At 41.5% G+C, this 68,171-nt stretch overlaps 1 protein-coding gene and 2 pseudogenes across 1 annotated transcript; 1 reads left to right on the forward strand and 2 right to left on the reverse strand.

The window, feature by feature from the left end:
* Positions 1 to 14,269: 14,269 nt before the first annotated feature.
* On the reverse strand, positions 14,270 to 48,656 carry GOLGA5 (golgin A5). The gene is made up of 13 exons (XM_065871412.1): positions 48,545 to 48,656; positions 45,986 to 46,562; positions 38,976 to 39,203; positions 37,871 to 38,090; positions 37,296 to 37,419; positions 34,523 to 34,726; positions 30,736 to 30,906; positions 28,177 to 28,305; positions 25,484 to 25,582; positions 20,425 to 20,650; positions 17,850 to 17,955; positions 16,084 to 16,147; positions 14,270 to 14,747 (listed from the first exon to the last, which is right to left on the reverse strand). Exons 2-13 carry the CDS (start codon positions 46,530 to 46,532, stop codon positions 14,667 to 14,669), a joined length of 2,199 nt encoding a protein of 732 aa, XP_065727484.1. The 5' UTR covers positions 46,533 to 46,562; positions 48,545 to 48,656; the 3' UTR covers positions 14,270 to 14,666.
* Positions 41,163 to 41,471, forward strand: LOC136118178 (non-histone chromosomal protein HMG-14 pseudogene; annotated as a pseudogene).
* A 5,565-nt stretch (positions 48,657 to 54,221) lies between the features above and the next one.
* On the reverse strand, positions 54,222 to 56,445 carry LOC136118951 (serine/threonine-protein phosphatase PP1-gamma catalytic subunit B-like; annotated as a pseudogene).
* Between the last annotated feature and the right edge of the window lie 11,726 nt (positions 56,446 to 68,171).

Here is a 68,171-nt window from a genome sequence, read left to right on the forward strand (position 1 = left end):
CTGGCTGAAGGCAGAGCTGCTCAGGGTTCAAGCTGTCCGTGTGGCCTCCACGCACAGAGGGAAGCTCGGCCACAACCCCTCCCAGGACGCCTGTCCCTGTCGGGCTCACATCCAGCCTGCTATGCCCAGGCGAGGCCCAGCCCTCCACCTGCCGCCCCACACAGCCAAGCTGCTCACCCCCTTCCTGCCAACTGAGCATCCTAATTACATGATAAATACTAATTGCCCGTGACCAGGATCTTCCACAGTCATAGACATTAACCAAAGTCACACCTAATGAGCCTCACCGTTAATTATCTGTGCTCACTGCTCCAGGATTTAATTAAGCCTTGGCAGGAAACGGAAATCCGCATAGGCTGAGCAAGGAAATGGAGCTTGCGAAGACACCCTCTTTTCATCAGGTGGCCTGGCAAAACTGCTCCAAGTCTCCCTTCCAAGCCCCCGGGTCTTCCCAGTGAACAGGAGACACTGGAGAAGGGAGCCTGCATTTATCCAGCGCCTGATGTATGCCAGGCAGAATCAGACACGGTTGCATACCCTAGCTCATCTAATCTTTGCAATCACTGCAGGGGCTAGGTCTCCATTTTACAGATAAGGAAACAGAGGCTCAGGGAGGCCTAGTGACTCTCCAAGCAATTGGCAGAGCCAGGTCTGTCTGAGCTGCAGGTGCGTAACTCCCACTACTTGTTGCTGAGGAATGGTATCTTAATGGTATTGTTTTTCACTCTGACCTTGAACCTGTGTTTTTTTCTTTCTCCAAAGCATTCCCAGGTCTTGTTTTGTCTTTGTCTCATATTTGTTCACTAAGAAAACAAAAGGCTGACGTATCTGAAGCCCAGAGAGATTGTGACGTACACCCAGTCACACACCCAGGAAGACAGTGGGGTGGGTGTGGGGATGGGGGTAAAAGACTGGCCCTGCTGTCAGACTGCCTGGTTCTCATCCTGGCACATCTGTCTGGGCTTCGTTGGACTTCTTGAATCTAAGGCTTGATTTCTGTGTTGGTTAGAACAAGTAATGCTAGCCGCTGTAACAAACAACTTCCAAATCTCAGTGGCCTAGTAGAAAAAGAGTTCATTTATCATTGTTCACTCAGAGCAAGTAGGTGGTCATCAGGTGACCTTCTTAGCAGGGGCCCAGGGACCCAGGGTCCTTCCATCTATGCAGGGGTTGTTAACCACTGCTGGACCCTTGAGCGGTCTATGGATAGAATTCAGGGGACCCATGAACTTAAATGGGGAAAGTTATATCATTATTTTCTTTATTATTGAATAAAATTTAGCATTTTCCTTTTAGTATGAATATAGACAACCAACCACAATTTTATACCTGTGAATATGTTTCCAGTGGAAGTCACAGATATTTTGATATCCCATTACAGCTGCTGCAGATATCTTGAAATATTGTTTACACTCATTCACTACTTTGAAACAGTGGTGGTATTAAACCTATGACTAGCTGGCATGGGATCAAAGCTCTTCTGTCTATACATGCTTGGTTGGAAGCAGATGGCCTATTGCTGGCTGACTATGTACTTAATCGTTCAGCCACAAATGGTATGGCATTGCATGCTCTCATGTTGGTGACAAGCTCTCTCCTTTGCTTTCCAGCATTCCCTAACGTTGACTGTTGATCAGTACATCGAAGGAAGTGAGTCAAACCCCAGGTGGCATGCTGCTTCCTCCTGATAGCCGCCCTGACCTCTAAGAATAAAATCCTTGGGGTGAAGGCCACCACTTGGGGCTTATAGAGCTGTTTGGCAGGAACTAAGGGCTCCTTTGTGGCTGCGATTCCCCACTTGGCTTTGCACGCAGGGAAGGGTGCTGCACCGGTCACCTGGGGGTGCCCTGGGTGCTGCAGCAGGTACTGACCAGAGGCTGGGGGCCTCTGGTCTTTGAGCCTCATTTGCTGGTGACCCCAGCAGAGTCTGTCCCCCTCCCACTTGGGGATCATACCAAACACATACACTATCTAGAAATTAGGAGAACCTAGACAGTACTCACGCAGTTCCTCTTTTACTGAGTCTTCCCATTAAAATGACTTGATTTTATAAAACATATTCAAATAATAAACATGAAAAATGTCCTACCTGATTATATTCAACCTAACCAGTAGTCAAATGAATATTAAACCAATGAGATACCGTGCTCTCCATTGGATTTTAAGAACTGCTCTCTCGTTTCTATTCTAATACTTGCTGCAGGTGAAAAGGCACTAAGAAATTGGTCTACTCCTGGTGGGTGGCAAGCTGGCTACTGTCTCCCTGGAGGGCAGCTGGGTGACTTGCACAGCATGTCAGAAAAGTGCCTCTACCTTTAACCCAATGACTCCCCTCTGGAATGTGTCCTAAGGCACTCAGTTCAAAAAATGTATTTACGCACAAGGCATTTCATCACAGTGTTATTTTGAATAGTGAAAGATTCCTTCCCTCCAAAGTACCCAGTATTAATGGAATAGTTAAGTGGTGCTCCAACCAGTTACTGGAAATATTATGTGGTTAGCAACTTGAAAAATTGTCTGGAAGGTCCTAATGTCGAGACCTTGCTTTCTATCTTTCTCCATGAACAGGAAACTTTTTTGCAGAAATGGCTGATTCCAGGTCCAGGAAAGGAATGTTCCAGATTAGACTGGAACATCTTGGTATGCTGGAAAGCAAACATGTGCTCCAAAGGGGGACAGGTGGAAAGGACGCCAGAGCTGGCTTGAAGGGGCTCCCCCTGGCCAAACCTGGGACAGTTTAATTATCAACAAGGATAATGACCACGTTGAATTTCAACACAAATAAGTTTTTTTTTTTTTGCGGTACGCGGGCCTCTCACTGTTGTGGCCTCTCCCGTTGCGGAGCACAGGCTCCAGATGCGCAGGTTCAGCGGCCATGGCTCACGGGCCCAGCCGCTCCGTGGCATGTGGGATCTTCCCGGACCGGGGCACAAACCCGTGTCCCCTGCATCGGCAGGTGGACTCTCAACCACTGCGCCACCAGGGAAGCCCACAAATAATTTTTTAAAAAATAATTCATAAGTACACAGTGATAGTATTAAAAAAAAAAGTGGTGGGAAAGAAAAAGGCTAGCTAACAACGGTAGAAAAAATGATATATTTATAAAATCATCATTTTGCAACCACCAATATAATAATTCAGGCAAGGATCACCAGTGCTTTCTTGTTTTTTCTTTTTGACAGTGCATTCTAAAACCACTGAAAATTTGTTGGGGAAAAGGGTATTTGCATGGTCTCATGGTATCACTCCACAAAATACTTATTACCAAAAAAAAAAAAGGAAAAATATGCTTTTATGATGGAGACCGGGCAGGAGCCATTTTAACTAAGTGGTCAACTTAGCATCGTTGACATTCTGTGGCTCCGGGATTGATGTGCTGACCTGACATCACTTGTACGGGAATTCCTCCCCATAATGTGAGACCTGAATCGAATTGTGAGGAAACAGACATCCATGTTGTTTGTCTTTCTACAGGATAACCGGCCCACACTCTTCAAAATATTGGGGTGGGGAGGGATAAACTGGGAGATTGGGATTGACACATACACACTACTATGTATAAAATCGATAACAAATAAGGACCTACTGTACAGCACAGGGAACTCTGCTCAATTACTACATTACTACTCTGTAATGACCTACATGGAAAAGAATCTAAAAAAGAGAGTGGATATGTGTATATGTATAACGGGTTCACTTTGCTGTACACCTGAAACCAGCACAACATTGTAAATCAACTCTCCTCCAGTAAAAAAAAAAATTTTTTAAATATCAAAACAAGAAGGACTAAAAAAGGGGCAGGGGGAGAAAGGGCTGTTCTAGATGAAAGGGACCGGGGCGGGGCGGGGGGGGCGGAATGGGATAATCCAGTGTAAGCTTGGATTGGATCCTGGACCAGAAAACAGTTTTAAACAGCTTACAAAGAACATTTGTTGGACTATTAGAAAAATGTGTATACGGACTGGATATTAGGTAATACCCTTGCACAATGTTAAATTTATTGGCTGTGTCAATGGTACTCTCGGTATACAGGAGACTGCCTCTCCTCTCAGATCCAAGCTGGGATCTATCCTGGGATGAAGTGCCATGAGGCCTGCAATTTAATTTTAGGTCATTCAGAGAGAAAAAAAAAAAAAAAAATAGAGAGAACAGATGGTGCAAAATGTTAACAATGGGGAATCTAGGTGAAGGGCATATGGATATTCACTGTGTTGTCTTTTCAACTTTTCTGTGAGTATGAAGTTTTTCATGTTTATTTTGAAAAACATAGGCAAAAGATAATGTGGGCGGTATTTACTACAATACTGTCAGATACTATTATGTCATCAAAGTAGGATATGAAGTTGTGTATACATCTGGATGTACAAATATGCGTGTACCCATGGTAGACAGCTGTTGTTTGTAATCACTGCATTTGCACTGATTGTAACATGCATAACTAGCAGCACCCTGATTTTCTTTTGGCACCTACCCTCCCTCTTTTGGTTCATGGGGTTTGGATGTGGGGGCCATCTACATCCATCTGTCTCCAGGGATTGGTGGGCATATGTCTTCAGTTAGTCCAACCAGAGCCGATGGACACCTACCCCAGGGCTCTTGCTGGACCCGTGGGGAAGAGGTGGTACTTTTTTTCACTGAGGTTGTCAGGTTGAGAGGATGTGAACTGAAGCAGTGTGGTCATCTTTGGGGAGTAGCTACCTGTGAGTCAAGCTGACACAGGAGAACTAAGAAGGAAAGAGAAAGATACCAGTTGACACTGTTTGAGCACCTGGATTTAAACGTGCCTGAAGTTAGGTGAACCTATAGATTTCCTTTTTGCTTATACCAGTTTGAGCTGGTACCTGTTGCTTGCACCCAAGGAGTCCTACCTAGCCCTACAGCATGGAAATGCATAGAAAAGGTGTATTTGTTTCCTATCACTGTGTAACAAATTACCACAATTCTAGCACCTTCAAACAATACCCATTTATTATCTTGAAACTTCTGTGGGTCAGGAGTCTGGACACAGTTTAGCTGGGTTCTCTGTTCTGGGTCTTACAAGGCTATAATCAGGATGCTGGCCAGGTCTCATCTGGAGGCTTGACTGGGGAAGAATCTCCTTCCAAGTTTGTGCAAGTTGTCAGCAGAATTCATTTCCTGGCAGTTGTATTACTGAGGGCCTAGCTTTTTGCTGCCTGTCAGCTGGAGGCTGCCATCAGGTCCTAAACGTTACACACCATCCCTTGACCCATGGGCTTCCTCAACACAGCCACTCACTTCATCAAGCCAACAAGAAGAATCCAGTCTGCTAAGATGGAATCTTACATAATGTAATGTAATCAGGAAGCTGACATCCTACCACCTTTGCCTTATAATGTAACCAAATCAAGACACTGATATCCTATTACATTTGCCATATTCTACAGGTTAGATGCAAGTCACAGATCCCATCTGCACTCATTAGGAGGGAATTACACAGAGGCATGGACAGGAGATCCTTGGGGGTCAACTTAGGGTCTGTCTGCCACAAAAGGGATGGGAAGAATCTACTCTACAACTGCCACACCCACCCCTACCCACCACTAAATTCTTATTTATTGAGTATTTACAATTGAGCACTAAAGCTCGTTTCTTCCTAATTTAAGACGAGTTATCACTGGGAAGTGGCTGGATGGGGAGGCACTAAAAGGGCGCCCGAACTTTGGTATGGTATGGCATATGGTATTGCTTAGAATTTTTATAATGAGCATGTAGTATGTAATTTAGAAATACAATTAAAATAGAAAATTGAATATACAGTGTGATTTCCACTATAAGCTGTTTTTTCTCCACTTCTGGACCTTCCTATGTACATACACATACACAATGGGAAAAGACTGCAAGGAAACAGGCCCAGATGTGAAGACTTATTAGAGTGATGGGTCTATGGATGAATGATACTTTCTTTTTTACACTTTTCTGTATTTTTCACAATAGGAATATTACTCTAATATTATCCGATTTTTAAGTGATTTGAAATGTTTTTTAGGTCCAATATTATGGCTGAAAATAAAGCAAACCCTCTTGTTTACCTTCTGTAGAAAGGCAATCTCCTGCCTGGGTGGCTGATGGAGTGTCTGCTTCTAGAACTCAAAGAAAGAAATCAGATGGCAGCGGGGAACACACACCTGCTTCCTCTCACACTGATAAACTCTCATCAGAATGCATCTGGCTTTGCCACAGGACAAGCATTATTTGAAAAAATATGGCAGGTTTTCTCCAGTGACTAAAAGCTACTGGAAAGTTCTCGCCAAGAAGGTACACAGAAGACCTGGTGCCAGACAGATCTGGTAAGCTGACACGTTCAGTAACCAAATAGTCCAAGCCCATGGCTACATGAAAACAAACTAAAGACATGTTTGATCTCATTTTTATAGTTAATTAGAGGACCCTGATGGGTCTCCGAACCTGTTTGCACGTCTGTGAATTTAGAATTAAATATGAGGACCAAAGACCACACCTGTAGTCAAAACAAATAAACAAAACACAAACTTTCAAAGTTAGGTTTACCGAGCTTGCTGCAGCCAAGGAGAAGGTGTCCTCAGGAGCATGCCAGCAGGGGAGATGAGAGGGGCTTCTTCTAGGGTTTGTGTTTGTGTTGGATGATTGTGGGGGGCATTAAAGAACCAAGGGCCTGTTCTGGGTTGGATGCTGTCAAGAAGCAGGGGCAACTGGGTGATTGGGTACTTCAGTGACTGTCACCTAGAAGGAGAGTTAAAATGGGGCTTGAGTTGTCATTGGTGAAACAGCAGCAATTGCTCAGAAAGGAGGAATGCTTGTCAGGGGGGGGGGGTTAGTAATTTTTGGGGGCTCACAAGAGTGGCCTTTTCAATGTCTTGTTCTGAGTATTGTTCATGTCCAGCTGGGAACATGGCTGACTGTTTGTCAGTAGGGCCGTTTTCTACTTTCTCACTCCCATCCAGCTTTAAAATAAACATAGCACCCGATGAAAAACTAACACTCGGATACACTTTCAACTTAGAAAATGCTCTTTTTACCTGGGGAAATCCTTTGTGATTCTTTCCAGCTTCTCCATTCTTAAAGATTAGGAAATCGAGGGTCAGAGACATTTTAGTGACTTGCCCAGCACCACAGCTGGCTTAAGCAAGCCAGAAAGTTGTAGCATCCAGCCTTAGGTTTATACTACTTTGTCACCCATCACTGTTCCTCATTAGTCCTGGTTTAGAAAGTTGTTTCTTCATTCCAGAATGATGGCGTGATGGAAAGTTAAGAGGCAATTCAATTCAGCGTCAGTATTATGTTTAGGGAACTACTGTGTGATTGGGGTTCATAACCAGGGAAGGACACCGTATCAGAGTCTATTGCTGCTGTAACAAATTACCACAAACTAAGTGCCTAAAAACAACACAAATTTATTCTCTTACAGTCGTGGAGGTCAGAAGTCTGAAGTGGGTCTCACTGGGTTCAAATCAAAGTCCTGGTAGGGCTGTAATCCTTTGCGGAGGCTCTAGGGGAGAATCTGCTTCCTGGCCTTTTCCAGCTTCTAGAGGCTGCCTGCATTCCATGGCTCATGGCCCCTCCTCCATCTTCAAAGCCAGCTATTCAATCATTCTGACTTCTGCTGTCATGACATCTCTGACTCTGCTGCTTTCTTCTTCCATCTTTTAAGGACCCTTATGATTACATCGGGCACAGCTGGTTAATTGAGGATAATCTTTTGTTACAATCCTTAATCACATCTGCAATGTTTTGACATAACATATTTATATGTTTCAGGGATTAGGACATGGACACATTTGGGGGGTGGACATTATTCTGCCTACTAGAGACACCTAGCCTGGTATTTTTTTGGTGGGGAGGGGAAGGGAGAATTCTGACTTAATAGAGAAAGAAGCATCTAAGCTGACAGCAGGAGGGGCCAGGAACCAAGAACGGAAGTGTCTTTAAGCAGAGGGGAGGTCTGGAGGTGGAGAGAAAGCAGGGGGCATTGGTGGGTCCATTAGTCATCTATCGCTGGGTCGTGAGGCAGTAACAACCAAACTCCCAAATCTCAGGGGCTCACAAAAGCCAAGTTCTACTTTTTGTTCAAGCTACATGTCCATTGTTGACATGCGCCATGTTTTGGCTCTGCTCTACGTCCTCTTCATTCCAGGAGCAGCCCCTGTCTAGAACATGTTGGGCTCATGGTGGAGGAACAAGTTAGGGGGCAAAACCATAAGATGATGCTTAAAACTTCTGCTTGGGAATGGCTCATGCCCCTTCCACTCACATTTCATCAGCCAAAGCAAGTCAGGTCATATGGCCAAGGCTGACATCAGCGGGACAGGAAGTAAAATCTTCCCATAAGAACAGGCAGTGAATAGTTGGAACAGCAATAGACTAGGACAGTACAAAAGGCTGGAGTGTAGTAGATGTGGGGGTGGCTTCAAGCTCATGAGTGAGGGCAGATCATGCATGACTTTAAAAACCAGTTTCCTTAGAATGTAGGCTCCACAGAGATAAAGCCACGCACCTATGGTCAACTAATCTATGACAAAGGAGGCAAGGATATACAATGGAGAAAAGACAGTCTCTTCAGTAAGTGGTGCTGAGAAAACCGGACAGCTACACATAAAGGAATGAAATTAGAACACTCCCTAACACCATACACAGAAATAAACTCAAAATGGATTAAAGCCCTAAATATAAGACTGGACACTATAAAACTCTTAGAGGAGGGGCTTCCCTGGTGGTGCAGTGGTTCAGAATCCGCCTGCCAATGCAGGGGACATGGGTTCGAGCCCTGGCCCAGGAAGATCCCACATGCCGCGGAGCAACTAAGCCCGTGCACCACAACTACTGAGCCTGCGCTCTAGAGCTCACGTGCCACAACTACTGAAGCCCGTGCACCTAGAGCCCGTGCTCCGCAACAAGAGAAGCCGCTGCAATGAGAAGCCAGCGCACTGCAACGAAGAGTAGCCCAAGCTCGCTGCAACCAGAGGAAGCTCACGCACAGCAACAAAGACCCAATGCAGCCAAAAATAAAAATAAAAAATAAATTTATAAAAGAAAAATATACAACTCTTAGAGGAAGACATAGGAAGAACACTGTTTGACATAAATCACAGCAAGATCTTTTTTGACCCACCTCCTAGAGTAATGGAAATAAAAACAAAAATAAGCAAATGGGACCTAATGAAACTTAAAAGCTTTTGCACAGCAAAGGAAACTATAAACAAGACGAAAAGACAACCCTCAGAATGGGAGAAAATATTTGCAAATGAGTCAACAGACAAAGGATTAATCTCCAAAATATATAAACAGCTCATGCAGCTCAATATTAAAAAAAACAAACAACCCAATCAAAAAATGGGCAGAAGACCTAAATAGACATTTCTCCAAAGAAGAAATACAGATGGCCAAGAAGCACATGAAAAGCTGCCCAGCATCACTAATTAAAGAAATGCAAATCAAAACTACAGTGAGGTATCACCTCACACCAGTTAGAAATAGGCATCATCAGAAAATCTACAAACAACAAATACTGGAGAGGGTGTGGAGAAAAGAGAACTCTCTTGCACTGTTGGTGGGAATGTAAACTGATACAGACACTATGGAAAACAGTATGGAGGTTCCTTGAAAAACTAAAAACAGAATTACCATATGATCCAGCAATCCCACTACTGGGCATATACCCAGAGAAAACCATAATTCAAAAGACACATGCACCCCAATGTTCACTGCAGCACTATTTACAATAGCCAGGTCATGGAAGCAACCTAAATACCCATTGACAAATGAATGGATAAAGATTATGTGGTACATGTATACAATGGAATATCAGTCAGCCATAAAAAGGAATGAAATTGGGTCATTTGTAGAGATGTGGATGGACCTAGAGACTGTCATACAGAGGGAAGTTAGAAAGAGAAAAACAAATATTGTATATTGACGCATATATGTGGAATCTAGAAAAATGGTACAGATGAACCGGCAGAAACAAGGCAGAAATGGAGACACAGATGTAGATATGGACACCAAGTGGGGAAAGCGGCAGGGAGGGTGGTAGTGGTGCTGGTGGGATGAATTGGGAGATTGGGTTTGGCATGTATACACTAATATGTATAAAATGGATAACTAATAAGAACCTGCTGTATAAAAAAATAAAATTAAAAAAAAAAAAGAATGTAGGCTCCACCAGGGCAGGATCCAGGCTGCTTGATCTTTCTAGCCCAGTATTTCTCAATCTTTTTTTTTTTTCATTATTACTCCCTACCCCAGTAAAATCTTAATGTCACAGATATACTGTTATGTACTGCATGTATATTTGGGCTTTATAAATATAAACAGTAAGATACTTTTCCCCATCTAAAAATCAATTTTCACCCCCTTGAAGGTGATATCAGCCCACGTTGAGAATGCATGTTCTAGCCCCAGTTACATTTGTTTTAACTAATTCTTGAGTTCAGTTGACTTAAGCCACATTTGTGAGTGAAAGCAAATTGTTAATAGCTGATAAGTTAACATGCATAAACCTTATTATATACTTTGTGTAAACTCAGTTTAACTAGCACCACAAGAAGCTAATCGGCTAAAGAGGAGAGGTCCAGTGGAGTAGAGAGGAACTTAATTTGCCATTAGAAAAGAACCTGATTGTACCTACATGCTGCTTTGCAGAACTTTCAAAAAGTGAATCTAAATATCGTATTGCTTTCAGAAGGCTTCTCCACTGTAAGGCAGCCTTGCCTGTCTTTTGGGAGAGTCATTAAGCAAGACTGAACTCTCCCTGATGATTAAAGGTCTTCACTATGAACATCTAGGACCAGCGAAATCCTCAGGTCACCTTTTGCTTTTATATTTTAAATTATTATGGCTTTTCCCTCTTTGGGAAAACCCTGACAAGCTGCCCAATCAAAGTCCTCGCTACTAGCAATGTGCCTGGCCAGTTACAGTTCTTTGCTCTGGCTTTGGAAACCAGAGGTGTTGCGCGGACGGGACAGATGCTGAGTGAAGGTCGGAGGAGCTCTCGAGGAGTCATGCTGAATTTAGTGTTTTGCCTGATTCAGTCAATGAAGTTCAGTGAACAACTGAAGGCCGGTTATGTGTCAGGCAGTGTTCTAGGTGTTAAGGATATAATAGTGGATAAAAAAGGTAGTATCTTTGTCCTCACGGGATCAGAAATGTCGTTTTGAGTTTACGAGCTCTGATAGCACAAGAGCGGTGGTGCCGGACAGTGAGCCATGCTTAGGCTGGTTGATCAAAGGATGAGAGATATTGCCTTCAGATATGAAGGGCTCTGCTCTTGGATTTCATTTTTCTCTTTGTCCTTGACTTGAACAAAGATGAGGCATTAACTATGAATGCGGAGACCAAGAAGTTATGGGGGAAAGTACCAATTCATTGACCTGGTATTCTTCGCAACTACATAGGAAAATCACCTCCTTGGGTTCAGCCTGTCCTCACCTCAGCAAATTTAGCACCTTTCAGGGGCTTTGCATTTTAACCCACTGCCACTCCACTTTGCATGGCCTGTCACCTTATTCAGGCTCTGCACCAGTGTCACCTCTGCAGGGAGGACTGCCCTCTCTCCTCCCCCACGTCTCTCTACACCTTTGCCTCGTTTTATTTTTATTCCCAGCATTTAACTCTTAGTGACACATTATGCGTATGTTTGTAGTCTGCCTTCCCCATTCTAAGGTAAGCTCCAAGAGGGCAGGGACTTTTGTTCGCCACTCTATTCCCAGTTCCTAGAAGGGGCCAGCACAAGGGTATGTAATTTGAACCATCTTATAGTCCTGTGATGGCTTAAGATATTACCACCACTTTTTTTCTTTGAGACATCTGTAAATGAGGTTTCTGTGTGTAACACGCTTGATGACTCAACTGTTCATACAAAAAAAAGTTTTCTTTACTTGGAGGTGTTTGTGTTGGAATCTGTGTCTGAAGAGCAGACCACATGTTAGAACTGTAGAAGTTCAGAAACATTCAATCCACAGCCTTCTCACTCAGGAAAGAGTTCCTAAGAATACTAGCCTCAACATGTTCAGAATAACCACAAGACATTTTTCTGTCATTTCTTTCTTCTGACCAATCACAGCCTGAAGGGCTTTAGGCTATTAGTCCCTTTAGCTTTGCCAGTTTTGTCCTTCTACTTCCATCTAGCCCAAGATGCCCATACTGGCCTTTTCCAATACAGCTGACCTCCTAAAGTAGGGAGCTGGAGCCCAGCGAGGCATATTTGAGTAGGTTGGTTTTTTTCCCCTCCAGGGTGAGTTGTATATAAGTCTTCCTAAATGAAGGCTAGAATGTCCAGCCCCAGACATTATTCCCTTAACGACAAAACTAACCAGGGTAGACACAGTTCCACGTTTTAACAACTCATGCTTTTCCTTTGAAGTTTCTGTTCTGCAACAATAGAAATGGTAGGTTTTAGAAAGCACAAAGTCTAGAGAAAGGGAAATCTTAAGATAATAAAATGATCTTATTTTCCAACTGATAGCTATAAATACAAAGCAGTACACTGAGAAGAAAAAAATTCAGCTTTCACACAATCCTTTTAAGCAAGTCAAGAAGGTTTCATGTTATTTGAGGATAAGTGAATGGGAGACTTTTAAAAATCCCCTAGTGTGTTAGTGGTCAAGAATACAGAAACTGAAAGTCAATTAAAGATTTAAGTAACTTCAGAAAAATAATCTCAGAAACACTTTGTCAAACTATTTCCAAAGCCAAGAATGCATAAAAACTGAACAAAAGATTTAGAGCCATCCCAACAAAAACCAGGAGGACATGCAGAGACGGGAAGTCTGGCAATACACGATGATGAAGCAGGTGCCATTTTCCATCTTAAGTATGTAGCCTGGTTTTAATCATTTTCCGGAAATGGTTCCAAATTAGAAGAGAAAAAAAAAAAAACCTTTAAAAGATATTAATAAGTCTAAACTCTTCACTCTGTTTGAGATAAGACGTGACTTCACAGCTCAGACTCGAATAGGCTATCACACCTGAAGAAGAACTATGACATCTAGGGACATCCCTGGTGGCGCAGTGGTTAAGAATCCGCCTGCCAATGCAGGGGACACGGGTTTGAGTCCTGGTCGGGGATGATCCCACATGCCGTGGAGCAACTAAGCCCGTGCGCCGCAATTACTGAGCCTGCGCTCTAGAGCCCGTGAGCCACAACTACTGAAGCCCGCGCACCACAACTACTGAAGCCCGTACTCCTAGAGACCGTGCTCCATAACAAGAGAAGCCACCGCAATGAGAAGCCCCTGCACCACAATGACGACTAGCCCCTGCTGCTGCAACTAGAGAAAGCCTGTGCGCAGCAACAGACCCAACGCAGCCAAAAATAATTAATTAAAAAAAAAAACAAAACTATGACATGTAGATTTAATAACATGTCTCTACCCGGCCCTCCAAAATCTCATATCCACTTTTAGATGGTATAGAACTCTCTACCCTTTTCATTCATGTTAAATTGGAATAAAGCCCAAACACACCTAAGATGACCTTTAAAACTTCATTCTCTGATGAAAAATAAGAAACATATACATCTAGCATACCAAAACTTTTGAAGAATTTATAGGACAATTAAAGTCATAGTATAAATATCATTAAGAATAGAAGCTGGTCAGGTTTTCTGTTAGGCACCAGCAGGCTACTGCAAAGGCACTCCTGACAGGAAGGACTATACCCTTTGCCCAGCCCAGGATCTACATATGCCAATTATATATGAAGAGAGACTGCCAGTGCCCGGCATGGACAAAATGAGAATTCAGACATGTAGATGACAAGGAAAGCCAAAACAGACATTATACTGGACTTCAGGCAAAGAAAATGTCCCTTGTCAAAGAATAACTCTATATAGTCTCTGCCTTGGAGTATTTTAAAAACACAAAGGGTGTTAAACCAAATTTGATTCCTAAATGCTATCAGAGGGGCTATGGATGTCCTGAGCTCACCCAAGGTATAGGCTAGAGAAAAGGAAAAGAGGTGAAGGAAGACAATGGATGAACGAATAAGAATTAAAGGAAGACAGCATGTGGGGTGGGAGGGGGAGGAAAAGAAGCACACACACCACTAATGCAATTACAAGTGGCATCAGCTCTGATTTCTGGCTCTGCTCGTGAACGCCGATCTGGAAAGGTCTTGTTTAAATGGGAGTGAAAAATTATTATTTTTAAAAGAAAAATGCACAGTAAATTTTACTTACGTATTTATAGAAAGATTTATACCAATCAAGCATTTAACAACGTAAAAAGTAAATCTACATTTGCAAAGTTAAATATATGAAAATACAAAGCAGATTGAATTATCAAAAAGAAAACATTTTATTTATATCACTAAATACAATTAGTTTCCCTGATTATAACCCATAACGAGTGTCACCTAAAATACAGGATGGTCTGTACAGAGGCAGACACCCCCAGCATCTCCGTGTGTATGCACATATACACTGAGCCCCTGACCTCAGAAAAAGCAAGAGCTGAGCTCGTTAGATTATTTTTGTTTTTAGAAACTCTTACCATTTGAAGGAAATCAGAAGAAGATTTTGGTAGCAGAGTACTTGTATAATAACTTAAAAAGTTAAAAGCCTGTAGTGATAAAATAGTCTTGTGTACCCTTCTCAGGAATTTCAGGCAAGTGACCCTTCTGCAGACCCCAAAACTGGAGAGAGATGGCCGATCACCAAAACAACCTGGCTCAGTTCATTTGCCATGTGGTTGGTCATGGTGCATTTCTGGTGTGTAAGTCAACAGGACAATCATGACCCAGAGGTGAAGCAAAGCCTGAAGAAAGGAAAAACAATTTATGGATTAGCCAATAAATCAATCCTCCCTGAAGGCCCACTGTGCAGTGCACTGAGGGCAGGAGCTATGTCTCGCTTGTCTCTGTATTCCTGTGGCTAGTGTGTCTGCAACAGTGCAGGCGTGCCGTACGTGTTTACTGGATAAACAAGGAAGAAACAACTGTACAGTCAAATGAACTAAAAAGTGCAACGGAAGGTAATAAAGAGCTACAATACCTACAGCATTCTCAGCTGAGAGGGGCAAAGTCTTGAACACATTCACAACATGCACACGTACACATACCGAACCCATCAGGGGATTACAATGCTGAGTAGATGGCCTGATTAAAACTGCTAGGTATACATGAAGTTGGCTGGAAAGGCTTTTTAGAACAGAGTTGTGGTTGGTGTTTTGAAAGAGGGTTTAGCCATGATCTGGTGAAGAGGAGATGGGAAGACATTCTTGACAGGAATAATGTGTCCGGTTTCAGAGGTCGATTCAGGGTCCAGAACAGGACCTGCAGTGATACATTTCCACTAACTCCCTCATGGTGGTGCTGACATGATGAGGTTCCATCACGAAGTGCCTTGCACACGAGAAGTGCAACATCTCATCTCATGCTGACAGAGGGTGCCTGTGTTCCTCATAATCTCCCCACCCAGATGTGGGCATGTTCTGAATCCTTTCTGATGCCATTCAATTTTTTTTCTTTCGCTCTCCCCATTCCCCTCATCTTAAAACCTTTTTGTTTAAAGGAGTAACTCTTCCCTCTAGTGGCTCACAGGGAAATTTCTAAGTATGCTTTTATTTCTTCTCAAGAAAACTGCCCGTCTTAATTCAGTTCAACTACTTTTAGACATCCCCACTCAGAACAGTCAGTGGGCTTTTCAGGCTCACAGAAGATATGACACGGCATCCCAAACTACGGTAACCATTTTATTAGAGCTAAGAAATCTAAGAAAGAGAATACATCACCTTTGAGATCCCTTTAGGAAATAAAGCAAAACACATGGAAATAATTAAACTTTACTTCAAGACAAAAATGAAACCAATTGCTTTGTATTGTGTCACTGGAGGGGCTTAGGAATAAAGGTGATCAGTAAACTGCAGTACGGTTAGTTTTCCTGTCGGAAAAGCCTTCAAGCAATTTAGTTTTTAGACATAATGAATTATCAACATTACCTGCATACTTTAAGAAAAAAAACCTTAATCACCAAAAATGAGTTCTATTCTCTTTCAAAACTGATTGCTAAAAGTTGAGTCAAAAAGATCAGCAGCTGAAAAAAACTAGTTAAAAATCAAATGCAGCACTGTTTTTGCAAACAAGTTTACTTACCATATATATAATTACAAAAACTCGTGCTATGGGGTATCTTCGGAGAAAAATTCCCAGACGGATGCTGTGCAAGTGGTAGGGGAGGAGAGAGAGGAGAGAGTTACACTCAAAACATGTTCCTGTGGTAACATCTCATCATGTTTTTTAAGACTTTACTCATTTAAACTATTTATGTGGCTACCACAAAAGACAGATTATTTCTCTTTTATAGTAGATTGTTAAATGATTACTTGAAATAACCATATAAAATATCACAGCAGTGCACAAATACTTTTATCATTATTTGGGGATTGACTGCTAAGCTTTTAGCACAAGCTATTCCTCTTAATTCTTCAGCTACAACTGTAGAAGGCAAACTTGGTCCCTCTAGCAATCATTTTTCTTTTAGGAACCAAAGGCAAGTATGAACACATGAATAGGAAAAAAGAGTCTAGTTGGAATGAACCCGTAAATAGCTAATCTGGGAGCTTCAGCATGGACACAAACTCCTAAAAGGCTCCCAACTACAGAAACTCAAGTAAACACTTTAAGAGTGGGAAGCATTATGATGTCCAGACCTATTACTATGCCTTTCTGCAACATTTTTTCCCTAAGACGGATACATGTACAGATACACCTTTCTTCTACGCCCTTCTGCTTCTTTCACTACCCCTAGCACAATGCCTTGCCTTGCATATATGTTCTCTAAAAATTAATATGTATGTTGAATACATTAATAGTTGAAATAGATGTGCTCAGTAGTGTGGAGACAGTGACTATGGCATCCAAGGCTCATGGCTTCAGGAATCCAAGTTAGTAAATCATCCTCATTTTTAACACCACAGCTCTATTCTGACACAAAAAGGTAAGAAGAGACTGTTCTGTTAGGCAGCAATTCATTTCAACTATGTTTAATTATAAAAACTAAAAGGCAAGAGAGTTTAGTAGGTTATTTAGATATGAACTTTATCAAGGCTATACACATATACTGGTAAAACACTTTCTTTATAAGGTGGATGACTACTAGTATAAAAAGTTTTATTTATAAATATATATAACATATATATAAATTGTTATTTATACAGTATATATAAAATATATATGAAAATAAGTACTATTCATTTATATATAGTGGCATCTTTTATTCTAATCATATGATGAAGTAAGGAGATAAAACATTCAAATGGATGCATTTACATGATACAGGCTTTCTCAATGAAATTTAATGAGTTTTCAAACAGAGTTTATTACAGAAAGAAGAGAAATGATCAGAGTTAAACACCTTCAACAAGACACAGGTACTGGCAGACCTCTTAAAGCAATTTCATGACACTGAAATATCAGCTTGGGGGACTTCCCTGGTGGTCCAGTGGTTCAGACTCCGGGCTCCCAAGGCAGGGGGCCCGGGTTTAATCCCTGGTCAGGGAACTAGATCCTGCATGCCACAACTAAAAAAGATCCCACGTGCCGCAACTAAACATCCCGTATGCTGCAACGAAGATCCTGCGTGCCGCAACTAAGACCTGGTGCAGCCAAATAAATAAATAAGTATTTAAAAAAAAAAATCAGCTTGGGAATTCCCTGGTGGCCCAGTGGTTAGGACTCCGCGCTTCTACTGCAGGGGGCCCGGTTCAATCCCTGGTGAGGAAACTAGTCCCGCAAGCCGCATGGCGCAGTCAATCAATCAATCAATATCAGGTCTGCTGGACAGGACTCACTATGACTGAAATCACTAGAGAATGTTACAAAAATATGGTCCGTCACTCACTGGTGCTGGCACTGCTTACCTAAACTGGTCAATTGAACTAGCAGCTTTGCGGACTTTTCCATACATTCCTGCCAGATTAGTTTCTGTGTCGGTAAAAAGAACAGGAACGTTTCGCAGACGTGTGCCTGTTTAAACAAGAAAATAAGTAATTAACGTACAGACACCAAAGTCAACTTTCTAACAAAATTACAGTTGAATATACCTTATGTTACATATGGAAGAAATTCTCAAGGTCAACTTTTTTTTTTTTTTTTTTTTTTTTTTTTTGCGGTACGCGGGCCTCTCACCGCTGTGGCCTCTCCCGCCGCGGAGCACAGTCTCCGGACGCGCAGGCTCAGCGGCCATGGCTCACGGGCCCAGCCGCTCCGCGGCATGTGGGATCTTCCCGGACCGGGGCACGAACCCGTGTCCCCTGCATCGGCAGGCGGACTCTCAACCACTGCGCCACCAGGGAAGCCCTCAAGGTCAACTTTTAAGCAATAACCAAAGGTGAAAACATTAAAAAAAAAAGACAGTTTAAATATGTAAACTTCCATACCCGCAAAAATCAAAATTCAAAAACTAAGAAAATTATTTTCCTATGAAATTAGCAAAAATCAGAGTTTACCAAGTATTGGTGAGAGGCAGCATTAATGGGCACTTTCGTCCTGGGCCCGCAGGAGTGAGGCCACACACCCTTTCTACAAAGCTGGTAACTCCCAAATTCGCGTCTCCAGCCCAGCCCACCTCCAACTCCAGGCTCGTCCATCACCCTTCCATTTCCATCTGGATGTCTAGTAGACATCTCAACTTAGCACACCGCACACTGTTATCCTGATCGCCTGCCCTTGCTGCCAACCTTCTCTTCCTGCAGTTTTCCCCATCTCAGTACACAACTCCACTTTTCCAAAAACCTTTAACTCCTTTCTCTCAAACTCCACATCTGATCTGCCCGCAAATTTCACCTGCTTTCCTTTAAAACAAATCCTGAACCCACCCGCTCCATCCCCACTCTGCTCTGAGTCACCAGCATGTCTTACATGGGTTAATACCATGCCCCTCCCTGGTCTCCCTGCCTCAGTGCTTAGCTCTCTGCAGTCTACTCTTGACACAGCAGCCAGAGACATCTTGTTAAAATATACAGGTCAGCTCAGTTACCCCTCTCAAGACCCTTCTATGGCTTCCGACTTCATTCAGAGTAAAAGTCCTTATACAGACCTAAACAGCCTCCTCCAAGTTCTGGCCCCTCATTCAGTCTACTCCAGCTGCACTGGTCTCCTGCAATATGCCAGCTATACTCCTGCCTCAGGTCCTTTGCACTTCTCTCTGCTTGGAACACTTTTTCTGTAGATCTCGTCATAGTCTACTACCTGACTTCCTTTGGGACTTTAATATAATGCCACCTTTTCAACAAGGTCTTCCTTGACTACCCTGTTTAAATTATTATCCCCTCCTCACGTGTGGCACCCTGCACATCTTTCTCTGCTCCATTTCCCTCTGTAGCACATATCTCCAGCTCATACCACTTGTTTACTGCCTGTCTCCTCCCCTGTATTCCCCCACGACACCAGAATGTGAGATCTATGGGGCAGAGAGTTTGGCCTCTTGTTGGCCACTGTATCTCTGCAACAGCACCTGATATCGAGTGGGCACTTCATAATTATTTGCTGATTTCGGGAACAAGAATCAAAAGCCTTTGAATGTGTGTACTTATTGACCCAACAATTCCATTTCTGATCAGTTATCAATCTCCAACAATAAGGAACTGATTAAACAAACTACAGTATTTTCATGTGATAAATTTCTATAAAGCAATATATACATATTGTATGAAATATATTATTAAAATATATTAATATGAAAAAAATTAAAAATCAATAAAACAAGTACTGCAAACATATATAGGAAAAACGTCTGGACAAAGATGTTCCAAAATGTTACCTGAGGGCAACAGATTATCAAGTGATTTTAATTTCCTTTTTTTTGTATTTCTTTTTATACTGAGACTGTGTTATTAAAAAAAATATATAAAATAACATGTTATTTGAAAAAAAGTTCTAAAAATGTAAAGCCAAAGAACTAAGATTTGTTGAATGACTACTTTGTAGTCAAAGTAGTTATGAAGTTCTAAGACTAAAAACCCAATCTGTTGAAACTTATGCTAAAATCTTCAATATTCTTCTTGATCATGTATTTTGAGAATCTATACATTTCTCCATTAAAATTATAGAGCACAGATATACTCATGTGACTATGTATTAACTTTAATATTAATAATTATGGTTATTAAAGCAAGTCTTACTTTAAGATTCCTGAAAGCCCCTCTCAACTGAATTATTTGTCCTCACCACCCTGCTAAGTGTCCTGGGCCTTCTTCTCCAGGTTCGAAACCAGTGTGGGATAGTAATCAGCCCATTGTCCAGTTCATTAACGATCATATCAAACAGTGCATAGCCCAGGCCTCGAGAAAAGTGGCTGCTTTGTTAGATAAAGCTTCTTTTTAAACAAAAATGGTCTTTCTGTAACTTTTCAAATCATGTTTGAATTAGCAACATTGAAAATTAAGGCAATGAAATATTCTTTTGAGATTCCCTATTATTTATTTATTTTTTTACCTTCACCACCGTCAACTCCAGACATGTTAATAGAAGACCCATTACTACTGCTTCCAGTGGCGGAGTTCATTTGCTGCTCAAGGCGCTCCAGCTGGAAGACCAGAGAGTTCTTCTCTGTGCTGAGGCTCTCCAGCATAGTCTGCTTCTGGATGAGAGTCTCTGTCAGCTGATGGAGTCGGTTTTCTAACTCAGACTGACTGCTGTTGCTTAAAGCTTTATTCGTAAGCTGAAAGGCAAAGTATTCATAAGATTACTACATAAAATGAAAGGCACACAACACAGAAACCACGTTACTACATTCCCACAGGTAAACCGTGGCATTAAATGATTTCTCAAAACTACGATTCTTTCACCATCTACAGAAGCGATTTTCAAACTGTATTAGTGGACCATGAAATCAATTTGGTGGGTCACAGTTGCCATTTAAAAAAACAGAACAGAATAGTACATAGAGGGCACAGCATACAGTGTGTGAGAGTATTCTTTTGTGAAACTTCTGTTTTGGTTTTATACGTGTAAGTGTGTGTGAGTATAGAGACATGACTTAAATTGTATTTCTTGCTATGTCATCACAGTCAAAAACATTTGAAAGCACTGGTACACGGGACACAGTTCAAGCTTCTCAACCTGGATTCAAAACCCTCCGTAAGTCAACAGTTGTGGTGCACTGCAAAAACCACAATCTCTGCACTGCAATTTCCTAGCTACCTGACCTTGGACAAGTTGCTACACTTCCCCCAATCTGTTTGCTCACCTGTGAGGACAAGAGTGCCTTTTGCACATGGCACTTTGGGATATGAAAGGAGAATTTTCCTAGTAGGGTCTGGCTGACAGTTGCTCCTTAATAACTTCATTCCATGTTCTATTTGCTCTCACCTGTATCATCTTCCTCTGCTCCCATTTGGCCTCTGCTCTGCTGTTCAAATTTTCCCTTTTGGGCAAACCCAGTCCCCTTCTCTTCTCCCCAGTCCCCTTCTCTTCTCCAGGCTCTGCCTCCCTTCAAAGCCTCTTCCTTGAAGCCCTTTCCAACTACTCCAGCCCGAGCTGATCTCAGCCTTCTTTTAGACTCCTACTGACTATCTTGGCATTTAGCTTCACTATGGTAACAATTTTGCCTCCTCAATGAAACTGCCAGTCAGCTCTGTGAGGGCAAGAATCACTGTCTGCATCAACACAGTCTGGAAAAGAGGCCGAGAGACTGATCTAAGCTGAAAACCCCAGCTCTGCCCCTTCTTAGCTACAACCTAGGGCAAACTACAAACTACATTGAGGTATAGCTGACTTTTAGTTTCAGGTATACAACTTAATGATTTGAAATTTGTATACACTGTGAAACGATCGACACAATAAATCCATCAAGCTTCCTTCCTTCTAAACCGCTTACAGCACTCCCACAAATTAATTGCAGGGCTAGGTCTACAATAAGTAACTACGAAATGGAATTATATTGAGTATAAACTAAGAGTTACTTACTATTAAAAGGGAATGCTCAATTTTAAGATTGTACTGTGATCCCCAATCTACTTACTCCACACTTCAATATTTTTTAGTTGAGGCAAAATTTACATTCAGTGAAACACCCAGATCTTAAGTATAAAATGAGTTTCAACAAACGTATTAACTGTGCAACCAACACCCAGATAAAAACACAGAATATTTCCATCACTCCCAGACAACACTGCTCTGCTTTCTATAACCAGAATTTAGTTTTGCCTTTTCTTGAATTTCCTATAAATGGAATCATACGGTATGTTCACTTTTGTGTGTGGCTTTTTAAAAAGATTTATCTGGGGCTTCTCTGGTGGCGCAGTGGTTAAGAATCCGCCTGCCAACGCAGGAGACATGGGTTCGAGCCCAGAAAGATCCCACATGCCGCAAAGCAACTAAGCCCGTGCACCACAACTACTGAGCCTGTGCTCTAGAGCCTGCGAGTCACAACTACTGAGCCTGCGCACCACAATTACTGACACCCATGCGCCACAACTACTGAAGCCTGCGTGCCTAGAGCCCATGCTCCACAAGAGAAGCCACCACAAAGAGAAGCCCGCACACCACAACGAAGAGTAGCCCCCGCTCGCCGCAGCTAGAGAAAAGCCCACATGCAGTAACAAAGACCCAATGCAGCCAAAAATAAAATAATTTTTAAAAAAACTAAAAAAATAAAAAGATTTATCCATGTTGTTGTATCAGTAGTTTCTTTTTATCGCTGAGTAGTATGCAATGTGTTTATCCACGTACTTTTTTTTTTTAATTAATTAATCTTTGGCTGCGTTGGGTCTTTGTTGCTGTGCACAGGCTTTCTCTAGCTGTGGCGAGCGAGGGCTACTCTGTGTTGTGCGTGGGCTTCTCATTGTGGTGGCTTCTCTTATTGCGGAGCACGGGCTCTAGGCGTGCGGGCTTCAGTAGTTGTGGCATGCAGGCTCAGCAGTTGTGGCGCACGGGCTTAGCTGCTCCGCAGCATGTGGGATCCTCCCAGACCAGGGCTCGAACCCGTGTCCCCTGCATTGGCAGGCGGATTCTTAACCTGCGGCACCAGGGAAGCCCCCACATACTTGTTGACAGACGCTTCAGTTGTTTCCAGTTTGGGCTATTTATGAACAAAGCCACTACAAATATTCTTGTACAAGTCTTTTTGTGGGCATATGGCTTCACTTAGACTGAGTAAATATCTGAGGCTATAGGTTAGATGTATGTTGTTAACCTCATCAGAAACAGCCAGTTTTCCAAAGTGGCTGTACTACTGTACCCTTCCACCAGCAGAGTATGACAGTTTCAACTGCACCATATCCTCAACGCGTGGCATTGCCCATCTTTCCACTTTCTGCCAGTCTAGCGGGTGTGGAGTGCTGTATCTCCCTGAGGTTTTAATTTGCATCTCCCTGATGACTAATGATTTTGAGCGCCTATTTATGTTCTTATCTGGCTATTCATAATCTTCTTTTGTGAACTGTCCACCCAAGTCTTTTGTCCATTAAAAGAAAAGTAGTTGTGCATCTCTTTAGTTTCAGTAAGAGTCCTTATCCTGGTCACAAGCCCTCTGCCAGCTGTGCTATGCATTGTAACTAGCTCCTCCCAGTCTGTTGCTGACCTCTCTTCATTTTTGTAATGGAGTCTCTTGACAAGCAAAAATTTTTAATTTTGATGAAGTCCAATTTTATCACTCTTTCCGTCTAGGTTAGTGCTTTTTGTGTCCTAAAAAATCTGTCTTCTCCCAAATTGCAGAAGATTTCCCTATACATTCTTGTAGGAGCTTTGTAGCTTACACCTAGCTTCATTCCAAATCAATTTTTGTTAATTTTACAAGTCTAATTAGGGGATAAAGATTAAGGTTCATTTTTTTCCACAAGTTTTTATCTAGTCCCATAAAATAGTTTTTAAAGAATGAAAAAATAGTCAAACTGCAATGTAATTTTTTTTTTTATTATTGTTTGGTTGCATTGGGTCTTTGTAGCATGTGGGATCTTTCGTTGTGGTAAGCGGGCTCTCCATCGCTGTGCACAGGCTTCTCTCTAGTTTGTGGTGTGCAGGCTCTAGAGCACACAGGCTCACCAGCTGCAGCACACGGGCCCAGTTGCCCCGCAGCATGTGGGATCCTAGTTCCCTGGCCAGGGATCGAACCCACGTGCCCTGCACTGGAAGACAGACTCCTAACCACTGGACCACCAGGGAACTCCCACGCAATGTAATGTTTTTTTTTTTTTTTTTTTTGTGGTACGCGGGCCTCTCGCTGTTGTGGCCTCTCCCGTTACGGAGCACAGGCTCCGGACGTGCAGGCTCAGTGGCCATGGCTCACTGGGCCCAGCCACTCCGCGGCATGTGGGATCTTCCTGGACCAGGGCACGAACCCGTGTCCCCTGCGTCGGCAGGCGGACTCTCAACCACTGCGCCACCAGGGAAGCCCCAATGTAATGTTTTAACGAAGATATTTTTCTCCGAGGAGGCCCAAAGGTAATAAGATAAGCAGAAATAGCATTTTTTATTGTTCATTCAGTATATATCTTAACTCACTAATTGAGTGGGGTTTTGTTTTGTTTTGTTTGCAGTGTATTAAGGGGTTGATATCTTTTTAAATTGTACAACTTCCTTCTTACTTAGATGAAAAATCTTTCAGAGATAACCTCCTATGGTTAATTCTTGATTAACAGAAATACCACAATATCTTAGACATAGTATGCACTCAATAAATATTTTTAAAATATTGGCATGTTTACCTAAGCATTAAACTGATTGATGGTTTATGCTCCTTTCTTTCCTTTAATTTTCTGTTAGCAAGTCATCTTACCATTTGTAATCATTTCACAAATGTAGGAAAGGGAAGGAGAAGGGAACACTCAAAATCAGTTAGCTGTCCCCAACTCTTATAAAAATTTAAAGTTTTTAAACATTTTAAATTATGGACTACTAAGAAGTCTAAGAACTTAAAAAAATGAAAATTATTTGACTTTTCATGTTCAAACAAAGTCATCACCTAACTGAAAAATGAACTAGTCAATCTTTATGCAAATTATTTAAATGATCAATGAGTTCATTATTTATTAAGTCAATCATGTGAATATAAGAGAGGACAGTGTATAATGACAGGGTAAGTGAACGCACGATTTTGTCAGTTAATGATAAAAACTGGCAAATCTGAGTGGTAGGCATATGTTATTGTCTATGTTTCACATTTTCAGTTATAAAAAGGTCTTAGTGACTCTAATGAAAGATCTATTAATAAGAAAATGTATCGCTGGATTTTTCTTAGGAAAACACAACTGTAAAACTGGCAATCAGCAAAACTACCACTGAAGTTAGATGGTATGAAATTCTGGAGTAACTCACATCTCCTTGGGTGACTGGTTACAAGATACCTGTATAAGAAGCAAGCCCTAGAATACAGCAAATGCAGACTCAAATGGCATCCGATGAAAATTCTATATCACATTGAAAATAACTTACCTCACTACTCCAACAATAGGATTCAGGTGAAAATACAGGAAAAGAAAGTCTTACTGTATCTCTAAAAAAAATGTAGTTTTACAATGGTATCTTTGCCCAAGTTGTGAATGCTGCTTCATACCTGATTCCTGAGTTTTTGAATTTCATCTTCTCGATCTTTAATTCTGCTTTGCAATGTGTTCTTTGTTCGATACAGATCTTCTTCCATGTAGTGGAATTCCTACAAAGTGAGGCACAAATAAACAAAAGCTAAGTCAGTGCTCCCTATGTCATCTCCAGTACCTGAAACAACGCTTGACACAAGGTAGGCACTTGATCAATATGTGCTGCGTGTATACTGAATGAGTAAATGAACAGACTTCAAGGGATCTGATGAAAAGTTAATACTTCAGCATGATGTATCAATTTGTATATGATGACTATCTAAGCACAAGTCTTTTTTTTTTTAAATAAATTTATTTATCTATTTATTTTTTGGCTACGTTGGGTCTTCATTGCTGCGTGCGGGCTTTTCTCTAGTGGTGGTGAGCGGGGGCTACTCTTTGTTGCAGTGTGTGGGCTTCTCAATGCAGTGGCTTTTCTTGTTGCAGAGCACGGGTTCCAGGTGCGCGGGCTTCAGTAGTTGTGGCTCATGGGCTCTAGAGCTCAGGCTCAGTAGTTGTGGCGCACGGGCTTAGCTGCTCTGTGGCATGTGGGATCTTCCTGGACCAGGGCTTGAACCCGAGTCCCCTGCACTGGTAGGTGGATTCTTAACCACTGTGCCACCAGGGAAGTCCCAGAGCACAAGTCTTTATTGGTCATATGCTTTCATTTTTCTTGGGTAGAAAAATGTAGGAACAGAACTGCTGGATCATATGATAAGTGTATGCCTAGCATAAAGGAAGAAAACCTGCCAAACTGTTCTCTGAATGCTTTTCAAAATACCTGTACCATTTTGCATTCCTACAGGAATATGAGAGAGTTCCAGTTCTTCTACATCCTTTCCAACATTTGGTACTGTCAGTCTCTGTAAGTGTGGCTATTATAGTGGGCATGTAGTGATATCTCACTGTGGTTTCAATTTGCATGCCCCTGATGATTTTGGGCAGCTTTTCACGGGCTTATTTTTATCAGGCAATATCTTGCACCTGTTTTGCTCCATTACTGATAAAACACAGAGAGAGGAAAAAAAGAAATACCTCCAAATTCACTAACAACTGCACCAAACTAGTTTGTACAATGGACAGGATCGGTAAGAGTCAGGTGAGAATTAAAGAGTAAAGCAATGCCAGGAAAGAAAGAGTAAATCATTAAGTACCTTCAAAAGCATTATGTTTAACGGTGCAAAGTAAGGGGAGCTGTATGAAGAAGTAACGTGATATGGAATCAAACTGCTAGAGACTACTTTAGACATTTAGTTCAACCTGCTCACTTCACAGACTAAGAAAACTGAGATAAGTGAGAAAAGAGAAAATGAGGAAGGTAATTAGGTTAGGTAGGGGAATCATAATTTACAAGAAGGTTTGCCCAGTTTCTTTTAAGCTCTAGGCTAGCATAAAATTTAAGGCTGAAATTTACTTAAATTACTTAAAGGACTATCTAATCCCAAGATTAAATACTTCCCATCCAGAACATCTGATTACTAAATAAATAGCCTAGAGCTACATTCAGCTCCACTTTCCTCTACTTAATTCCCTCATTTTAGAAAAGGGCACTGCAAGTGGATGTGTAAAACCATCGGCCATAATAAAATGAAAGTTATCTCACTAAACATCAAGAACATCAAATTCTTGCCTTTTAATATATACTAGCTCCTTAAATAAATTAAAATGCAATTTCTGAAAGGAGAGCTAATCTTACAACCAAATTATCTAAGATAGCCTATGATGTACCCTACAGGTTGTTACTCAGTGAATTTTTCTCTTACTACTCAGGAAATCACTGTCATGATAAAAACAAACACTTCCCTGAAAATAGAACCAGTTTCAGAAATGATAAATCCTAGTGAAAAAAATCTTCAAAGAATATAAATATGCAAAGCTGGAAACGTTGTAAGTGATGTGCTGAGGAATATACAGAGCTTTCCCTTTTGTAAAATGGAGAGAATAGTGATTTTATTGTGAAGGTGAAATAAGATTATGTATACTAAGTACCTATAACAATGTTATTACTCAGTAAATTATAGATGTTACGAATATTAAATATAGATTCTTATTGTGAAAATGTGACTGTAAACATGCTTAACTGTGTTAGTACTGAAACTATCATATAAGTACATTGAAGTAAAATAATTTGGCTTGGAGAGCAGGCAGCTGCTAATTGAATAATGAAATATAATTTTAAACATGATTTGTAAGTAAAGTCTGTTATAAGCATTTTTTCTCAAAACAGAAAAAGCAGTCTATTATGGCACTAATGTTGTATTTATATTTCTATTAAATAGAAGTTACTACTGTTTCTAGAAAGTAAAAATCTGATAAAATACAAAAATCGACTGATGTTTTCAAGTGTTCTAATATACATACTCTGACAAGGAGATACAATAAAATACAGACAGAGCAGTAGAAAGAATTCTGGGCTCTGGGACAGGAATCTTGGATTCTATTCTATTCTCTAATTAGCTGTGTGGTATTAAGCAAGTCTCAAAATCATTTTGTGTCGCTATATTTCACCTGTTAAAACAAACAAACAGCAAGGAGGGTGGGTTGGTAATAAGGTAGGAGGGACCTCTGAGCTCATCCTCTAAGAATTTCAGTAAGCTGCTTTACTAGAAGTCTCCTCATATGACCGCTAGTGGACAGTCGTCCTAGGTAATCATCAATCTAAAATCCTTACCTGCTTCTGTCGGTCCAATTCTGCCTCTAGTTCCTGTTTAGCTGCTTTTTGTCCAGCTATTTGGTCTTGCAGATCCTGTAACTGTTCTCTTGCTGATTCTGCTTCACTAACCTGCTGCGCCTCCATATCCTAAAAAGATGAACCGTACACGTGAAAGCAACAATGAACTGTTCAGTTCAGTATTTACTGAGTGATGACTAGGTGCTGTGAACAGGGCTCAACAGGCACTGGGGGGATAAAGATGAATGAGACACAGACGCAGACTAAATGGAGCACAAAAACTGGCACCTCCTTATATAATGCGGCAAATGGTGAGAGAGATGGACAGGACGCTGCAGCAGAAACCATCTGGTTTAATGACCGTGAGCAGACAGCAGCTCACGGGGAGATGTATCTCTATTCAAAAGCAACAATTTCAAGAGTAGAAATGTAACATCAAAAGGACTTCACTGCCTTAGTCTCCTGAAATTGCAGGTTATAATTAGTTTTTGTACATGTGTGGGTATCAACATACAGTAACATACAGTAAAATAACTTTTCTCTCATATCACCTGAGGTTAGTGTATTTCTTTTTTAGCTCTATTACTATCCTCTGTTTTCACATCTTCCCATATTTCTCACTCTAACTTCTTCACTTGGTGTCACTATTCTCACTTATTCAAACTCAAAAACCAGCTTCTAGATATCCGTGAAATCCACTAGTGGCAAAGAACACTGCTCTGGGTTTCTGCATCTTCCCTCTACAGGTTAATAAGCACACGTCCATTCGTACAGTACTACATGAAACAAAAGCTGGCATCTTAACTTTGCTTTTTATCTTTGGTACATTGTGTTATATACTCATCTCCACAAACTCTGGCACTTCGCATATTGTTTCAAAGAACTGACAGATTAATGATCCTCCCAGATAACCACAGTAAAATACTCTAAATTCACACAACTTTGTGGACTTAGTGGAAAACAGCAATAAGTTAAATTATTTTTCCCTACCATTTTCAAGGTGAGCAGAAAGTAGACTAATCTTTGTTATAAATTTGACTAAATCCGATGAATTCTCAAGAGATAGGCAGTAAGCGCAGTGGTTAAGGATACATGTCCTGGAATCAGACAGACTGGGTTCTAATCCTGGCTCTGCTACTTTACGAGTCATGGCAAGTTACTTTTCTTCTCTGCATCTAAATTTCCTCAAACTGTAAAATGAGAATGCATCATCTCCCTCACGGGGTTCTGGCACAGAATAAATTAAAGGACATATGTCGAGGGCTCTGTGCAGCGCTTGGCACGTGAAGTGCTCAGCAAATGAAAGCTGCTATAATTAACAATTCTTCCATCTTGCCAGACCTAATCCTACAGTCCTTATTATCAATTTCATGAACTTCTTGAGAAAGGATAGGAAAATGTGTCAATGTCATCAATGATGCTGGGGTAGGGATGAGATATTAAAGTAAAACAAATCATATTTTTCATAATCTCACACAAAAGACACAGAATAGATAGGAAGAAGTTTAGCATTTATTCAATTTCAAATTCATGGGACTTAAGTCTTTGGAATTCAAAATTATTTAGAGAAAAAAGATCCTACACTTTAAAGGACAGCAAGAAAAAATCCCAGAAATAATAGCAGCTACTATTTACTGAGCCTATTATGTGTCAGGAACAATGCTAGGCCCTTTATACATAGTATCCCTTATTCTCAAGAGAACCTTGTTCTCATCTGCAACCTACAGATGAGACAACTAAGGCTCAGTGAGATGTGGTACCTGGTGTAAGGTAACACATCTGCTAAGTGCCAAAGCCAGGATACAGGATCTGCATCTAGATCTGACAGTCAAACCCATATCCCAGACAAGCCAGCCCATTCTCACAACTTCCATACCTGCCACTGTTGTTCATGTACATCTTACAAATCAGTAATTCCCTAAGTTAATGCATGGATAAGTATTCTTGGAAGAAAGTTGTTCTTTTTTTTTCTTTTTTAAGAACAGAAGGCTCATTACCCCACACTTTTATCTTTCCCATCCTCAGAGACCCCTTCTATGTCAAAGACCCCATGTTTAAGATAAATAAGTGGCCCAATTTTACCTTTCGATTAAATATATTAATTACACAAACTATAAATTATAAGATTACGTGTGAAACTATAAAAGATCATCCCTAAGCCCATTCTAATGTTAGACAACACCCTAGTTTTAGAAACAAGCCCAAATCTAATTTGTTTTTAACCACTAGAATGTTAGGTCCATAAATATGAAGACTGTCTGGTTCTCTGTTATAGCTCTAAGCCTAGAAGATGCCTGGCACATGGCAAATACCTGGTAAGTATTTGCTGAATGAATGAATCTGGTTACCTATCTTTCTTATTCCTATAACTTTAAGTCAATCAATGGACAAGAAACCTATTGCTTTAGATTCACTTCTATATGGTAACTAATATTCCCAAAGTTTCATACATTATTTCACCAATACCCTTCCCCCAAAATACAGAATCCATCATGTCTCAAGCTACTAATACCTGAGGGTAAATGGCTGTTTGTGAAGCTGAACAGTAATGTATCTTACCTGTAATTCAGATCTCAGCTGATGTATCTGGCCCATCAGTTTCTGTATTTCCTCCCTTTGCATCTCCTTCTCATGCCGAAGTTCTTCTAGTTCCACGCTATTTGCAGTACTGCTATCTAGGCCTTCAAAACCAGATCCTTCCTTTAAGCTGTTAATCAATTTTTCTTTAGACTATCATAAAAAAAGAATAGCAGAGATTAGCTTGTACACTGAATATCATCTACCACACACCAATTAAACTGTTATGGGAATATTCCAATTATATTCTCCACCAGAGAAAGTCCACAGAATGTTAAATCCATAGGGATAAAAATGCAACAGAGCTTTGCTGTACAGTGTTCTTGGACTGTAGTCCCCAGGACCATGTTATTGTTGAAAACTTATTATTAACAAGATTCTTCTCATCCTTTCTTATACTTCCTCCCCCACACAATCACATTCCACTCAACAAATATCTATGAAGAACCTACAATGGGTTTGGCACTATGCTAAGCGTCCTATGTAACAAAGACAATGTCACTCCAGACAGTACCCTCTGCCTTATAAACTAAAAGGGAAGTGACAAATATCCGATACAAGGCAGAGTTCTGAGCAGAAAAAAATACACTTCTGGGGAAGAGAAGGCTTTACTTGAAAGATAGCTCTTATACTGGTCCGGAAAATGGCTAAGATTTTAAAAGGTGTAGAGAAAACAGAGGACAAAGCGTAAAATGTAAAAGCACAGGGCCCAAGAGTATCCCGGGATGCATTCAGACAGAATGTCAGGACCAGTGTGTGAGGGCTTCGGATACCAGGCTAAAATGTGTGAATTGTACTGGGCAGTCCAGAGCCAGTTACCAGGAAGTGGATAAGGAAGTGACATGACCAGAGGTGCGTTTGAGGAGGGTAACTCTGGCAGAGGTTTAAAGCGGCAGCTCACGAACTATCGTCGATGGGCCAGATCTGGCCTGTGGCCTTTTGTATAGCTCACTAAGCTAAGAATGGTTCTTTACATTTTCAAAGGATTATAAAAAAGTAAAGACAAAGAATATGTGATGAAGATCACATACAGACCTCAAAGTCTGCAACAGGTACTATTTGGCACCTTACAGAAAAAGTTTGCCGACACCTAGTATAAAAGATAAGTTGGAAGAAGAGATTTGACATGGGAAGACTAGTTTAAAAAGTGCTGTAATCCTAGGCCAGTAATAAAAAGGACCATTGTTTCCTTCACCATAAATATTTGAAAGTCACTCTCCTCCATCAAAGACAGTTTCTCCTTTTTATGGGTGATGTCTTCAAGCTTTTATGTATTTTTCAAATTTTCTATAATAAACATGATTAGATCTACATCTATATTTATATATTCATACCTCCATGTGGCTAAACAGCAGACCTCTCTACTGAGCTTCAGGCCTACATTTCTGATGCCCTTCCTGATACTTTCACCTCGATGTCACATCAATATTGCAAACTCACCATAATTTATCATAATCTCCTTCAATCCTAAACTGCTGTCTTTCCTTTTTTCCCTTTTGTAGTAGTACACGGGAACATCATTCGTACACTCAAACCAGAAACCTGGAATCATCCTAGATTCCATTTACCTTTTTCTCTCTTCTTCCAATTAAATCTCCAAGTCTCATATATTCTACCTCCTACATTTCTCCTAGCAGTCCCTGCCACAAACTCAGATCAGGTCCTCATAATTTCCTACCATCATTTTTTATAAAAGCCTCTTCATCATCTACATCTCGCCATCCCACCCCTCACCCCTTCGATGTAGTCAACAATTTACTGAGAACCTACTAAGGGCCAGGCACCATGCTGGGGATTCAATGATAAACAAGACAGACATCCAGCACCCCCCCAACCTCTTCATGGCTGCCGCAGTTCTTATACCCAGATCTGGTCATGCTGCTCAAGTCCTCTGAAACCTCCCCAACCCCTACCATCACCTAAAGGATAAAATCAAAACTCCTCTGCACGGTATGCAAGGCCTTCCACAATCTGGCATCTGCTGTCATTGAGTTTTCTCTCCCATCTCTTAATCTCTAATACTTGATGCTCTAGCAACGGAGAACTAGCTGCAGTCTCCTAGATACACCATGTTCCCTCAGGCCCGCTACGCTCTGGCACAGGCTGTTCTACCTGAAATCTCCTCCCTACCTTGAGTCTGGCTACTCATCCTTCAAGTTCCTCTTCATACAGCATCCCCAGGGATTCCTGACATCTCCAGGTATGTTTTAAGGACTTCTTCTTTCAAGCTCCCATAGTACTGCATCAATAATTTCATTTTATCAACTGCCTCAGTGTTGCCCCACTAAACTGAATGCTCCCTTAAGAGGACACATCTTTTGAGCTCAGTATCCTCAGCACCTATCAAAGTGCCTAGTGAATAGTTAGGTGCTCAATTAAGTACCTCTTAGATGAATTAACAAATTACACTGGTACAACACAAATAATTAGAAAGAAGAGTTTAGAGGAGGTGGATATGATATTTCACGGAGGTAGAATATAAAAGGGGGTCATAGCCAATAGGAGGCAGGCACTAAAGGAAAAAGGTGGAGTCAAAATGCCACTGCAGTTTCAAGCTTCACTGCCTAGGAAGGTGGCCATATCACTTATGCAAACAGAAGAATGGAGGGGAAGCTGATTTGGGGGTTGGGCATGACAGGCATTCAGAAACCAGGTGGGAAGCTGGAGCCATGCTGAAGTCACATCAATGACAGAAGCAGAGTATATGACAAAGCAAAATAAAAAATAACAAAAAAGGACAGAAGAAGAGGACCCAAGAGAAACAGCAGTAAAGAGAAGACAGAGAGCTAAGGCAGTACAAGTAACATTAGAAGGCAACTTTCAAGAAGGTAGGAGAGTTCACAGGGTCAAAAAGCTATACCAAAATCAAAGTGGATGAAAACTAGTAAGAGGACAGAAAGCATTTAGGTCACTAAAGACTTTTGAGAAGACAATTTCAGAAATGTAGTGGGGACAGAAATTACATAAAAGAGTTAAAGTTAACATTCTAAAATGAAGACAGCAGATATCATACGTCTGGCAGATGTTGCACGTCTGGCATTAAAAGAAAGGAGAAGGACAGGGAAATGGATCAAAGTGGTCAAAAGAGCCAAAAGCAATGTTTTTAACAGTTGTTATGCTCTTCCTTGTTGATCCTCTTTTGAATTTTTCAGTGACTGGTCTAGGCCTCTTCAGCTCTCAGATCTCCTCTCCCAGCTTTTTCCCCCTCCCTTAGATCTAAGACTGTAGTCATCTAATGTAGCTTTCAACTTCTCTTTCCTTTGCCTTTCTTATCAGAGTGAAGACGTGCCCTTTCATTTTTTTGAGGGGGGTGGATAATTCTTCCGCCTGTGCATTGATTCCATCTCCTTTCACCTCATTTAAGCCCTTTCTCCATAAGTCTGTCCTCTTTCTTCCTCTGTATCTTTCTCTCTGTTGCCGCCTTCTGGCTCAGCTTGCTCAACAGCACATGGTTACTTAGTGGAAGAAAAAAGACCAGATCTTGAAACACCTAACTGAGGAAAAAACATTGCTTTTGGTGATTAAGGTGACAGGTTGAAGACCTGAACTAGGTAGTGGCAGAATGAATTTTTTTCTTAAAAGGAAAAAAGTGGTAGGAACAGGAGACATTTCATCTTTTTTATAATATTTCTAAGAAGAGCAAGACACCTGAAGCAAGCCAACCCAGTCAAACGGGAACAAAGTATTTCACAGATCTATAAAAAATCTCAGAATGTCTCTCGGTCATCTGGCCTATCTTAACATTCACACATGTGCATCTCACGCTTACCTGGAGTATTCTAGTAGCTTTTTGCTTGTAGTCAATTAATTCCTGCTTAGAGGACTCCAAGTTGGACTTAAGCATTTTGATTTGCTGCTGTAGCTCATCCACTCTCTTCTTCTCATCTGTGTATTTTCTTTCCGCCAGGGTAACTGCTTCTGCCAAATTCTGGCGCTCCGCTCCCATTTTATTAAGGCGTGCAGAAAACTCACTCTGTGACAAAGTTTATATTATACTTATTATATCATTTTGCTTTGAGGTATACTTTACAACCATCCATTTAGATATCTTATGGGATTTATTAGCTCAGCCCAACAACATAACAGGGAGGTAAAAAAAGTTCTTCATTTGTTAGGAACTGAAGAACAGGAACTCTAAGGTTGTGGTTCCCAAACATGGCAATTCATCAAAATCAGTGAGGGAGTCTGTTAAAAATACAGCTGCCCAAGGCCTTCCTTGGGCTTAACTGAATTGGAATTTCCAAGACTGGGCTTGGGCATCTGTTTTTTAAGAAGTTTCCCAGGTGAATCTGGTCACTTGGATACTAGGTCTGGTCTGACCTAGCTGATCAATGAATAAGGGTCTACAGAAAACTAGAAAGTCTATTAGAAAACAAATGGAAGACACAAGCACACAGCTACATCTTTTCTAATATCATGGCTAATGTTTTTCCTTTATTTCAGTTTTTCTAATAAACTATTCCCTCTAATTTTTTTGCTTAAGAAACTTTTAAAGTACACCCTAAAAAACACATGGTCTGTCCCTTAGCCTAAATTTAGTTCTGAGAATTATTTATATTTTACCCTTATTTTCAAAAGCTCCCATCACCAAAAAACTCAGAAGGTGAGACAGAAGTCAGAAAGCTTTCATAGTTACACGCCAATAACTAAAGCTCACAAACCTTTGATCCAATATTAACTCCTGTTTGGAAGGAAAGGAGCAAGAGGACCACTCAGTGAGGCACACTGAGCATGTGAAATGTGTCTGCAACTGAGAAGTGCATTTTTAAGTTTGTTCATTTAAATTAGTTTAATATAAATACTGAAGCTCAATTCAATTAATAATAGATTTATGGAGATATAATTCACATTCCGCAGAGTTCACCCTTTTAGGATATACAATTCAGTGTTTTCCTGAATACAATTCAGCGTAGTGTTCTCAGAGCTGTGCACTGCCATTATCTAATTTCAGAACATTTTCACCGCAAACAGAAATCCTCTACCCATACGTCCCCCTCCCTCCCAGCCCCTGGCAACCATTTATCTACTTTCTTTCTCTATAGATTTGCCTATTCTGGACATTTCACACAAATGGAATCAACAATATGTGGCCTTTTGTGTCTGGCCTTCTTCACTTAGGATAATGTTTTAAAGGTTCATGCATGTTACAGCATGAGTCAATAGTTCATTCCTCTTTATGGCTGAATGATATCTCCTTGTGCAGATATGCAACATTTTGTTTATCCATTCAGCAACTGATGGACGTTGTACTGTTTCCAGTTTGGGGCCCTTATGAATACTGCTGCTATGAACATCCATGTACAAGTTTTTGTGTGGACACGTATTTCCAGTTTTCTTGGGTATACACCTCGGCGCAGAATTGCTGCAGCATATGGTGACCCTATGCTTAACTTTTTGAAGAACTGTTATTCTGAGTATGTTTAGAACAACTTTTTCACCTATAAATTTTATGAAATCTAAATACACATCAAGTATTTCTGAAGAAAATTTAGTGAATGAATTGAGATGTGCTGTAAGTGTAAAACACACCATATTTTAAAGAATCAGTATGCAAAAAAGAATGTAAAATATCTCATGAATAATTTTTAACATTAACTACATGATGAGATGATAGTACTTTGGGATATTTTACTGCGGTATATAAAATACATTAATAAAAAATTTTAAAAGCCTATATTACCTGTTACTTTTAGGGCTGAACTATTTTCACCTGTTGAAAAGACAGTGAGCCAGAGGTTCTCAACCCTGACTACCCATCAGCTACACCCGCAAATCGTGTAAATCCAAATCACCAACACCTATGCCCTACCTCACACAATGGGATCTGACTCCTTGGGAATGAAGACTCAGCATCAGAAAGTATTAAAACCACACAGGAGGTTCTAATGTGTAGACAGAGCTGAAAATCACTAAGCTAGATGCAAAAATTCACTGAAGTGTAAAACTCTAAATAAACATTATGTACAACTTTCTCTTGAAATAACAGAACCAGATTAAATTGGAATCAGAAAAAGCTTAAATGAAAAGAATGAGATGCCTCAAATCAGCTTTCTTTTTTTTTTTTTTGCGGTACTCGGGCCTCTCACTGTTGTGGCCTCTCCCTTTGCGGAGCACAGGCTCCGGACGCGCAGGCTCAGCGGCCATGGCTCACGGGCCCAGCCGCTCCGCGGCATGTGGGATCTTCCCGGACCGGGGCACGAACCTGCGTCCCCTGCATCGGCAGGCGGATGCTCAACCACTGCGCCACCAGCGAAGCCCTCAAATCAGCTTTTAATCAAATAATGGTAATGCTGGCTGCACAACCAAATTAAATGAAAAGATGTATATATCTAATGAGTATAAAGTATTTTAATTGTTTTTCAACATAGAAAATTAAATTTAGCAAGGATCAAGCTAAATTTTCAAATACTTAGTTTTTGCCACAGAAACAGAATTTTCTGAAATGCACTGCAGAATTTTATTACAGTGAATATGCTAGGAACAGTGTAAAGCGATTCCTCCTCATCCAAATAATAAAAGAGCCCTGCTGTCCCCATTCTAACCTGCATTTGTTTATAGCTCTCCTGCTCTCTCTTCAGAGTGGCATCTGCTTCGTGCAATCTCTCCTGAAGAGTTTGGAGAGCTTGATTCTGCAGGCTACTACCTTCGCTGTGATCCTGCATTATTCTAAAAGAAAAGACATCACTTGAAATAACTCATTTCCACAGTATACAAATGAAAAGGTAGAATAATTTTTAGAGCACTGGCATATTAGCACAAAAAAGACGGTTTGACTAAAACCTTCTTAGAGAAATCTTTTTCCCTTTTAATGGACTGTAGCCTATATCTTTAGGCATCCAAATATAAGCACACGCCACACATCATTGTACGTCAAAAGATTAATGACACTGCTCTTCTAATATTTTTAAATTCAGAATTTGCTAACAATGCATCTCAAGATTCAGATAATAAATCCATTTTAACCACACACATTTCCAGCATTACCAAAAGCCACATTTTCTCTCTTGTAAATTTACAAAGTTAAATTTTGATAAGACAGTATTTACTACCATGTTTATCATTACTTGCATTGATAAACATTCTAGCTCATTTTCTCATTATTAATAGAGTTAGCTACCGTGATTTTTCACTCTGTAAGGCTTCCAGTGCTTCTGTGCGAGTATTCAGCAGCTGGTCAGCTTCCTGGAGTCTCACTTTCAGTACAGCCAGCTGGGAATCCTTTGCAGCCACCGCTTCAGTCAGGTCGTCCACTTGTGCTTGAAGCTCTCGAGTTATTCGATCACTCTTTGAATGGTCAACATTCCACTTTTCAACTCTTGCTCTTGCTTTGTTTAGTTCTTTAAAGAAAAAAAGAAAAGGAAAGAAAATTCTCCATACAAGTAAACACATCTTTCTCAGAGCACACAAAGATTCTCCTCTGAATCCCTTTAGTACTTATTGCCAAAATTAGAAGCTTACAAATATCTTCAACTTTTTTGCTCCAAGAGGGACCTCCATTTTCCAAGGCCAACATTCATATCTATATTACAGTTAATTGGTTGGAAACAGGCATGAAGCTAGCTGCTCTTCTACAAATGTCTTTTTCTGGAGACATGTCATAAAGCATTTGGGAGCCAAAATCGGTAGACAGCCGAGAGTTCACAAGATTAAAATGGTCAGTGGATTTCTGGAGTTCTGCTACAGATAGGAAAGAATGCACATCCAAATCAAGGGTAGACGATGTACACCCCAGTAAGACTAAAAGAAACAAAAACAAAACCTGAAGATAAACACTGGAAAGAAATGTTTCTTTCAATTACTGTGGCAAAAAGATATTCTTTTAACCTAGAAAATTGGTGCAGAAAGAGCAATGCAGTGCAGAGTGCCAACCAAAAAAAAAAAATTAAATATTGAAGCAAACTGTACAGGGTCTCTGGAAAAACTACTTCCATGTCTAAATTAGTCTGGGTTAAAGTGAAGCTTCTTCTAAAGTCAGTCTAACAAGGCTTACACTATCTTCCTATCCACGGCTTCTAAAGAATGTCCAAAGAGGCCAGTGTTCTGTTTCAGGTGGGTGGGAGGATGACTGTTCCCATTTCCAAACCTGGGCCCTATATTTCTGTGAAAACACTATTTTACAAGTCCCATCTAAAATCTTTCTAATAGTTTAGATATAATCAAGTTTTTAGTTTATTTTTGAAATGCTAAATTCCTAACCCTGGGTAATTTAAATAAGGCTCTACCCTCTTGAGTTTCCTTGGATCTTTGAAGTAATGAGGCCATTTCTTGATTTAAAGACTGAACCTCATTCCTCAGCAGTTGATTCTCCAGTCGAAGATTAGATAGCTCATGTGATCTCCCATCATCTTTAGGCATTGGGTTGTGATCAGCACAGGCAGCACCTGATGATACATTTTCCTTTGAAGAAATCTCTTGGCCTTCATGGCCAGAATCTGAATTATTAGAGGCTTCTGTAAAAAAAGGAAATACATCTTTGTTACATTGGAATGCTCACTATATATACACTAGTAGCTTACTGTGGTAGAATGCCTTTTGGCTCAAGTTGACTGCTATAGCTAAAACACCATAAAAAGTAAACTTAAATTTTTAATAGACTTCCCTCTGATGAAATTTCGCTCTCATACATACAGCCTATAGATCTGTAAGGACCCTCGAAGTCTGGATACACTGAACAAATGGTGATAAAGAAAAGATACAAGAATACAGTTCTGGGAAGGGGAAAAAAAAAGCAGAGAAATTTACGTGGTTGGGTTTAGGTAAACAAGGGTTTTGTCCTCCCTTCTATGAATCATTTTTGAAAAAAAGGGAGAAGTTTCAACATTGAAAATACTGGAAAGGCATAAAAGAACAGCTGTGGGTTTCGAGGCAAGGAGAGTAATAACAGGTCAGAGCAATTTGTTATATACCAAACTGGAGTCTAAACTGCCTTACCCAAAGAGATACTCATTAATTCAGATACTCATTAATTCAGTTTCATCTTGGTTTTGTTACTAAATGTGATGCAAATACACTTTTTACTTACTCCAAAAAAATTAAGTATGTGCTAAAAAATGAACTATATCTAAATGAAAAAGTTCTCAACATCTTTAGTGATCAAGGAAATGCAAATTAAAACCAAAACAAGGACCAAAACACACCCGCTAGCTGGCTAAAATTAAAAAGACGACATAAAATGTTGGTGAAGATATGAAACAACTGGAACTCTTATAGACAGATTGCTGGTGGCAATATAAATGACATAAACACTGTGGGGAAGTATTCACAATTTCTTATGAAATTAAACATGCACCTACCTTTTGACCCAGTAATTCCATTCCTGGGTATTTATTGACCAGAAATAAAAACATTTTTCCACAAAAAGACAAGTATAAAAATGTTCATAGCACCTTTATTCACAAAAAAACAAAAACTGGAAAATCCCCAATGTCCATAAAAGAGACTGGGTAAATTGTGGTATAATACTACAGTAAAATACTACACAATAAAAAAGAATTATTAATATACTCAATAACGCGAGTGAATCTCACAAACATGCTGAATAAAAGAAGTCAGGTAAAGTATTCACACTATATGATCTCACTTTTTGCTGGCAAACGTGAAGTTTTTGAACAGACAAAAATAATCTAAGGGGAAAAAAATCAGAACAGTGGGTTCTTGGGGGATGGGTGGGGAGATTAACTAGAAAAGGACATGAGGCACTCTCTGGGGCAAAGGAAATGTTCTTTATCGTGATAAAGGTGTGGGTTTCATAGGTGTAGCCATTTGTCTGTACAACTAAGATTTTCACATTTCAATAACGTGTAAAAATGATGAGACAAACAGGGAAATTTGAATACTGACTAGATATTAGATGATACAAAGGAATTATTAATTTTATGGTGATAATGGCATGACTGTTCATTTTGAAAACTTGTATTTTTTAGAGTTAATAAAATATTTATAGAAGAAATGATATGAGACCTGTGATTTGCTCCAAAATAATTCTGTGGTGGGTAGAGGTAAAGAAAGAGATTGAAAATGAGATGTTATAAATGAAACAAGAATGGCTATGAGCTGTTGATTATCATCACTGGATAAAAGTTAATATGGGGATTGAGGGGAACCATCAATCTCTACTTTGGTATATTTGAAATTTCCAAAATAAAGATTTTTTTAAATGAATAAAAATTGAGAAAATTTTAAAAATTATTTTTAATTTTATAAGATTTTAAAAAGAAATAAAGTATACATCCAAACCTGTAAGATATATCTAAAGTAGTATTTAGACATTTATAGCCTTGAATATTTACATTAAAAATGACAGGAAGAAGCTCGGGTGGGGGGAGGAGTGGCAGCGGCCAGGCAGCCCAGCTTTGCAGGCTCTCAGCGCGGCCCGCAGGCACCCGGCACGCGCCGGCCCCGCCGCCACGATGCCCAAGAGGAAGGTCGGCTCCGCCGAGGGGGCAGCAAAGGAGGAGCCCAAGAGGAGGTCGGCGAGGTTGTCAGCTAAACCGGCTCCTGCAAAAGTGGAAACGAAGCCACAAAAGGAGGCAGGAAAGGATAAATCTTTAGACAAAAACGTGCAAACAAAAGGGAAAAGGGGAGCAAAGGGAAAAGAGGCTGAAGTGGCTAACCAGGAGACTAAAGAAGACATACCTGCAGAAAACGGAGAAACTAAAAACGAGGAGAGCCCAGCTTCTGATGAAGCAGGAGAGAAAGAATTAACCAAGTCTGATTAATATCACACACCCGGTCCTATCAGTGGTCCCTGTCTCCCCTCTTGTACAATCCAGAGGAATATTTTTACCAACTATTTTGTAAATGCAAGTTTTTTAGTAGCTCTAGAAATATTTTTTAAAAGGAGGGAATCCCACCTCATCCCATTTGTTAAGTGTAAATGCTTTTTTTAAGAGGTGAAATCATTTGCTGGTTGTTTATTTTTTGGTACAACCAGAAAATAGTGGGATATCGAATATGGGAGGCTTTGATTGTCTTGGGTGTCAGCTTAACATTCCACAGATGGAAGGTAGCTTTTATATCCTATAATACAAAGCACACTAAATGTCAGTTTGAAGTCAGTTGTGCATTTAATGTCTTAAACACTTTAAATTACTTCTCTTCCCATGTTGTTTTTGGTAGAATTGTTTCCTAAAGCAAACCACTCACCCCTTGATCTTGGTTCTCCTGGGCAGAATTTTGTGCACTCTGTAACATCTTTGGTCGTGGTAGTCCAGTTCTTCTAGTAACTGTTAATGTGCTGTGAACGATGGACAATTTGAGTATGTAGTGTACATGATATTAAATTGTGAACTAGTGGGACTTACGATATAACAGCATTATCAATATTTGAAGATATTGGTACTTGATATCCTGTGAAGGAAAATTTGCCTCCAAATTTTAAGCTGGAAAGTCACTGGAATAACTGTTCAGAAAAGATTCACAACTGCATGATTTTTTAGATTTTTGGTACGTATGTTGAGAATTGTGTACAAATTGAAATGTCTGTGTACTGATCCTCAAAACAGCCAATAAAATTTCAATTATGAAAGAAAAAAAAAAAGAAAGGTAGGGGGCTTCCCTGGTGGCACAGTGGTTGAGAACCCGCCTGCCAATGCAGGGGACACAGGATTGATCGCTGGTCCCGGAAGATCTCACATGCCGCGGAGCAACTAAGCTCGTGTGCCGCAACTACTGAAGCCTGCACACCTAGAGCCTGTGCTCTGCAACAAGAGAAGGCACTGCAATGAGAAGGCAGCGCACTGCAAGGAGAAGGCAGCGCACCGCAACGAAGAGTAGGCTCTGCTCACCACCAACTAAAGAAAGCCCGCGCGCAGCAACGGAGACCCAACGCAGCCAAAAATAAGTAAATAAAATATACTTTTTTAAAAATGAAAGGAATTAATGAGTTATGCACCCATCATAAGGATTACAAAAACAGCAAAATAAACCCAAAGAAAGCAGAATAATAAAGATCAGAAATTAACAAAATAGAAAAGAAACATACTAGAGGATCAACATAACCAAAAATGGTCTTCTGAGGGAGACACTGTAAACTACGTTATGTCAATAAATTTTTAAATGTACATGATGATGAAACGCATCAAACTGTATACTTTAAAAATGTGTAATTTACTGCATATCAGTTATACTTCGTTAATGCTGCTTTAAAAAAACAAACATTTAGCAGAGTGCCAAATACTGGTATTCTTCAGGTGGTATTTGTGATCAAGCTTTGATTTCTGCAGGGTTACTATAAGTGATTAGTGTCTGACTGTGTTAAAATTTCAGCTGTGACGTTATTTTCCTGAAATTAAGTAAAATAAATATAATCCTCCCGAAAGTATATGAAATAGACAAATTCTTAGAAAAAAATATAACTTATCAAAAACAGATTTAAAAAGAAATGGAAAACCAATTGAATCAAAGTTAAATCTTCCACTAAGAACACCCCAGACCCTGATGGTTTCACCAGTGAGTTCTAGCAAACATTTACTGAAAGTTAAGTTTGGTTTTAGGTTTAAGTAAATCAACTGATTTGTATACCATATTAATATTAAGAAGAAAAATCATGGTATCTCAATACATACATGAAAAAAACACTGCTAAAATTCAACATAAAAACTCAAATTAGAAATACACAGAAACTTCCTTAACCCAATAAAAAGTACCTATGAAAAACTTAACACAAACTGAAACACTCAAAGCATTCTCTTTAAGACAAGGAACAAGACACAAAATTGGTTTTCAAGTACAAGCCAATGTAGTAAGGCAATAAAGAGTTTTTAAAAAGATAAAAGGGTTAAGCAGAAAACAGTCATTATCTACATATGGTATTATTGTGTTGTTGACAATTTAAATGAATGTATAGAAAAATATGAAGCTTAAGAGCTATCTTAGGTTGGTGTGTGTGTGTGTGTGTGTGTGCGTGTGTATTTACAAAAACCTATAGACAGCAACAAACAGAAAGTAAAAAATTTTAAAGCATACCATTTTTAAGAGCTTTAAAAAATATAAACTACCCAGGAATAAATCTAACAAAAAGTATGCAAGACACTTATGGAAGAAACAATAAAATCTTAATGAAAGACATCTAAAAAATAATTATACCATGTTAATAAGTTAGAAGATTCTATGTTGTAAAGATGCTGATTCTCACCAAACTATCTGATGTCAGTAGAAGCAATGGACTCCTAGTAAAGACCAACAGAATTTTTGTGGAACTTGGCAAGCAAATTCTAAGATGCATAGGGAAGTACAAAAGTCCCGAGAATAGCCGAAACATTCTTGGAGAAGGACAAGGTGGTAGAATCTGCTCTTTGAGATATAAAGACATATTATAAAACCACAGTAATTAAGACAATGTGGCACTGACACAAAGACAAATAAACCAATGAAACAGAATTAAGTGTCAGAAACATACCAACATATAGATGGATATTTGATATATGACAGAGGTGGTATTGCAGATTAACAGGGAAAGGAAATATTTTCAATAAATGGTGCTGGGATAACTGATTTCCATTTGGGGAAAAAAGGGAACTAGATGCCTACCTCACACCATACATAAAAAACAACTTTAGGTAAACATCTAAATATGAAAGGCAAAAGTATAAAACCTTTTCCTATAATACAGAAAAATACCTTTATGACCTCAGGATAGGAAAAGATTTTCTAAGACCCAAAAGACACAAACCATAAAGAAAAAATTGATAAATCATTATATTAAGAACTTCTATTGAGACATTATAGAAAAAGGAAAAAAACAACAAGGTAAAACTGGAGGAGGATGAGAAAGAATTGCCATCTAGAACATAAAAAGAGTATCTATGAATCAATAAGGAAAAAGACATGCTTCCACAACACTCTGACCATACCTCAACTGCTCCATTTACTATATTACATGTGTATTATCTGTGCCCATGTGTATCTCATCCAATAAACTATAACCCATTCACTTCTGTACCCTGGCCCAATAGGGTCTCAATAAATGTATAATTAATCAAAAGATAGTTGAGAAGAAATTTAGGATTGCTCACGCCTAGTTAATTAACTGCTAGTGCCCAAAACCCGTCTCTTTACCACTTTTTTATCTTGAAATACAAGAAAGATTTTATTCACTAAGAGCCAAGACTGTGGAAGAAGCTAAAAGGTTTAAGAACATAACAAGCTCCCATGAGCTATCAGCTCTATAAAGAATCCCTGCAAGGACCTATCATGTTTATTGTTATTTTAAAATGCTTCCTAGGTACTCAAATTAGCCACATTACCATGTAAACATCATTTTTTGCAGGTGAGAAGATGTACATGTTGAGGTAATTTCATAGCAAATTAAACAACTGAAAACCAGAATTCTAAGTTCTTACTTCACTACTAAATCAATGCCTTTAACCCTCCAACTCAGATCAAAGTTCAGTTTCTCACACTTTACTTTCAGGGTAGGCAGGGGGAAAAACACACCAAAAAGCTCCCAATCCAGAATATAAGTGAAGTACAGCCGCCTGTTACTTTTATAATACCAATGACAGAAAGAAATGAATTGGAGATAGTTCCAAATCCAAAACTATATGTTTCCTTTCAGATTTCAAAATTTTCTTCTTTATATCTTAAAACATCTTAGAGAATCATTTTGGATATAATTTAAGATGCTGGGCTGAGGACTTCCCTGGTGGCGCAGTGGTTAAGAATCCGCCTGCCAATGCAGGAGAGACGGGTTCGATCCCTGGTCCGGGAAGATCCCACATGCCGCGGAGCAACTAAGCCCGTGTGCCACAACTACTGAGCCTGCGCTCTAGAGCCCGCAAGCCACAACTACTGAGGCTGTGTGCCACAACTACTGAAGCCCACGCACCTAGAGCCCACGCTCCGCAACAAGGGAAGCCACCGCAATGAGAAGCACACACACTGCATCGAAGAGTAGCCCCCGCTCACCACAACTAGAGAAAGCCTGTGCGCAGCAACCAAGACCCAACACAGCCAAAAATAAATAATAAATTAATTAATTAGTTAAAAAATAAGACGCTGGGCTGGGTAAAGTTACAACAGACAACATTCAAAGGTCCCTACTGTAACCGTATATTGGCTAATAGTGTTCTATGCTGTCCCCTTATTTACACCACACACTTCAGAGAGCCTGCCCTTGAGCCAGCAGGGACAGGTAACAAAACAAAGCATGACAAATGCTACCAGAACATTTCAGGCTATGATGACATCCAATTTGGTTAACTCTAAAAGAAACAGAGGACTGATTAACTACCGTGGCTTTGGCTCCCAGAAGGATGTTCTTCAATGGTTTTGATGGTGGTTACACTGGTGTTCTCAGAACTGACGCCTGTTGTCTGAGAACTCTGCAAGACAGGTGTTTTGCCCCTTTCTTTTTTGATTTCCACTTTCCCAGCAGGCTCCTTCTGTGAACTATTAAGAAAATCAAACAGCAGCTCATCATCAGGTTCTGACTTTTTTCTTCGAACAAACTGGGATGAAGGCCTAGGAACAGATGCATTTTCAACAGGATGGGAGGCCTCCACCGATGTCCTAGATCCTAGTTTCACATTTGCAGTCCCAGCTAAGATGGTGGCTTTTTGATTCCTAATATTATCAGCTGCTGAGGAAATGTAAGTAGCTTTAGGTCCTGTCTGATAAGTCAAATCTGTATTTTGCTGGTGAAGTTCAGGATAGTCAGTATTTTTGCTATAAACAGTGCCGCTGGTGTTCTCTTTCCTACTGAGAGCTGTTGCAGCCCCTTGATCAACTCTGTTTAAAAGATCTTCTGCCTTTCCAGCAAGATCAGCAAACCAGGACATGATGGCAGCAGAATAATCCTATTGGTGAACCTGTAAAAAGGATATAAAATGATCAGTGTGGCTTAACAGCAGAGCACAGCGATTAAGACCAGGCTCTAGAGACAGAGAGTCCTGGGTTGGAAAGCCTGACCCTGCCTCTTACTACGTAACTCCAAGCAAACTACTTGACTGAAACTGAGAAACTTCACCTAGAAAATGAGGAAAATAAGTGTGCTTACTTTACAGGATGGTTTTAAGATGAAATACTACATTTAAAAAACACTTTGAAAAATGCCTAGCCCACAGTAGGCACTCATTTGAGTAGCTGTTACCATAATTACAACTACCACTACTACTGTTACTCCTATTTCAACAAAGTGTAAATACTGCAGCACTATCATGGATAATTTAGGTGTGCATATACACGTCTAAAATATACCTTCAATAATTTGGATTCTCAGTACCTACTATAGGCACATTAAGCTAAGTTCAGAATAAAACAATTACGATCACACATTCATTTGATGCATATATTTGGGTACTTATATCCAGTGCCACAATAAATCAAAATGATGATGATGAAATAACTAGTTTCCATTTCATAGAAGAGTAGCATATAAAAAAGTCAACAACCATTTCTTGAATGTACACATTATTCCTTTTGCCTGGAGCGCTCTTTCACAGTTAACTTTTTTTTTGTTCTTGGTCCTCACCTGAACGTCATCTGCCCCCCAAATGGCTCTTTTGTCCCATCTAAATTAGGTCCTATCATTCTCTGTTCACACACTATTCTTTTCCCTCACAACCCTTCATGTTTTATATGTATTTTTTTCCCCTGTCTCTCCCTCTTGGGGAAGGAGAGGGGGGGAGTGGGTCGATAAACGCCGTGTCTGTTTTGCTCACCAATGAATTCTCAACACACAGCAGGCACCCATAAATACTGCTGAATGGAATTAATTTTTATGTTAGGTGCCCTGCAAACGTTATCTTTAGCACACATAATTTTCACAACCACATTGTGCGGTAAGTAGCAATACCCTTTTGTCACAAAACAAATGGGGGGAAAGGTTTAGAAAGATCCCAGAGTTTAGACAGCAGCTCAGACAGGTAAATCTAAGTCAGCCAAACCCACTTTTTAACCCCTGCGTTCCCCATCTAGCCTGCCAGTATCTGAACAACCTCAAGAAGAAACTCACCCTCTAAACCTCTTCCTTACAAAATCGGATGATTACATGCCCGTGTATTTCACAGAGCTTATGTGAAATCCAATGAAAATGGAAGTGACATGCTCCATAACATATAAAACTCCCTACAGAGTATGTCTCATTCCCGAGTAAACACTGGTGGTAAGTAGGGAACAAATGATCTCTCCTAATAAAGCAATCAAAACATACTTATTAACTTATATCTTACCTCTCACTGTAAAGTTTTAAAGGGTTTTAAAACAAAAGCCTGTGCCTTAAGATTGAGTACCCAATTAAATGTTAAGATGGGCCCTAGGCACTTGCCCCGCGGACAAAAGAACAACTCTAGCCGACTTCCGAGGTACAGAGCCCTCAAGAAATTCCGCCCAGTAAATGGCCCACGCCGAGCTGAACAGAGAGAGGGTGAGAGCGCCAGGGATGGGGATGGGGATGGGGATGGGGATGCGGATGGGTCGGCCGACGGCGGTGGCAGGGCCTGCACGAAGGCCAAGTGTCAACACAGAGGAAGGGAGGCTGGGGATCAGCTGGTCGGTCCCAGGGACTCTGTCGTCAAGCCCAGGGGGACGAGTACAGACCCCCACTTCGCTCCCTACCCACTGCACTGAGCCTCCGGAGGGGGAAGAGCGGCCAAACCAGGCTGGGGTAGGGGAAGGAGAGAAGGGGAGGGCACTAAGCCACGTCCGTGGAGGCCCAAGGGGGCTCCCCCGCCCTGTTCCTGAGCCCCCGGCAGGGCGGAGAGAGCAGGGTCTCCGCTGAGGGGATGCCGCCCCCGCCTCTAAGGCCGTTAAGGCCCCAAGGGGACCCCTCGGCCTCCCGCGGCCACCTCACCTGAGGACTCTGGAGCGGCTGCACCGCGGCCTGGTCACCCTCCCAGGCCGCCCGTCCTCAGCAGCCGGCCGGGAGAGGGTCCAGGTTGAGCAAACCTGGCCCTCGATCGGCCACGGCTCAGTTACTCTTCCGGGAGACGTGGAAGAGCTGCGAGGACCCCAAAACAGAGTGGCTTCCGAGCTGCCTGAGCGGGCGGGAGCCTAGAGCAGCCACCTAGAGGCGGCTCAGGCACCACCGCCGCCGGCTGCGGGGCCCTTGCGCCTGGCCACTCCCTTTTTCCGCCTGTGGCGAGCAAGGGCGGGGGCAGGGCCTGCGTACGTGTGACGTAGCTCGCCTCCCCAGGACCGCGGCCCGCACGCGGCCGACACAACATTGGAGGCCTCGCCCATCTGGGGGCGTGCTCCACAGCGGCCCACGTGGGTGGCAGGGGCGGTGCCCTGCCGGAAGGAATTGGAGGGCCGAGACACAGGTGGAGCGGCCGGCATTTACCTTTCCCCATTCTTCCTCCGCTCGCCTAGTTTTACGAATGAGGATGTTGAGGCCCATCCTCAACTGGGGATGAGAGTACAGAAAACAAGAACTAGTGGCAGAGACATATTAAAGAAACCACTGAATGAACAAGACAATTTCAGAGCTTTACCAGAGCTGTAAATACAAGATAATAGGGAGAAGTGACTGGAGGTGAAGGAAGCGCTTTAAATGATGTGGACAGGGAAGGTCTCTCTCTGAGGAGGTGACATCTGAGCTGAGACCCAAATGATGGAAAAGGCCAGTAACGGGCTTTCCATACAGCTGTACTGTAGTTACGCATACAGTCCACTGAATATTTGAAATAAGTCTAAAATCCACATTTAATAATTCAACAAATACTCAGTACCTACTTTGTGTACAGGGTTGACTTAATTTGGCCCTAATGACAAGCCTACAACGTAGTCCCAAGGACCCTAGAGGTTAAGTAACTTGTCTAAGATCATGTGCCCTAGTAAGGAGTCCATATTCCTCCAAAGCTTGAGCCGTTAGACTCAACGTTTTATTGTCTCCAAATTAAATATTGGGAGTAATTACAGATCCTTCTTTTCTTCCTCTCAAGTAAGGTTTAGCCCAGTCCACTGAGCAGAAGAACTTTCGGCAGCACCAGGAAATAGTAATAGTAATAATGATAATAATAGCCTCTAATAGTTATTGTGTACTTACTAAGTGCAGTATACTGTGTTAAGCACTGGCCGTGCTTCACCTCATTTAATTCTCAAAACAGCCATAAGGAAGGTACTGTTATTATCCTGTGGTAGGTGGCATTGTTGTTGCCAGCTATTAAGTGACTCCTCCTGTTAAGGATGTAAAAAATTAAGAAACAGAAACCTAAATTAAATAGAGTCAGGAGACCAGAAGGGAGAGCTCTCTCACCCAAAAAGTAGAAAGACCCCTTTTCTCTCCTAGCAACAAATCAGCCAATGAAAAGCTGTGGACACTTTTTTTAGTATAGCCCTTCCAACCCCTTTCCCTTTCTATTACAGCATTCTCCTTCCCTTGCTGTGTGGGGACTTACATGTGGCTCACTATGGTGGCAGACCCCAAATTGCAATTCTCTGCTGATTCCAAATAAACCCATCTTTGCTGGAGAAATACCTGGCAGCCTAGTTGTTTCAGGTCAGCAAGGATTATACATCATCACCTGTTGCCTTGTGACTGCAACGCATCCTGTAGGAAGAGTGTCCTTTCCAGCCTTACTGATGTCAGGCTTGATCACGTGACTTGCTTTGGCCAATAGAATGTGAATAAAAGTGTCTTTCACCACATCTGAGCAATAGTGTTAAGGGCCATTATGTATTCCTACCAACGCTCTTGATCTTTTCCCTCTCTCATGAGAATGGCCTGTCCCAGATGGAGCTGCTCCCTCAGCCTGGGTCCTGGAAGGAAAGAGATATGAAGCAACCCACGCCTGACAAGTCACATGAGTGCAAAAGAAACCTTTGCTTTTAGAGATTTGTAATTGTTTCTTATGCAGCCTTACCTAATGAAATCTAATACATACCCCATTTAACAGATGGAGACACTGAGATTCAGAGATGTTTAGCTACTTTCCCAAGGTCACACAGGAAGTAGGTAATACATCTGGGATTCCAACCTACATCAGTGTGACTCCAGAAACGATATTGTTAATCAGTGAAGGGATGAGAATGAAAGAAGTTGAAGCAGAGCCAGATCTCCCATATGAAAAAAAAAAAAAGGCAGTGGGCAGACTACCCCAATGTTTCAAGAATTCCCATGTACACTCCCTGAGAGAGTCAGCACATAGAGACATACTACCCAGAAGTCATCGGGGCTAGGCTGGATTAGCCAGAAAAACAACACAGCCAACAGAAAGAGGTTACAACTTTGCCTTGTACAAGACACATGCAAAATACTAACCACAAAAGAAAAGATTGAAGTTTGGACTTTGTTAAAATTAAGAATTTCTTTTCATCAAAAACGACAACAACAACAACCACCACCACAGCAACATTAAAGCTTGCAAGGCTTTCATTAAGTGAAAGGCAAGCCAAAGACTGGTAGATAATATTTACAATACATACATCTGACAAAGGATTTATATATAGAATATATAAAGCTCTCCAACAAATCAATAAAAAAATATCAATCAACCCAACAAAAATAGACTAATGTATAAGCATTTCACAAGAGAAAATATCCAATGGGCCAAAGCACAGGAAAAAGTATTCAACACTATTAGTCATCAGAGAAATACAAATTAAAATCACAATGAAATACCTTTACACATCCACCAGAATTGCTAAAATGTAAAAAGATGAAAAATGCCAAGTAATGATGAGTTTGTGGAGCTGCTAGGACACTCGTGTATTTTTGACACAACTGTAAGTGATAGAACCACTTTGGAAAACTTGGGCTCTGTCTTTAAAGCTAAACATAGGCCTACTCTATGGCCCAGTATAGGGCTACCCTATGAGTCAGCAGTTCCACTCAAGAGAAATGGAGGTGAAGTGTCCATCAAAAGACATGTACAATGAAAAACAAATGACTATACATGCAGCAACATGGATGAATCAGACTTACTTGAATTAAAGAAATACAGTTGAGTTCAAAGAAGCTAGTCCCAGGGGCGGGGGAGGGTTGGATTGGGGGTTTGGGACGAGCAGATGCAAACTATTATACATAGAATGGATAAACAACAAGGTCCTATTATATAGCACGGGGAACTATATTTAATATCCTGTAATAAACCATAATGGAAAAGAACATGAAAAAGAATATATATATGTATAACTGAATCACTTTTCTGTACATGAGAAACTAATATAACATTGTAAATCAACTATACTTCAATTTAAAAAAAAGAAGCCTGTCTCAAAAGACCACATACTGTATAATTCCATTAATATGAAGGACAAGAACAGGTGACTCTAACCTGTGATTATAGAAGTTATAATAGTAGTTACCTTTGGGGGCCAGATATTTACTAGGAGTGGTCAAGATGGAGGCTCCTAGAGGGCTGATAATGTTGTATATCTTGAATTTGGTGTTGATTATGGGTATGGATACATATGTAAGAGTTTATAAACTCTGTACTTAACAACTGTTAACTTTATTTCATGTATGTTATATCTCAATGAAAACAATTAAAAAAAATACACATACCCTCTGAGAAGGTAATTTTACTTTTAGGAAATTATCCTACAGATATACTCACACATAGACAAAGTTATTAATTACAGCATTGCTTATAATAGCAAATATTGGAAACAAGTTAAATGTTCATTGATTTAAAAATCTTGGTACATTCATCCAATGAAGTACTATGCAGATGTTTAAAAGAAACAGAAGCTCTTATGCAAGGATACGAAAAGAGCTCCAAGATCTTAACAATATCTGATGTTTTAAAAAACCAAAAATTAAAAAATGGTGTTTGTAATATGCTATCATTTGTGTACAAATATCTTTGATGAGTAGAGTCTATCTCTTGAGGGACACTTTCTTTCCCTCCTTGGAGAATTCAGCTGGGCAACAGGAGTAAGAGGGAGGTTTATTCTTCAATGAATCCTTTTTTGTATGTATCCTCTGAACTCTGTACCATAAGAACCTATTATTTTTCAGAAGTTAATAATATAAAAAACCTTTTTTAACTTTGAACGCCCTTGGAGGCTGAATGCATTCCTCATGTCTTCACAGCCCTTCCTCTCAGATAGCCTGACACCCTTCATTTACGTCACCTGCCCAGCTCTGCAGGCTTTCCCTAGGAATTTTGTTACCTTCTTTGGAAGATGCCTGTGTTTCTTCAGCTCCGGGTTTCTGTGATTCTACTCCTTGCTGAGCAGCTCTGACGAATGAAATTGTGAACCTCTTTGTGCACTTTTAGCTTCCGGCAGCAGGAGGCACTTTATGCTTAAAAATATATACGTACGCTTGTATGTTTGTATGTACGTATATTACATCTGGACTGACAAGTAAAATGAGTATTGCTGGATCGTTTTGTTTATAGAGCACAGAATGTAATATTTCCATGAATCAATGCTGGGTGACGCCCAGGAATTTCATATTCCCATACCTGTTTGGGAGTTCCTCCAGATTGACAGACAATTTCTGGTGTTTTCCATGTCACCTGGAATGCTAAGCTGCTCCCAGAGATGAGTCCCTCTGCCACTGCAGCCCTGATGAAACCTCCTAGGCCCTCATTCACCCCACATCCTCAGCCTGTCATTACCCCTGCTCAGAGGCCTCCAACCCCCATATGACCCAACATTGGCAGCAGGGCTGGGTGGGGAAGAGGCTTTGTGCTGTCCTGGAAAAAGCAGATGCCTGAGAGTCAACAAACATCACATGCCTTGCTTTGGCATCATAGGCAATTCCATTTCTCTCTCAGGGCCTCCGTTTCCTCACCTGTAAAATGAGTGGTTAGTGGTTTTTAAGGTGTATGTGAGTGATTGTTATACTGTGGGCTTCTTTCTTTAAAGGAAATCTTTATGTCTATGCCCCGTATATAAAATGCATCCAAGTCAAGCAGTCCTGATTGAAGAGTGTGGAGGAAGAGGGAGGGGGGCAGGGAAGAAGGTATGCAGAGCCCCTCCCAGTCTTTCCCCGTGCCCTACCAAGAAGCTCTTGATATAGCTACTAGGTAGTTTAAAATGTCTTTGCACTCTTTGCACCCTGTACTGGGTTTGTTTTGTTTTGTTTTGTTTTGTTTTGCCGGGGGTGAGCCACAGGCTTGCGGGACCCTAGTTCCCCGACCAGGGATTGAACCTGGCCAGGCAGTGAAAGCTCTCCAAGTCCCAACCACTGGAAGTTCCCCGGGTGTTCTTTAAGAGCCTCACTCTGAGATTCTGGGATCCTGTGGAAGGCCAGTCCAGCTTGGGTGCAGGGAATTGACCTACATCTTATCTTCTTTGTGCCATGGACCCTTTTGCAGAATTGTGAGTGTGTGTGTGTGTGTGTGTGTGTATGTTTTTAACAAGTTCATCATTTAATAAGTCTGAATTCATTTTCACCACATGGTATTGTAAAGGGTCCTCTGTTGAAACATTGTAACAGATCATAGTTTTAAAAAGTCATAGATATCCTGAGTTCTGTATAAACCTAGTGGTAGTAAGTTAGTTCCTTTGTTTTGACTTACAAGCCTCAATTTCCCTGTAGAATAAAGAATGTAGACAAAAGAAAGCATAATTGGTCACTCATAAAGAACAGTATTGTTTCTTTAATTTGAAGCTTTCTGAATGAACGGGTTCAGGCCTGATGTAATGGTACAAAGGTTATTTAATGAATAGGCTCTATGGAAATTGTACAAAATGTTATTAACTTTAATCATTAATAGCTTAAGCAGTAACTATGTTACTAATCGCTATTCAAACTCAAAAACCTGTTTTTGAATCCCCAGGAAGGCAGCATGTGTACACAACCAAGCCACCTTATACTTAGAGGAGTGCCAATACGTATTTCAACGGAAACTTTGGCTTTAGGAAAGAGTTAACAAACGTTTAAAATAATGACTCTGGGGCTTCCCTGGTGGCGCAGTGGTTAAGAATCCACCTGCCAATGCAGGGGACATGGGTTCGTCCGGGAAGACCCCACATGCTGCGGAGCAACTAAGCCTGTGCGCCACAACTACTGAGCCTGCGCTCTAGAGCCCGCGAGTCACAACTACGGAGCCCGCGTACCACAACTTCTGAAGCCCGTGTGCCTAGAGCCCATGAACCACAACGAAGAGTAGCCCCTGCTCCCCCAACTAGAGAAAGCCCATGTGCAACAAGGAGGACCCAACACAGCCAAAAATAAATAAATAAAATAAATAAATTTATTTTAAAAAATAAAGTAAAATAAAGTAATGGCTTTAATCATTATTTTAAGTATATGGTAGGGGTAAGTGTGCTTTGATTGAATATACATCATACCAGTGATGCTGGCAAGGTTGAAAGTTACTAGTTTGTACATGACAAGACAGTAAGAGAAAAAAGCAATCCTTTGAAACAAAGTTTTAAAAATATATGTTCACAGTGGTTTGTATCAACAGTATGCATTTTATGACAATAACTTGTACAGATTGAGCACCCTAGGGCTCTCTTTATATCCTAAAGAAAACAAATTTGCATTATTCTTGGGTTGTACCGAATTTAAAATAGATCAAATGCACACTTACCCCCTAGACAGGATAAACTGTCCTGGGGTGTACTGCTTTAATACCATCCTTAAAATTGTTTGCAAAGAAAACCCAGAGAATTAAAAAACAAAACAAAACATTTTTTTTCTTGGGAGTGGAGAGTCTTTTATTTGCTGTTATAATTAGCAAATATCATTCATTAAGTCAAAAATGGAAGAAGCATGCCCACAAACACTATTTGAGCAAAGCTGACCAATATACATTACGATTTAAAAAGTGAAGACCGTATACTATATGTTACAAGTCCCAATTAAGCAGTGTCAAAATGACACCTGTTTCTTTGCTTGCTTTGTGATCATACCCCTTGGAGGTGTTAAAGGGGCTCCTGGCATTCCGCTTCTTTTTCTCTGCAGGCTTTAAAATCTGAAAAGAACAAATTAGTGCTTTGTCCACACTCAGCATGGCACCTCCATTGTCAAACTCTCCACAATAATCAGTTGCAGAAGACAGAGTGACCAACTGCCCCTTTGCAAAAAATTCATACCATTTTCAACCACCTGATGGGCTCTACATATAAGATCCAAATTATGCTGATGGAGAAATTTGGCAACCACTTCAGCACCAAATGTGAAGGACAACTCCTCTGTCATTTTCACCCCAGCCTAAGACATCTTTACCTGGGTCAGACCACAAAAGATCACAAAGAAGACCTTGATCTGGTATATCAGTTGGCCGTACAGTTCTCGGAATCTGCTCCATAGATTGAAGACCTGGGGACAAACTTCCATGACAGCAGAATGTTTTCTCATCCACAACGGCTGCTAACAGTAAACAGTTAAAGCAGTCTATGAAAGTTTTCCATAGTGTAATGTTGAATCTTCTTTTACATTCATCATAAAAATCCATACATGCTATTGATACTGACACACTCGTGGTTTCCTCTGAGAAGAAAAAAATTCTTGGGATATTTGATTTTCTTTAGCCAATAAGAGGCAGATATTCTCCAAAGACTGCTTCTCCCTGTCCCCAAGAAATAGATAATTGCTTTCTGGTGGGAAACCACCATACTCCAAAAGTCGAAGCAAATCATAGTATTACCTGTGGGTATCACCACTATTTTTAGCGGTGCTTCAAGTTCTCGAAGGATGGGCTGACTGAGAAAGATCTCTTGGGACTTTAAGCACAGTTCTCTGATTTCATTGTCTTGTAGCTGGACATTCTTGCCTAGCTTGGACCCTCTAACTTCCAACAGCCATTGGATGAGGCTGTTGATGTTGAGTTTATTTGTATCTGCCATCGCTGTCCCACTGCCCACCTTCCCATAGGTGTGGCCTTGCACCCAGGATTCACATCTCCTTTCCCACAGCCAAGAGCACAGAGGTGGCCCCGGCGGTGGTAGCAGAAACTGTTGGTGGGTCCCCCCTAACCGCCCGCACCCCCTGCTTCCTCTTTCTCTCCCCACTGGAACCATGAGGCAGAATTGTGTTTTTAAACCATAAAATAATATGCACAGTATGACAAAAGAAATTATAGTGGGAATATTGAAATACAGTTATCAAAATATTTTAAAATTATATGATTCAATAATCTATATACTTTTAAAATTAACACATCAAATAACAGTGTGTAAAATGAAACCTGGGGGATTTCCCTGGAGATCCACTGGTTAAGACTCTGCACTTCCAATATAGTTCCATCCCTGGTAAGGGAACTAAGATCCCACATGCCGCCAGGCAGGGCCAAAAAAAATAAAATAAAATAAAATGAAACCCAGCCTCCCTACTGTGGCCCACAAGGCCCTGCAGGATCTGGCTCAGGCTGCCCTCGCCAGCTGCATCTGGAACTGCTGTCCCTCAGACTCACAGTGTCCAGTCATCCCACCCTCAAGAACATTGGCCTTGATGTTCCCACTGCCTTGGAAATTTCCCCTCCACACATTCCCCACCCCATCATCACCCACAATTCCCAATTCACACAGACGGTCCCTTCCCGTCATTCACGTCTTGGTATAAAATTCTCCCGCTCTGAAAGTTTCCCTGGCCAGCCTGAGTCCACTAGGTCCTGTCCTGCTCCACACGGTACCTCATTCTTTTCCTTTATAATACTTATAATTATACAATTTTATTTTGTGTAATTATAATTTGTGCAATTATAATTATGCAAATTTATAATAATCTGTAGAATGTATTTTTATTTGTTTATTTACTTAGTGTGCATCTCCCCTCCACGAAGGCATAGACCACATCTGTCCTTCTCTTGTGTACCTCGCACCTAGGACAGGGCTTACTACTTGGTAGGTGCATACATATTTTGTTAAATGAATGAATGCAGTGGTCCCACCCTGTGGATTAGAGAAGCTGGTTCCACGAGATAGGTAGGTACCTCAGAAAGAATCTATTGCATATGTAGGCATCCAGCACAATACCTGGCACACAACAGGTGCATAACAAATGGTAGGTATGATTTTTATGTCTCTCTGAGTTTCCCCCTGCATGACCTTCTGCTTATTCTTCTCCATCCATAATCCACATCCTAAGTCTAGTTCCATCCAAAATGAAGGCATGGGTCTTGCCATGGACCTCCTGGACCCCTCCCATCCTGCCTGCCTAACCCACAAGGCCAATCTACCTCTTTCCTCCCAAAACTCACCTCAAGTAGTTCCCCTACTTGGTTTTCAAGGACCCCAGAAGCATGGGGGTGGAACATTCTACTGAAATGCTGGAGACATTCCATCATGCAAGCATAAAAAAGCCTGGTGGAGTTCCTCAGGCCTGAGGGGAGGGGTCTTCATCACCCCTCAGGGGAGACATCATCTTTGCAATCAGGTGTGACTTTGGTGGCGTGGCCAAGGGGCAGGGCCAACCCAGCCCCTTCTCCTCAGGAGGCCGAGAAGGAGGTGAGAGTCTCAGGAAGGAGGGATAGTGGTGGGGCTCCCCGGTCTCGGAGGGCAGAAGGAGGAGAGAAGTGTGCCTGAGTCTAGTGACGGGGCCCAGGAAGGGGCACACCTGGGTCATTGACATCAGTCCCACGTAAACTGACTGTTAATCGTGATTTGGGGATCCGTCATCTGAATGCAGGTGGGGTAGCTGTGTGAAGCCACATAGGAGGCAGTCAAATAAATGTGTGCTTGTTTCAACTCACGTCCCTCCCGACTGGTCTGTTCTCCCCTAATTAGGGAACTGCCGCAGCCTAGCAGGGACTTGGTGCCTAGCTTCACCCATCCAATGTTATCCCCCAACATGTACCCACTGCTCCATCCAGACAGGTGCCCCCCATTCTGAAGACAAGTCTCGTGAGTTCCCCAGCTGCTGGCCTTCTTTCACTCTGGCCACTGTTTTCCATTCACCCACTCTTTCCATTTTGTTGAGTTGTCTAGTCTGTGCCAGACACAGCTAGGCATTAAGGAGACAGATAGAATGTCTGCTCTTAAAGAGCTCAAAGTCTGTGTGGATAGATAAGAAAACTGACAATTACAAACAAGGTAGTAAGTCCTGCAAGGGAGGCCAGAGGAATGAATGAATTAGTGAATTAGTGAGTAAGTCTGGGTACGTGGACGTACCTCAGTCTACTCAATCCTGTAGCCCCCGCGCATGGTGTGACGAGCCTTATGTCCACCTTATCAGTGGATAGGAGCAGACAGGTCTAGGACTGAATTCCCAAGGCCATGCCCCTCTCTTAAAAGGATACATGTGAGATGTCTAAGGCAGAGACCTGGGGAAAGTGGGATCCTTAAAAGGTTTCTCCTTTCTATGAACAATAAGGAATTTTTCTCTTGATCAGTACAAACCCCTTTTCTTTCTTTAAACTAGCTTTTGAAAAATTCATTCATTGATTGATTCAACAAATATTTATTAAGCATTTAGTATGCGCTAAGTACAAATCCAGGTGCTGGGGATAGAAACAAAAGGGACCAAAGCAAAGGTCCCTGTTCTTGTGGAGCTTATATTCTAGTGAGAGGAGACAGATAAAATAAGTCAAATTCTGGCTGAGATGAGATGGTGGTAAGTGCTATGAGAGAATACAAAGCAGGGAAGGAGGGGGCAGTGTTCCAGGTGGAAACTGCAGTTTTCAATAGGATGGTCAGGCAGGCTGAATGAAAAGCTGACACCTCTGTAAAGAGTTGAAGGAGGTAAAGGAGTGAGCCCAGAGGACATGGGGCAAGGGAGAGGAAGAGTGCTCCAGCCAGAGGGGAGCGTGAGTGCAGGGACCCGGAAATCAGGGGCAAAGGGGGCCAGGACTGTAAGAGCAGAAGGGGCAGAATGGCTGGAGGTGAGGGTGGAGAAGCAGGCAGGGGTCAGATAATATGGGTCCTTCTAGGCCCTGTGGAGGATTCTGCATTTAGGCTAAAAGTGTTAGGAAGCCATTAGAAGGTTTCCAGCAGAGAATTGCTTTAACTCACGTTTAGCAACGTGATATACATTTTATGTGTCCACGTGACTGAATCTGGGCATGCCCAGATAGCTGGCTCAACATTATTTCTCAGTGCGTCTGGGAAGATGTTTCCAGATGAGATTAGCATTTGAATCAGTAGACTGAGTATAGCAGATTGCCCTCCCCAATGTGAATGGGTATCAACCAATCCAATGAGGGCCTGAATAGAGCAAAAATGCAGAAGAAGGGAGAATTCGGTTTCTGCATGACTGTCTAGGCTGGGACGTTGGTCTTCTGCGCTCAGGCTGGGAATCACACCATTGGCTCTCCTAGTTCTCAGACCTTCAGGCTGCGACCACACCATTGGCTTTCCTGGGTCTCAGCTTGCGGATAGCCGATCACGGGACTTCTAAGCCTTCATAACTGCATGAGTCAGTAGCCAATTCCATACCCTTATCATACATGCAGACGTACATACATACATACATACATACATACTGTTTCTCTAGAGAACCCTGACTAATACATCCATCTGGATGGTGTGTTGAGAATGGATTGAAGGGGTCCAAGGACAGGAGTAGGACAACAGTTATCGGGTGATTGCAATAATTCTAGTGAAAAAGGAGATCGCCTGCCCCAGAATGATAGCTGTGGAGGTGATGGAAGTGGTCAGATTCTGGATCTGTTTTGAAGAGAACCCATAGGATTTTGCTGACAGGTCAAATATAGGGTATGAAAGAAAGAGCAGTGTCGAGGATGAAAACGTCAAGGTTTTCTGCTGGAGGACCCGGAAGGAGGACTCGACATGAATCAGAACAAGCAGGCTTGGTGGGGAAGGTCAGGAGCTCAGGCTTGATTAGGGCAAGTATGACATGCCGAGCGGAGATGTCAGGTAGGCAATGGGATGTGTGTCTGGAGTTCCGGGGAGAGTCCTGGCTGGAGAGAAAAGCTTGGGGTCATCAGAACGTGGATGGAACCTAAACCCATGTGACTGGGTGAGTCAGCCAGGGAGTGAGTGGGGATAGAGAGAAGGAGAGGCGCATGACTAAGCCCTGGACCCACCAGTGTTCAGAGATCAGGTTAAGGGAAACCAGGAAGTGTGGGGATCCTGGGAGCCTCGTGGAGAAAATGTTGAAAGGAAGAGGAAGAGATCAACTGCATCAAATTGTGGGAGAGGGCTTGATTGCATATACACAAAATATCCAGAGCAGGTAAATCAATAAAGGCAAAGAGGAGATTTGGTGGCTGCCAGGGATTAGGGGAGTGGGGAGTGGCTGTTGACTGGGTATAGGGTTTTCTTTTGGGGTGACGAAAATGTCTTGAAACTCGACAGAGATGGTGGTTGCACGACATTGCGAATGTATTAAATGCCATTGAATTTTACTGTAAAATGATTAATTTTATGTTATGTGAATTTCACATCAATAAAAAAAGTTCTGTGAGAGATCAAGTGTGCTCACATTGGGAAATGACTGGTGGATTTTAGAAGTGTGGAGGTCTTGGGTGGTCTAGACAGGAGTTATTTGGGGGGCTGTAGAGCAAAAACCTAAGGAGAGTAAATTAAAGGGAGAATGGACACGTGAGGGCTGCCAGAGGGCCACAGCACTCCCAGGAGATTTTTACCCCTCCACCCAGGGCCAAAGCAAGGATCTCGTTTTTTCCTTCTGTCCTTTTATTCATTAACCTCAAGGCTCCCTCCCCTCTGGAATCTGGTTTTGACCTTGGTATCAGCAGATTCCTTATACTTTTTTTCTTTCCTGCTAACTCCTTCATGCATTTAAAATGATGGTTTTTTCCAGCTTCACAAATTCGGTGGGTATCCAGTGGTGCCTCACTGTGGTTTTTCATATGTAAACATATATTGTATGTGTACACCTTGATATTGTCAATACAAACTGTCACTTGCCATGGGCACTTGCCATCGAGCTCTACAAGGATTAAATCATGAGCTGCTGCAGCCACTGACTTTCAACACCTCTTGAAAGGGGTTCAGGGTGGAGGGCAGAGATGAGGCCCTCTGTGCTCTGGGAAGAACTAGCAGAACAGGTCTTCAGATAGTTCGATATTTTCAGGAGACAGTTTTATGAGCCCAATTCTTGTATCTCCTCATATCTAGAAAAGCACTAAAATCCTTCGTGGTGATGTCTGCTCCTCGTGACTAGCAGAAACCTTCCTTCCGCAAAAAGTATGTGCTTGATTGCATGCACTCCCCCTTCACCAGAATCACATATATACTGACCTTCCCTCCACCTCTTTGGAGCAGTTTCTCAGAGCTATCTGAAATGCTGTCTCCCGGGCTGTCGTCCTCATTTTGCCCCAAATAAAGCTTAACTCACGACTCTCACATTGTGCATTTTTTTAAGTTGGCAATATACATGTATGTAAATATGTATTTTATAAGTATATAATGTGTATATATAAAATGTATTTAAAAAATATTTTTATCTAGTGTTTTTTTAGGTATTTTAATGTAGGAAGAGTTCAGGATATTTTATACACAACTTGCTTGGACACAAATTTCCCCTGCATTTTTTCAACCTACTTTTACAGTGAAATATAATACACGCAGAGGAGTGTACAAATACATATCACATACATGTGCAAATATGTGCTTGCCAGTGCATCAGAGGTCCCTGAGTGTTCTTTCCTACCATAACCCTCTTCTCTCCTGAAGGTAACAACAATCCTGATTTTTATGGAGATCAGTTCCTTATTTTTACAGAGGTCTGAGATATTGTGATTTATAAGAAATATATATCTGGTCATTCAGATGACCAACATATATTTCTCCATATATAATTTTGTCTCTGTCCACAGTTTCTGGCTCGTAGCTCCTCAAACACTTGGAATTTCCTAAGTGTTGAGAGTGATGAAAAGTGTCTTGTGTTAGTGAAGTGACGGAAGCACTAAGGGTAGAGGCTGTTTGTCAGGAGAACCAACCAACTTTCATTCCCACCCTGTGGGGAGGGGAGAGGGGCTGGAGGTAGAATAAATGGAATGCATCACCAATTATCAATGATTTAATCAGTCATGCCTCTATAATAGAGCCACCGTACAAAACCTAAAAGGACAGAGTTTGGAGAGCTTCCTGGTTGGTGAATATGAGTGGATGGGAGGCAAATTGGCCAACAGAGGGCATGGAATCTCTGTGCCCCTTCCCACTTACCCTGTGCTTGAAACCAAGTCCCCTAAAACAGAGTTCCCCTGATGAGTTCAGGATTAACCTCTCTACCCAAAACTTTATTCCCTTTCTTGTCCAACCCCTATTCCCCTCAGGATTGAGAACTATCAAAGAAAAGGGGGATTGAAATTGAGCAGGGCCCTGCAGGGCCTTCCTGGTTATAAAAGTCCCTCTGTGTCTCCTGCTTCTTGTTTGTGGAAAAAGGCTTCGGTTTCCTAGGCCTTCCTTGAGTTCCAAAGAGCAGACTCAAGCAGTTACTAATTAGGGAAGTGAGGCAATGCAGAAACAGAGGGAAAGCAGTCAGGAAACAATAGTTCAGCAACAAAACAGAGACTTAGTTCCTCCTCAAGGGATACATATATATAACAATCTGATGCATATCTTTGAGTTGTTCTGCAAAAATGAAGCTCCCACCCTGCCCCCTCTTCCCCTGCTCATCACAGTGATGACGACTACTTGCTGACCACAAGCATGTGGACCCCAGACTGGTTGGCACCAGGAGGTGGATGATTAAGATTCCTGAAACACCACCCTGTTACCTCACCTCCCACCCATCAGAAAAAGTCATGCACGCTGCAGCCCTCACCCCAAACGTTGCCTTTAAAAACCCTTCCCTGGGGCTTCCGTGGCACAAGAAGCAGCTAACACAGATAACAACCTGGGCTTGTGACTGGCCTCTAAAGTGAGGGGCGGGGGGACCGAAGCCTTCACCTGTGGAGTCTGATGCTAACTCCAGGTAGACAGCGTCAGAATTGAGTTGAACTCTAGGACACCCAGTTGGTGTCTGAGAATCGTTTTTTAGCGTGGGGCACACCCCTCACCCCCACCATGTCGGTATAAAAAAAGGAACAAAGAATGTCACTCATCCTCCAGTTATACAAAGGGTTAAATCACTACCTAGGGCAGTTGTCCAGTGACTGTGCACCCTGAGGAGAATTCAGAATGGAAAAAACAGGTGAGGCATCCTGTGCTTTGGATGAACAGGATGAGGCCCCAGATAGTTAAGAACAGGCTCCTAGACAGCTAAGAGGCATATATCTCAGGAAGAATTTCAGTGAGCCCAGATTCTTGCATCTTCCCATACACAGAAGAGCACTAAACTCATCGACCTGAGATACTGTTTGTGATCAGTGGTAACCTTTCACCAAGATGTATGCTTCGCTACATGTTTTCCTAGACAAAAACATTCATGTATATGCTGGTTCCTCCCCCACCTCTTCAGAGCAGCTTCTCAGAGTTACTGAGAGGCTGTTTCTCAGGCCATCATCCTCGGTAAGATCCTGAGTAAAACGCAACTCACAGCTCTTAGGTTGTGTGGCGTTTCTTTTCAGCAGGCACTGGAAATGGGTCTCAGACCACCAAAAAAAGGTCACTTACAAATTGGCACTTGCCATCTACCTCTATAAGTATTAAATCATGAGCTGTTGCAGCTGCTGACTTTCAACACCCCCTGAAAAGAATTCAGGGTGGAGAGCAGAAATGAGGCCCTCTGTGCTCTGGGAAGAACTAGCAGAACAGGTCTTCAGATAGTTCGACATTTTCAGGAGACAGTTTTATGAGCCCAATTCTTGTATTTCTTCATGTCTAGAAAAGCACTAAAATCCTTCATGGTGATGTCTGCTCCTCGTGACTAGCAGAAACCTTCCGCAAAAAATATGTGCTTGATCGCATGCACTCCCCCTTCACCAGAATCACGTATATACTGACCTTCCCCTCTACCTCTTTGGAGCAGTTTCTCAGAGCTATCTGAAATGCTGTCTCCAGGGCTATAGTCCTCATTTTGCCCCAAATAAAGCTTAACTCACAACTCTCACATTGTGTATTTTTTTTAAGTCAGCACCCCTAACTTTGCATAGCTATACCATCTAGTTTAATTTCACCTGTTTATGAAATCTACGTACACGGAGTCCTTGTGTATGTTTTCTCCTGTGTCTGGCTTATTTTGTCAATACTAGGTGGAATATTTAACCACATTGTAGCATGAGGAATTTTCATTATTCTGTGGTATTCCATTATATCTATCTATCTATCATCTATCTATCTATCTGGAGAGAAAGAGAGAGAGAGGAATATGGGACCCTGGAAAGAGTGAGTCTGACCATTCCTCTAAGGAATTTTGTTGTAAAGGAAAAGAAAAATGGGCAGTTTCTAGAGGGGCTGATGGGGCCAAGAGAGGATTTTTTTCTTTCCCTGCTTTTCCTTTTTTTAAAGATTGGAGGAGAAACAGCATGGAAAATCTCTCTTTCAAGAAAGATCCAAAAGAGAAAGAAAAACTGATAATGCAAGAGAAAAAGGGAAGCTGAAGCAATGCCTTTGAGTTGATGAGAGGGGATGGTACATGTGGGACATGTGTGGAGGGGATGCCTGAGCCAGGAACAAGAACAATTTGTCCATCTGTCAACTTAAAGAAAAACACACAATGTGAGTTAAGTTTTATTCAGGATTTACTAAGGATTATAGCCTGGGAGATAGCATCTCCGATAGCTCTGAGAAACTGCTCCAAAGAGGCAGGGGGGAGGCTAGTTTATATGTGATTTTTGTTGTTGTTAGGGAATACTTGCAGTCAGAATACATCTTGGTAAAAGATTACTGCTTGGGCTTCCCTGGTGGCGCAGTGGTTGGGAGTCCACCTGCCGATGCAGGGGACACGGGTTCGTGCCCCGGTGCGGGAGGACCCCCCTTTCCTTGGGCCCGTGAGCCATGGCCGCTGAGCCTGCGCGTCCAGAGCCTGTTTTCCGCAACGGGAGAGGCCACAAAAGATTACTGCTCATCACAAAGAACAGGTATCTCAAGTTAATGGTTATAGTGCTTTTCTACGTACGGAGGATGCAAAAAGCAGGGTTCATTAAAATTCTTCTTGAAATGCATCAAACTATCTAAGTACCTGTTTGTCCAAAGCACAGAACATCCTGTTACCACCTTTAATTTCCTCTGTCTGAAGCACAGAGGGCTTCATCCTGTTATTGCCATAATGTCTTTGTCTGAAGCACCAAGTGCGCTGTCAGCGGCTGCAGCGGGTTAATCTTTGTAAACTTGGATGGAGAGTGAGATGCTCTTTGCTCTTTTGCTTGCACATCCTTTCAGGGAGCAAAGCAGACTGTACAGTCATAGATGCAGGTAGAGTGGTGGATGCTCTGGGGGTGCTTGTAGAGGTTCTCTTCTGATTGATTGACTTGTCTCAGAAAAACAGGAAATGAGGTCACCAGCTGAAGATGAGGATTGGGGGGGAGGTCATGGGGTTTTAGGAGTGAGAAGATGTGAAAGTGCCACTTAGCAGACTGGGAAACGAAATTATAGGGAGAATATGGGTGATTTCTGGATAGCATCCAGGGCCCACTTCAAGCTGGGCCCTGAACTTACAGTGAGATGTATCAGCCTGGTTTCGTGATCCCTGGCAGTGGCGTTCTGCCTCATAAGCCCTGGGCCAAGCAGGGGGAGCAATGGATTAGCCAGGTTCAGCTAAGCAAGTCTGAGGAAATGAGAGAGCCCGTGAAAGTGGCCATGGAATTTAAAGTGGGTTAAAGGGTGTGAGAGCATGAGGTAAGTGGCAGACAGCAAAGCACATTGGGTGAAATGGATTGTAGAGTCTGGAGGGTTACAAGGACTGTTAGGGCCGAGGTCCTGGAGAGAATGAAGTGGAAGGTAGGAAGAAGTGGTGGAGAATGGGATGCTTGAAATTATGGAGGATTGGGGGTTCCTGGTTGCTATGGACTGAATTGTATCCCCCTAACTCATGTATTGAAGCCCTTATCCCCAATGTGATTGTATTTGGAGATAGGGCCTATAAGGAGGTAATTCAGGTTAAATGAGGTCCTAAGGGTGGGGCCCTGATGATATAGGATTAGTGTTCTTAAAAGAAACCAGAGAGTGCTCTTTCTTCGTCCCCATCCTCTCCTCCCCACCAAGGGGATGACACAGTGAGAAGGCCAAAAGCCAGAAAGAAAGCTTTCACTAGAAACCAAATCTTGATCTTGAACTTCTAGCCTCCAGAACTATGAGAAAATAAATTTCTATTGCTTAAACTACTCACTGTATGGTATTCTGTTATAGCAGCCTGAGGAGACTAATACACTGATAATGACATGGTCTGTTCTAGGATATGACATGGGATTTGAGGCTCAGGGTGTTGCAAGGAATAGCTGTGGGTATATTGGAATCACTGAGAATAGTGACAGGCATTGTGCAGGAGAGAGTGACAATGATCCAGGAACAAGAAGCTTGTTCTTCAAGGAACAAGGATCTTTGTTCTGCTATCAGTAACGACTGTAATGGGGAGAGGTGGTGTTTGGTAAGGTCTGAGACTCAAAGATGGATATTGCTAGGGAGGACACAAGGCAGAAAACGGAGGCTCTGAAGCCAAGTGGTAGAGTAGAAATCCCACCCAAAGCCTGGCCGAAATCCCAGTGCAGACCCAGCCTTGGCTCTCACTCCCTGGGCCCCCTGCCCTCCCAGGCTTATCGGAGGGGTGAGTGAGTCAGTGCTGGGAGAAAATTCTGAACATGCTGGAGGGATCATAATCTTGGCTGAGGAGCCACTGAAGAGGCACTGAGCAAACAAGAGCCATTCTGTTCACCTTAAAAGGATCCAGTTTCACCCCTGGAATGTGATGACAGTGGATGCTTTGTAAAGTTACATGAAAATGCCCTTGGTGAAGGGAGCTTTCCAGGGAAAAGTGTACTAGAGCCACAGGCTGCAAGCAGCCTCCATCAACAGCAGTGCCTGAGCTAATTTCATTGCCTCTTTCAAAGAGCGGGAGTGAGGTACAGCTTTCACCCCCACCTCAGGGCCTTTGCAGTTGTTCCCTCTGCCCGAAGATGTTCACAGAGCTTGGTGCATTAATTCAGGCTCCTATCCTAACAGCCCAATAATAGAGCCTACCCTATCATTCACTATTCCCTTATTCTGTTGTCTTTTCTTTCATAGCATTTATCATCATTTGATGCTACTTTGTTTATTTCTGTGTCGACACTAAAAGGTAGGCCCCATGGAGGCAGGAAGTTTGCTTTCTTGTTCATTTCCAAATTCAAAAGCGCCTGGAGCAGTGCTCAGTGAATTTTTTTTTTGATATGAATAAGTAATCTTAATCTTGAGGAAAGTTATCTGGGTGGGGTCCTGAAGTCAAATTATTTTACAAAAATCATGCCCAGAGGGCTTCCCTGGTGGCGCAGTGGTTGAGAGTCCGTCTGCTGATGCAGGGGACACCGGTTCGTGCCCCTGTCTGGGAAGATCCCATATGCCGCAGAGCGGCTGGGCCCGTGAGCCATGGCCGCTGAGCCCGCGCGTCCGGAGCCTGTGCTCCGCAACGGGAGAGACCACAACAGTGAGAGGCCCGCGTACTGCAAAAAAAAAAAAAAATAATGCCCAGATCAGATACAAATACAAAAGGAGGCATGCACAAGACTACTCACTGTAAACTATTTATGATAGGAAAAGACTGTAAACCACCCAAAGGGCCATCAATAGGGTGAGTA

Source organism: Phocoena phocoena, chromosome 2, assembly GCF_963924675.1.
Source record: "Phocoena phocoena chromosome 2, mPhoPho1.1, whole genome shotgun sequence".
In the NCBI taxonomy this organism is placed as follows: domain Eukaryota; kingdom Metazoa; phylum Chordata; class Mammalia; order Artiodactyla; family Phocoenidae; genus Phocoena; species Phocoena phocoena.

What these genes read in the sequence shown, in the direction of transcription:
- GOLGA5 (XM_065871412.1), bottom strand. Translation starts at nt 46,532, where the DNA reads ATGTCCTGGTTTGCTGATCTTGCTGGAAAGGCAGAAGATCTTTTAAAC. An exon ending in TTACAGAGTGAAAAATCACG is followed by an intron (nt 37,420 to 37,870) that starts GTAGCTAACTCT and finishes CTTTTCTTTTAG; the next exon opens with AATAATGCAGGATCACAGCG. An exon ending in AGAGCTATAAACAAATGCAG is followed by an intron (nt 34,727 to 37,295) that starts GTTAGAATGGGG and finishes ACTTTGTCACAG; the next exon opens with AGTGAGTTTTCTGCACGCCT.